At 42.0% G+C, this 72,089-nt stretch overlaps 3 protein-coding genes across 3 annotated transcripts; 2 read left to right on the top strand and 1 right to left on the bottom strand.

The window, feature by feature from the left end:
- The first annotated feature begins 2,080 nt into the window (after window positions 1–2,080).
- LOC147880557 (Ribosomal L28 family) lies at window positions 2,081–12,916 on the top strand. The gene is made up of 2 exons (XM_087370944.1): window positions 2,081–2,389; window positions 12,013–12,916. Exons 1-2 carry the CDS (start codon window positions 2,286–2,288, stop codon window positions 12,569–12,571), a joined length of 663 nt encoding a protein of 220 aa, XP_087227070.1. The 5' UTR covers window positions 2,081–2,285; the 3' UTR covers window positions 12,572–12,916.
- Window positions 7,436–11,146, bottom strand: LOC147880558 (uncharacterized). The gene is made up of 3 exons (XM_087370353.1): window positions 11,064–11,146; window positions 8,053–8,146; window positions 7,436–7,915 (listed from the first exon to the last, which is right to left on the bottom strand). Exons 1-3 carry the CDS (start codon window positions 11,144–11,146, stop codon window positions 7,436–7,438), a joined length of 657 nt encoding a protein of 218 aa, XP_087226479.1.
- A 32,366-nt stretch (window positions 12,917–45,282) lies between the features above and the next one.
- On the top strand, window positions 45,283–71,843 carry LOC147880556 (uncharacterized). Its single transcript, XM_087370762.1, has 11 exons — window positions 45,283–45,417; window positions 45,592–45,813; window positions 63,819–63,886; window positions 64,021–64,082; window positions 64,189–64,338; window positions 64,461–64,634; window positions 66,165–66,380; window positions 66,617–68,514; window positions 68,817–68,882; window positions 69,122–69,191; window positions 69,317–71,843. Exons 2-11 carry the CDS (start codon window positions 45,611–45,613, stop codon window positions 71,738–71,740), a joined length of 5,331 nt encoding a protein of 1,776 aa, XP_087226888.1. The 5' UTR covers window positions 45,283–45,417; window positions 45,592–45,610; the 3' UTR covers window positions 71,741–71,843.
- The last annotated feature ends 246 nt before the right edge of the window (window positions 71,844–72,089 follow it).

Raw genomic sequence — 72,089 nt, 5'->3', positions numbered from 1 at the left:
AGAGAGTGGAGCGGAAGAGTGAGGAAGAGTGGGAGAGAGAGCGGTGGAGAGGGAGGAAGAGTAGGAGAGAGAGGAGGGCTGGGAGATTAAACATAAAAAGAAAATTTGAACATATTGATGAGATTCATTATAATTTTTAGGCAATTCAAGCTCCTTGCTCTCTAAGAAAAAGATTTGAGATGTACATGTAGAGGTACTACCAAACTTCACAATTGCATGACCTAGGGAAGGAATAAGAGCATGCCACGATCCTTGTAGTTATGAACACATATTCATAACTACAAGGATAATTATTTGATGGGCCTTTGGTTACCATAAAACAGTAATATGTTCCATTCAAAAACCAAAATGCAATTACAATAGAGGTGGGAGAGTAATCTCCATCCCAAAAACTCCACAAAAGAAACAAAAAAAAGGCATAGGCAGGGAGAAAAAACTCCACCAAAAAAAAAAAAAAAGGAGGGAGAAAAAACCAATCGCCAACCTATCAACAATAACAAAAACCCTTACAATATGCTATAGAAGAAGTTGGAGCATACCCCAAACACCAGCAAATAAAGAACCTACCTATCCCTTTCTAATGTGTTGACGGGAAAGGCGGAAGCACTACATGCCCTTCTCGAAGAGTGTTGATGACAGGCAAGCCAGGGGGAAACAAAGAGTCGCAAGTAGAGGGATTTGCTGCCTCCGAACCCAAAACAAAACAAAACACCCAAACAAAATATCTTGGCCACATCTAGATCTAGAGATGAAGCAATTTGTTGACCAAGAGCGACTGTCCAAGTGTGAAGATGAAGCTGGTCGACCAATGCGAAAGGGCGGCAACCAACAGGAGCAAGGGCTCATTCGGATGGAAAGAGAAACCCATATACGCTACCACAACGAATGGTAGCATTCAGGAGCAAGGCTAAGAGGGCCATGGAGGGGGTGAGGAGGGGAAGGGACGGTGCCAAGCTCACAGCAGTGCTACACCCCACCCTAGAGAGATGAGAGAGATGACGGGAGCGGCGTGGTAGGAGAAGAAATTATACAAGAGGTGGGAGAGTAAGAACTCTATCCCTGACCTCTACAATATGACGTGGGCACTGACGTTGGGAAGCGCACATAGCCTATGTATAAAGAGGACTGCATAGTCTTATTAAGAGCTTATGGTTGAATTTAGCTTGATGCAACCGTTTACTTAAGCAATCTTATCTTTAAAAACAATTACACATAGAAATTCACAAAAGTCTCCCTATTGACACATAGGGCCTAGTTTGCAAACCATCGTGTTCCTATCAGCCTTTACCTCTAGAAACTAGTTTTGGGCCGGTCCCTACGCAAGAACAGGTGCCCGAGGAGCAACCAGGTCTACAACCAAGTGCAACAGGTGATCTTGATAGCTAAAGGACTTCTTGGCTGACACGTCAAGCTACATGTACAAGTGTGCCTCAAAACATACCTATTGAAAATCGTGCATGAATAGATCCGGTTTTTCACGCCTACTTGGGCTTTTTATACATTGAGAGGTACCCATAGCTGTGTGGGCGACCAAGTTGTTTAATAGGAGAGCTTGCTTTCCACAGCAGGCGGCCCTTATACACTGAACCCCTTTGATTTCTCTCTCTTCCAATGTGGCTACTTCACGCCTACAAAGTGCCCTTATACACCAAACCTTTTCGATTTTTTCTCTCTTCCAACGTGGCTGCGTCATGCCTACAAGCCACCCTTCGATGAGCAACCAAGCTTGGCGGCCCCCCTCGTCAACCAACCAGTCAGAGAGTGTTCCAGGGTCCCTCCACAGCGAAGCTTCGCACCAGTTCATGTGCTACATTTTCATCACGGTGCATTCGCCCGTGTGTAAAGGGTGTGCTCATGACAACTCGCCCATCCCAATATTTTAGGTGTCCAAGAATGGGCACATAGGATGCCCTTCACGTGAAGGGGTCCTAAGAATTTTTTTTGCGTTGTACTGAAATTGAAGGTGCGAACAACACCCCCATACGGGGGGTGACCAAGATGGAATCCTGAGGTGCCGCTTGGGTTTGAACTCAGGACGCCCCAGTATTGGGTGACCAAGATAGAATCCTGAGGTGGCTTGAACTCGGGACCAGCAGATGCACAAGGACACGTGAGCTGCCCCTGGGGCGTGAACTCACGACCTGCAGATACACTCCCACACGTTGTACCCGCCTGGTCTAAAAGAAACCCTTGTAAGCAGCCAAGAGGGCTTTTGTGTTGAACGAAGGTTCCCTCCTGAAAAATGCAAATCGATTAAGCAGAGCAGGGCCACAAGGAAGGCAGCTATGGCGTCCAAGCAGAAAATTGTCATGAAACGCGCCCTCAGAGGGCTCTATGCTGGACGCCATATCCAGTTTGGCAACAAGATCAGTGAAGATGGAGGCAACAAGTAAGTTAAAGCTTTTCTTCTTCTCGCGGTTTCGCTATTTGTTGAAGGTAGTGTTTTGACCTGTTCGGAGAAATGCGTTTGCCGGACAAATCAACACGGATGATTTTCTCATTGTCTCAAGCACATCACGTTTGCGTAATGCGCATTAGAGTGTATTCGATTGGACGGGCGCTATCATTGCATTGCTACGATAGACGGAGCTGGAATTTATGACATTGGATGGTTATTTCGCTCTATAACGCAGCGGCTACACATCTCTTGTGGGTTTTGATGACCACAGGAGATTCCTTCCGGAACGGAATGCATCGGGAGTATTATAGATCAGGGTGTGAATTCAGCCTGTTTGGTCTTGGATGGTATTTTGTCTAAGACAACTGGCAAGGCTTGATAATAATATCATATGCAAACCCCTGTACAAAATTTCCATAGCGAGACTATGCAAAACCTTCATTGGTTATCCTCAACAGGATCATGCATCTAAATATCTAGCAAATTGCCGAAACTTACATCAGTCTGAACTAGGTTTTTGCTACGCCACGAACATGGAACACGACCTGAAATACCCACCTGGATCATAAATAGAGACGGGTACATTGTGTGAGGCCTGGCTTGTCTCTTGTAAGACATGAATGGTTACGTATTCCTTCATTCTTCCTCAGAGAAGAGAGAAGGGGCCGGGGGGGATGAACTGGTCGAGTACCAATCTAGGAGCCAATAGCACCTGAATCAAAACGGGCTTTTGTGCCGAATGGGATCCTCAAGCTCTGATGCCTGTTCCGGTTCTGGGTTTCCCCAAATTTTGGCATGGACTTGACGACTGAAACCGGGGTGTTGACAGATGCGTGTGACATGTTTGCACTGTGCAATGGCAACTGGTTGTGAGCTGTGAAGTTAATTAATGCTCACTATGTTCTCGAATCCAGATCACGTGTTGGAAAAGTCACTTCCCCATTTGTAAGGGTGTACTTAGGGCTTAGTAGGGATGCCACATGGGCAGCACATTGGCTGCCATGTGGGCAGCATACATAGAGCAAAACATGAGTGCATGGAGCTGCCACATGGGCAGCACATGGGCTGCCGTGTGGGCAGCACAAAGCAGAGCTTACCGGGTAGAACAGGAGCTCCTTGGAGGCCTGTGAATGTATGGATGTACCATGCAGGCACCTGCAGCAGTACGGCGGGGTGTTGGGCAGATTTGGGAGCCTGGATCGAGGCCTGTGGCTCACGGGACCCTTCCTTATGTGTATGGACTGACTGCGCCAATTAATGGACCAGTACGGGGGGGCCGCAGGGTACTGTACAGAGCATGGACAGGTGTTCCAAGGCTGGAACAGGGTCTGGACAGAGGCGGAACAGCAAGGCTGAAGAGGCGACTGTTTAGAGAAGCTTATGGGCCAGGAATAAGGCCTGAAACAGGTCGGGGCAGGGCAGGACAGCCTTGGCCAATGGCTGCCTGCCACGTGGCCAGGTGGGGCCTGCAAAGGCCTTAGAAAGGGATGCCCCCCAGTCGGATTTACAGACTTGGTGGGTCGGGTATTTAGGGCTGCTGGGTCGGTCCAAATAGGCCCTCAGTCGGCCAAGCGCGGGGGGGGGGGGGGGGGGGGCTACCAGCCCCTATAAAAAGGGAGCCTTCAGGGCTCATAAGAATCCACTAGAGCAGCAAACAAGGAGCAGACTGGAGCAGCAAGTCTTGGGCCTACATCCAGGAGGACCAAGAGGAGCTGAATACTGCAGACATAGCTGGCTGCACACCCAGGCTGACATTCAGGGCAGCAAGGTGCAGGATAAAGGCATGATGACTTAAGTCTATAGAAGCTCTACGAGGAGCACACAGGCTTAGGGATCTACAAGTGCCACGGAGGTAGTAGGATCACCTTTTGGTAAGGACAGAGGACCATGATTCGACTCTGGACTCCTTTTGTATTGTGTCCTTTTGGACGGAAATATATTTTGTTGGTTCTATATCTCTGTTGGAGTATTGTCTATTTACTAGCTTGCACATATGTATTTTGAGTTATGGATTCCATAGTCAAACACTTCTGTGTGAATTCCTGGGCTATTCTATCCTGGGAGTACCCTCTGTTGTCATTTCTAACATCACAATCCCCCAAGTGACAGAGTCGACCAGCTGGCAACAGATGGACCTTAGGAGTAGATGATTGTCTATAAGGTCTTGTTCTCCCATTGGGGAAAGGTTTGTACGACTCTCGAGCATTGAACACATGTTTAACAAGGGGGTCTGGGGTGTGACGGTTGGATCCGGGCCTATGCATTTGGAAAAGCATAGGTATGTTGCATGCTTGGAGCCAACACTTCTCATGCCATGGAAGATATACCCCAAGATCACAAGATATAGACCAGTAACAACTCATACACGTGTTTCACTTGAGTATAAGAGGACAAACAGATCTGAAGAGGTACGGTTAAAACAGTGTAGATATAAAGGTAGAAACCTTGTACAAAAACTTGCTAAAATGTGTACCAGCACCTCTAGAAACAAGCCCTGAGTTAAGGCACCAAACTAGGCTCTGTATGCTGCATCCTCCTCTTCTGCCACACGCCTCTGTGTAGGCTTCATTAGCTGCTCAAGGCCGAGCACTCCTGCAAAGTTCTGCTCCTGAGCTCAAGGCTGACAGAGCTCGCTCCTCTGCACCTTCTTGTGCTCTCCTGCCATCTACAGGTGTGCACCTAGATGTGCTCTGGATTGCTGGAACTCTGCTCCAGTAAGAAAACCTCACAATGGGGCTATTTATGGGGCTGTTTGTACCCAGAACTGGCCGACTGGTCAGTTCCACAGACCAGCCAATCTTTGCTGACAAACTGGCGGACTAGTCTGTCAGTGAGCCTGTCTGCACCAGCCGACTACTTGCAGAGCCTATATAAGCTTGGCTGCTTGTGGTACTGCACCTGCTATCCACCTCAGTCTTTCCACCCTTCCCTGCTGTTGTACAGGCCACCATATTGCACCATATCTGCTCCAGGACGCCGTATCTCGTGCCTGGTGCCGCCAGACAATCTCGCACTTGCAGCCCTTTTCTTGGTGCTGTTATGTGCACTGTTGTGCACTCCTTTTGGGCTCATGGCTGGGCTCTTTGCAGCCCCACAGCCAGCCCATGAAAGCACTCTTTGGTGTCCCTTTGTGCTGCCCCATTATCCTAGGAAATGAGAATTTTTGTACAAGCAAGCGTCCCAAGGCATACTGCTAAAATCTTCAATGAAAATTGAATAGACATATCCTAAAGATTCATCTTGTTGCTTGCTATTGGAGCACGCCAGGTGTTTCAGAGGATGATGTGCATGTTCCCGGACTCATCTAGATTATGCTTCTGCTGTATTAGCCAACATGCCGCCTTCTTCCTGCAATCCTTGGCAAATGAGGAGTGTGGCAATAGAAGCACTTCTTTTGGCTCTCTCTTTTACTTGTTGTCACCTTCAGAAGCATCGCCATCCTCACCCTTGCATCTTTCTTTTTCTGTGGCTTCCATTTGCCACCTTTGCTCTTCGCTATGAAAGCCTTCTCGTTGCCACCATCCTTTTTTTTCCCATCCTACGACTTTATTTGAGTTTCTTTCTGAAGCAGCAAGGGACCCAACTCCGCAAAAGTGAGTGGCCTCATTCATTCTCCAGCGGTGAGAGTTGTCACCAACCCTCTGAAGCTCCTTGGAAGTTTACTGAGTGGGAGCATGGCTAATTGATTACTGTACACCTTGTGACCCACTGCTCCGAGCTGATCTCTGAGAAGCTTTACCTTCCCTAGGAAGTCATGGGCTGACTCCTTTTCATCAATATGTAGGTTGAACAGCTGGTTCTGAAGCATGATAGTCCTCCCTGTATTCCTGGTCTTGTAGAGATCCTACAGGGTCTTCCATGCCTCGTGCGCTGTGTTTGCCAGTTGGATGTGCGGTATCACTGAGTGCGCGGTCCTCGCTGCATCTTTTAAGTTCCACTCCCTCACGCCGTTTGGGTCTGCCAACTTAGTGTATCTTCCCCGGGGTGTCTATGGCATCAACTGCTTTTGGCTCGGTGCTTCCATCACCCTCCAAATGTCCCTGGCCACCATAGGGCTTCAAGCTTCACTTTCCATATTGGATAGTTGCTTCTGCCCAGCTCTCCGAAGTTCGGAATGAGTGGGTTGGATTCCATGGCTCGGTGTAGATGACTTGAGGCCTATCCTGCACTCACCGCAAGTGAATGTGAGAACCCCTTCCTCCTCGCAAGGACTCCACCCTTCAGTTTGAGATAGGGTCCGGTCCTCGATCTTCTGGGCTTTGTGTCACGAGCAAGGCTATCCCTGGATGATGACCTTTGGCGGTAGGTTACTTGTGTAGGGCCAACACTACTCACACCGCAGAAGATATACCCCGAGATCACAAGATTGAGACTAGAACACTCATACACATGTGCTTTAGTTGAAAGTTCTGAAAAGAGAGCTCAGATGTACAGCCAAAACAGTGTAGATATAAAGGTAGAAACTGTATTTAAAATCTTGCGAAAATGTGTTCCAACACCTCATAGTTACCAGCCGAAACGGAAACGGAAGAAACGGAAGAAACAGAGTTTCCAGGCCCCACCAAAACGGAAATGGAAGAAACGGCAATATGATACAATTTATGTATAAAAATTTATTTTTTATACATAATATAATTATCAATAGAGTGCAAATCATACATAATACAAATTACAATTATCTATACTTGAAGGCTGAAGCTTCAGCTTCAGCCTTCAAGCATCAATGCATCATTCATGATTCATGCCTCTATGATTCTAAATTCTTGAATGATGCTTCAATAATCTGAAATCAACATGTATCATGAGTCATGACTAACAAGTTTGGCATTACAAGAATCTGAAATTTAGAAGTTCGAAGTACTTAAAAGTTTAAACTTAGCACACAAGTTGAAACTTGAAAGTATTCAATGTCCAGACTCCATAGATGATCATGATTCATGATCCACAAATTTCATGATCATGACTCATGACTCATGAGTCATGCAAGACTCAAAATAAAAGCACCCATGGATGATATAAAAAAAAGCAGCAGGACTACTAATCATCTGCATCATCCATGGACTCCTCGTCATCGTCATCCTCTGCGTCCTCAGATAAGCTTGAGGCATCTGTGTCACTGTCTGAAGAAGAATCATCAACATCAGGATCAGGACCATCGGGTGCAACTGAAGTACTAGCACCATCTCCAGATGGTTGAGTGTATGATCGTGTGTGGTGTGCTGGTGCTGACAGCTCCTCATACAACATGGTGTATATGTCCAGCTCCTCCCGTGGGATATCTGGTATGGCCTTCATCTTCTCCACATCCACCTTGTCTACATTCACTTGGCGAGGTTCGGGGCAGCCGGCGGTGAACTCAAGGAGACGGAGGTTGCAATGACAAAACACCAACCGCTCCAATTGAGCCGTGCTCAATCTGTTCCTCTTCTTTGTGTGAAAGAGGGCCCAAGTGCTCCAGTTCCTCTCACAAGGACCGGAACTGCAGTCCTGTGAGAGAACACGTATAGCAAGGCGTTTCTGCCATAAGCCAATTAAGCCGAGATAAGTATCAGGAACTTGATAACTTTAAACATATTTGTAGTAGATAAAACTACAAATTACTTAACGACTAAGCTCCAACTAGTGGCGTTGGAACTTGTCTCTTAGACTCTTACCAAAGTAGGAGTACAGTTGCCATATTTCTCCCACCAAGAGACAGGTTGCAATTGTGTCTTTCGGAGCCTAGCCGTAGGTCGACCAAAGGAGAGGCTGTGATTGCGGAACAATAGAAGTTCATCCTCCAGTCTTCGTTGCATCTCCAAGTCACCACCCGTCCAATTTTGTAGATACTGTTGCATCCCCTCCTCCAACTCGTCATTCTCATATTGCTCTTGACTGCGCCAGAGCGGATGCAATACATGTGCCACCGCATGGATTGGGCGGTGGAACCAATTCCACCGCTTATTCCATACAGCACGGATGGACTCAACCCTAAATCATGCCACAAGAAATTAGAATGTTTATGCATGCAAAATTCATAGACTATAGATAATAGTACATACATAATATATATCTGAAAATTCCAGGCTTCATGACAAATTGCCATTTAGTAACTGCAATAATTATACATATTACAAAAGTAAAAAGTCTTACTTATCAGGCGATAGGGAAGTGTTTCTGTTGAGGGCCTCTCCAATCTTGTCCATAAACTCGTACAAGAGCCCTAATGTGCTTCCCTCCATGTCTGTGATGCGAAGCACCATGTAGATAGGATTAATCAATTTGATTAATGCCTCCGCCTGATTCCACTAAGACTCATCCATGATCATGCGAAAAAATTTGATACACTTTGCTTGGCCTCTATCATCCCAATCTCCCCACTCCCGAGACACAACCGTGCGCAACAAGCCCTGGCGCACTCGCACAAGCCTCTCCACCACTATGAACATGTAAGTAAACCTTGTGGCTGGAGGTTTCAATAGCTCAAGGTCACTGTAAGCACGATAGATGCTGAGGACTTTGAGTCTCTTCGTGACAAACTTCACGATACTGTGGGCTGTGAAGAAGATGGCATCAATCCAAGGTATCTTCCTTACGTCCTCGATCAAAAGATCAAGGCAATGTGTAGGCACAGGGTGTCCACACAATCTTAGGGAACTCATCTTCTAACATGGCACCCATTGACACACAATTGCTGCCATTATCTGTCACTACCTGCACCACATACTCAACACCTATCTCCATAATGGCTGCCCGTAAATGCTCCCAAATATACAGCCCTGTAATCACCGTACGTGCAGTGGAAGCGTCTATGGCTCTCAAGAACATGGTTCCCTTGCAAGAAGACACTAAAATATTGTACACATTCCTCTTGCGTGCATCTGACCATCCATCGCATAAGAGTGTGCATCCATATTTTTTCCAAGTCTCTTTCAAGGGCTTCATTTGGTCTTCCACATATTCCCTCTCTCTTCTTAGCTCTCTTGTCCGCAAGGCCTCATATGTAGGCCCTTCCCATTCATACCCAATGCGGCTTACGGCTCTCATGGCCTTCCTCCATCGTGTAGTCTTCGCCACATGAAAGGGTATTGCACACTGTATGAAGAGCTTTGTGAGCTCACTAGTGGCCTCCTTCACTGCTTGCTTTTGCAAGCGTGCTTGAATGCTAGACCTTTGGAGTGATCCTCTTTTCCCCGCACTAGCATCCACACTAATTGATCCATGTGGCAAGGGTGTTCTTGTGGCACTAGGACCCGTGCTCGATGTAGTTGATACCCCTCTACTTCTCTTTGCAGAACCCAATGTGCTGGCATCATCCAATGGCTCAGTGTCAGCAGCCTCTTCTTCATCTTGCAGCCCTTGTCCTCCACTTTTTGCAGCCAAGGCTGCCATACGCGCACGCTTCCATTCTATTAGGCCACCTTTCACTGCAGTAGGCACAAACTCACAAGGTCCTACATCCTTGCTGGGAACACCTGCTAGATGGTCTTTCACCCGTGTGACAGACCCCGTTTTGCTTATGCCGCATTAGTTGCATCTCCACTTCTTGGAGCCACCGCCTCCTTTATAACTATCCAGGAGGGAGACATGGACCCAATAAGCATCTCTCGGCATTGAGGAGGATGGAGAGGTGAGAAGGAGGATGGAGAGGTCACAAGTGACTCGTGAGAAAGGATGGGAGGTAGACCGTAGAAGGAGGATGGAGAGATAGAGGTAAAAGAGGATGGAGAGGATGGAGAGGTAGAAGTGAAGGAGGATGGAGAGGAGGAGGATGGAGAGGTAGAAGGTAAGATTAAAGAGAGGATGGAGAGAAGAAGGATGGAGGGATGGAGTCAGGAGAGCAGGCTGCCAAGCTGCAGGCTGCAGCTTGCAGGATGGAGAAGATGGAGCAAAGGATGAAGAGGATGGAGAGAGCTCAGAGAAGGATGGAGGTGACGGTAGGTCCAAGAGCAAAGGATGGAGGTCCGAGGGATGGAGAGAGCTTGAAGAAGGTGGAGAGAGGAGCAAGGATGCACAAGAGGAGTGGAACGGGCGGGAGGCGGCGAAAGACGAAGAGAGGCGGCCGAAATCCCGTTTTTAGGGTTTAGGGGAAAAACAGGGTTTATGAAACTGCGTTTCCGTTTCTGCCCACGAAACGGGTGTTTCGTGCAACTATGCAACACCTCTAGAAATAATGTAAGGCACCAAACCAGACTCTTTCCACCGACCAGCCAACCTGTCTGCACCGGTCGATTGGTTGTGGAGCCTTCTTTAAGCAGCCAATGCTGCCTGCTTCTGCTGCTGCACCTGGTGCCCACCTCTGGCAGTCTTCCCTCCCTTCCTGCTGTTGTAGAGGCCAGTGTACTATGCTATATTGCTCGAGGATGCTGTATCTGATCCCGTGTCTGCTGTTGACCAGATAATCTCTCTCTCTTGCAGCCCTTTTCTTACCAGTTTTACTGCGCACTGTTGTGCCCTTCACTTGGGCTCATGGCTGGGCTCTTTGCAGCCACACAGCCAGCCCATGAAAGCATTGGACCCTTTGGGCTGCCTCAATTAAACCCTAAACAGGATCTCTGTCTGCTCAGTGCTGTCCATGTGGCAGCCAGCCTGCTGCCCACATGGCAGCTCTCACTCTACCCTCTCCTCTCATTCTCTCAGGGTATGTCAACCTCTCCCGCCATGTCCTCATCATATGGGAGCTCACAAGTGAGGAGGTAAGCTTTCCAAAGCAAGCAGTAGGAAACCGGGCTCGGAGACACTGCTGTACACATACACACGCACACGCATATGTGCATATGTACATCTATTCTCTTCGAAAAGGAAGAAAAAGATTGTGGAGCCAACATGTGTGATTAACATAATACTTTACTGGAGGCAACATTGCATTGCATTTGAATTTCAGCCATGGCAGTGGGACACGCACAATGGTTGCACCATTGGACAGGATGAACTTGGTAGGGATGCCATAGGAGCTAATGACTTTCATGACATACTAATGGAGTCACGACTTTTTACCTTGCAAATGACTTTCATGAGGTTTACAACAGTTTTTTGTGTGTTTTGAAATGTGCTTAGTTTGGTCATGCTTCTTGTTTGTTTGATCTTATAAGATGGGAGCTGAATCTGCAAACAAGAAAGATGAGAGGGAAAGCGGTAACAACATTATAAAGGGGGTGCTTGAAAAAATAAGTTTGCGGATGGATCAGAGTGGCAATGCAGGGAAATGAAGCCAAGTGGAGGATGAATTTTGGCACTTGCAGATAGTGGCACTGATAAGAGGCTGTTACAGCTGGAGCAAAAAGTAAGAGGGTTCAGTATGAAGGGCAGGAAGCAAGTTGTGGAGTTACAAGGGGGGGAAAACAAACAACAAGGGTTGTTTATGAATGGTGTCGAGGGGCTGTTGTAGCTCTACAGGAAAGGGTGTGTAGAAAGGAGAAGGGTAGGATCTAGGGAGGAGGAGGAAAGCGAAAGGTGAGGTGAATCAGAGAGGATGCGGAGGGAAGGGATCAAAAGGCCCAGAGCTCCCCAGTTTGAATGAAGGCCCCAACTTTGCAGTTCAGAACAGTTGGATATTCAGTTCTATATTCCTCTTTTTGCATTGGATATTTTTGTAGACTATTGCATAATATTGGTCTTTACTTTCTGGGTAACAGGTCAAGACGAAGTTGGAAACCAAACCGGCAGAAAAAACGACTTTTCAGTCTTGGTCTAGACAGATATGTGTGGCTGGATGTCACCACACATGCTCTTCGTTGTATGGACCGTGCAGGTGGGCTTGACGAATATCTCCTCAAGATACCTGAAAGGAAGCTTCATAGTGAAAGGCTGTTGTACTTAAGGAGGTGCATAGCAGGATCTTACAAGAAACTAGGTGACTCGATGCTACCTCCTGATCTAGAAAAAAAGATAAAGGCAGTAATCGAATGGAGTTTACAAGCAAAAGATAAAGATGAAAAGGAGGCAGCAGACGAGGAAGATAGTGAGCTTCCTCAGGAATTAACAGCCACTGAAACAGATGATGACTATCTAAATGAAATGTTTTCAAGGGTTAAAATTGGAGAACAGAGGTTTGGGAGGTATCCTCAGGGTGAACTGGCCGGTATGGGTAGAATCTCTCCTGAAGAACGTAAAGAACCTGGCCCCTCAGGTCCAGAAAGTCGACCTAGCCCTGAGGAATTTCCAGAAAGTCTATTTTCTGATGTTGTCTCATGATGCGGCCCTCCAAGATTGTTGGAGCTCACAATTCCAGTTTGAATTCACTCAAGACCAGTTGCCAAAAGGGAATGATAGAGGAGAGTTATTCTTTGAAATAGATGGACATTTTTTGTGGTTTTCAAGGAATTGCTCGGGACTGTTTTTAAGGAGTTTTTATTGGGTCATGAGAGCCACACTGCAACGTATCCTGCAAAGTGAGGCTTTGTTTATCTACAAGCTTCCGTCAATACATTACAGTTGCTTTAAATTTGTGCATAGCTTCTTTCTAGAATGCCTTCTGATTGAATATTGTGAAAGATGAGTTTTTTCCCAAAAAAAAACTGGCTGGAATTCTTGTTCATTCAGAGCTCAATGTAAAATCGAGTTATCTAGGCTTGCTTTTTTTTCAGAAATTGTACTTTCCAGTAAGCTTTCCACATTACTAAAGGTCTGCTGAAGGACTGCTTTTATATTTTGAGCTTTTGAATTGATTTTAAGTTACTTAGAATTCAATGTGGAAATTGAAAATATAACCTCCTTACTAACCAAAGAGACCTTGGTGTGGAAAGCATTTTCATCACCTGATTCTCAAGGTAGCCCGGTGAGCCGTATATATTTCATAATGACAATGCAATAGGTCATGTTTATTGTTGCATCAAGAATTATTATAATGTGCAAAGAGAAATAATAATCTAATGTTAATCTTTGGATATTAATGCTACCCGTCCAATCTGCATTAGAACAACTGTGGTAACAAGACTGTACAAAACCAAAGTAGTTGTTTACTATGATGGAACATTTTCTCTTTTCGACAATTGCAGGGAGCCCGGTGAGCTGTATATATTTCATAATGGCAATGCATTAGGTCATGCTTATTTTTGCATCAAGAATAATAATCTAATGTTAATCTTTGGATATTAATGCTACCCGTCCAATCTGCATTAGAACAGTTGTGATAGCAGACTGTAGAAAACCAGGTTAGTTGCAAGAGGCTTTGAGCAAGGAGGTGTTTACTATGATGAAGCATTTGCTCTTGTTGACAATTGGACAACCATGAGAAGAGTTTTTACTTGCTTTCTATCTTTCAACATCACCTTCCATTCTTTGAACTTGTTTTTTTTTCACTAAGAAGTGCATCCACATTTTTCAATTCAAATTATTTGTTAATGTAAAGAAATGTTAAGCTCCATCTTTTGACGTTTGCGTCATATTGCAAAAAATTAGTATGTAACAAGCTTAAGCACTTCTATTGCTCTTCTTGCATCACTTTGAGAAAATTTGTTATAGTTTGTTTATATTTCTTGCACAAATAGATCTTTCACATCAATAAGATGCTCAAGTAGATCATTCACATCAGTGAGATGTTCAACTAGATTGCAATCTTTTATATGATGGATGTGTTTTCTGTTTATATTGCTAATTTATGATTGCTTATCTCTCCATCATCCGATGTTGATATAGTAGTATTGGCAGGAGTCGTTCTTCCAATGACAACCAATGAGACTCATTTTCCAAGTATCTCATGACATTTATTTTTAAAGAATTACACTTCAATCTCTTGATTAACAATATTGATTGCAAATTATTTCCAGCCTAGGCACATCGTTGACATATTTCATATCTCCATTTGGCATTTTAATCAACGCCACATTGACTCTTAGGTATCTACCATTTTCAACACTCCTCAATTGAGAAAACTTGTCCTTATTTGTTGCTGTCATGTGGCTAGATGCTTTGTCGCCCACATACATGTGTACTTTACTCCTCCAAAGTAGCATCAACAACCGAGGTACTCTTGGGGAATAAATGCCCATTCACTTTGCTCTCACATAATTGGCCTTACTTTTACTCTTATATGAATAATCTCTAGGCTTTTCACGTTAATTGCGATTCCCTTTCTTCTTGCCATTGCTTCTTGTCACTTGGAAGACATGTCATGGGGTCGACTTTGACTCTGAATGACCTCTTTTTGTGATGAACTTAAATACTAAAAATCCAAACTTAACGAGCATCCAAATCAACAAGAATATATAGATGAGTTCATTCTACTCAAATTATCTATTATGCTCCAATAGTCATCTCTCATTTGTTTATGGATAATGATATGCCTGAGTAGTGGATTGAGTGAAGACTTTCATAAAATTTCAACACAATCAAGTCATTGTAGTCAACTTATCTACGATCCAAATGTAGCCATCACTACTTCATTTATGGTTGTTGTCGTAGCCATAAACATACGAGCATCTAAATCAATGGGAATATGTACAAATCAATTCACTCTACTCAAATTGTCTGATATGTTTCAAATATAGCCATCTCTCACACATTTATGAAAGGCAACATGTCTATGTGAGCTTCTTGAATACAAAAGTCCATACATGGATTGAGCGTAGGTTTACGTAAAATTTCACAAAATTGGGTCATTTTAGTCTAATTATTTATGTTCCAAATATAGCCATAATATTTTGAATATCCAAAGCTTCAACGATACACATTTGAACAATCAGCACTCTTAGATATAAACAACAATAGTGAGCTTAAGCATTGAAAATCCATACACATGTAAGCATATGAATCAATGGAAATATATAGAAATCAATTAATTCAACTCAGATTATCTAATGTGTTCTAAATATAGCATATTACATGTCTATGTGAGTTTCTTTAGTACAAAAGTTCCATACACATACAAAAGCATCAGTCATGCTAGTAGTGGATTGAGCAAAGACTCTAATTATTTATGTTCCAAATATATGCATCACTACTTCATTTTATGGTATAATGTCTTTTTGATGAATTGGATGTCCAACGCTTCGATGATATACACTTGAACAATCAATGTTCTTAGATAAAAACAATAATAGTGAACTCAAACACTGAAATCGATACACATGTGAGCATCTAAATCAATGGGAGTATATACAAAACAATTCATTCTACTCAAACTATCTAATATGTTCCAAATATAGTCATCTCTCATTCATTTAACGAAGATGGCAATAAATTTCTTAAAGCTAACATAAAGCTTCCCTTTGTCTTAAATCTTTTGATGTAGCTAAGGCGATGGATATGATACAATAACAGAGCAAAAAATAACAAAACGGATCAGCTTATAGATTTTAAAAATGCAAAAAGTTTGAGCATGAATTTTAGCCATTTTAGCATTACTGAGTTTGATAACAACCCTTAAAATGTGATACAATAACGGAGCAATAATGCACATCCAAAGGAAAAATAACAAAACGGATCAGCTTATAGATTTCAAAAATGCAAAAAGTTTGAGCATGAATTTTAGCCATTTTAGCATCACTGAGTTTGATAACAACCCTTAATGTTAGTGTAGCTCTAGGGAGGAGGTGGTGGATAGTGACTTGGATGAAGCAACGATAAATGTGGCATATAAATGAGTTTACAAAGAATGTTTGACCAAAATTGACCAAAGGAGAGGAGAATTGGCCTCTATTAATGATTTCTCTATTGAAGGCATAGGTAGACTTGTAAAATTGAAAGTTACTAAAGGGAATTTTATATCTAAATTCCCAGAAATGTGTTTTCTATAAAACAGCACATGTCTATTGATGTCGTTGTCTATTGGTAATTCTATGGATGCAAATTTGGGTCTTGTTTATCTTTATGATAAAACATTTTTGCAAGCTTTAACGATCCATTTGTTAACTCATTAATGTTAACTACCTTGCACCTACATAATGTGGAAGGTAAGGAAATTTCACCTAAGCTAGCTTCTCTTTCTTTATACTACTACTCTATCACAAGGTCTTGTTTTCAAGGGGCTCCTCTCAAAGCCTAGGCACATTTTTCACTTTTTGGTTGCCAAATTATCCATGAAATTTGCACGATGCAAGAGTTTGAGAGGTTAACACTAGTTTGGTAATAGGACATAAAAGTGTCCTCAGAATTATTATAGCACTTTGGTAGAAGAAAAAGTAGTTTTGATTGTGTTCATGTCAACATGTTGCAGGAAAAGATCTAAAGCTATGAGGCATATGCCTTAGTGATCAAGCCATATAGTAATAGATCAACATCAAAAACTAAAAGAGGAAGGCAATGTCTGATTGGTAGATATGTGAAAAGAAGGTCAATTGTGTAAAAATTCCCTTTGAAATAAAATCTCACAAGTGTAGATGGGGATCGACATGTTGATGTCAATTCCAAACTTTGGTTTAATCGAGATGTTGGACAAGATAGGCTGCCCGATCTAGAAGTTCAAGGTTTGGAGTCACATGGTTGCATGTGGATTGTGGAATATATTTGAAGGACAATATCTAAAACAAGAGGATCTAAAGGATCCACGTGGTAGATCTAGATATCATAAAATAATGGATGTAGAAAGATGATGATGCATTAGCAATGATCATTGTGACTACTTCAAATTTAGTGCTTCCTCACATTCAACAAGTGGAGACCTCACCTAGGGCATGGAATATCCTAAACAAATTGTACCAGAAAACAAATAAGGTCACATCATTGTGCTCCCAAGTCTATTAGAATTCTTGTCAGTGAGGGCATAGTTGTGGTGTTTTCTTCTCCTCCTAGAAATTGTGACAATAGTTAGGGGGCTATGCTAGGGCATTTTGCTAGGGTGTAGGCTAAATGAAGGACTAGAAGTAAAGCCTTGTTAGGGTCCCGGTGATGGACTAGAGGTAGGGCCTATTAGAGGATGGTTAGAGGCCTAGAAAGGGGCTGGTTAGGTGTTGCTAAGAGCCGCATATAACTAGATACAATAGGATTGGTTGGGGCTAGTCAAGCCAACCAACCACCCAACCATGTGGTCACGTCAACTAGCCAATTAGGTTGCTTTGACTTGACCATCAAATTTGGGCCAATCGGCCCAGTTGTCTCTTGTCTAGGTCTACCAACTAGGGTGCCCCCTCTTATAAATAGGGCACATTTGGCCCATTGTATTGTGTTCTAACGATGTAGTTCTACCTTTGGTTGTATCTTCAAAAATTTTTTAAATCATGAATGAAGCAAAACTATTTCTAGCACATTTCTCTTGTAATTTCTTACAATTTACTACATAATTCTATCTCCCCCCCCCCCCCCTCTCTCTCTCTCTCTCTCTCTCTCTCTCTCTCTCCCCCCCATAAGTATATTCCCACTATATATCTGACATTGTATGAGAGCACCAGATATAGTAAAGCCTTGGAAATGGAGAGAGTGATCAAGACAGACAGTTATGGTTGTTGCTGATTGGAGTAGACATGAACAGTTTGGGATAAGGAGAAGGAGCCTAAGGAAGGCATCACTAATAGATAGCCACGTTGTACATAGCCTACAAGGTCTTCTTTCCTTTCCCACCCACCCACCCTCCCTTGATAAGAGTAAGCTCACCCTCCCAAGATGGCTGGGGATGATTGAGAGAGTTGAGAAGCTAGTGGAGATCCCTATTCTCCCTACATTCTCAGTTGATTATCAGTTGGATGCAAATAACTTCAAGATTTGGAAGGTAATGATAAAGTTAGTGTTGCAGTCCTATGCCTTGGTTGATTTCATCTTAGTTGTACTTGTATGGCCAGATCCAAAGGAGGAGGACCTTGGCATTCTAGTGTAGAAGGAGAGAGTACAATTGTGGGATTGTCTCAATGCCCATGTATTCTCCTTCATCTCCCTCCATTGCACAACTCAATTGATCAATCATATGAAGCACATGACACTGGCCAAAAGAATTTGGGAGCACTTGGTGTCTCCCTACAATAAAGCATCACCCATGAAGCACATCTCCTCGGAACCGCAGATATGAGTGCTAAATCATTCAAAGTCCTTGATGATGCAAAAGCATATCAACAAGCTACACAGTCTTCAAGAGGAAGTCCTTCAAGCTTGGAATGAGATATTGTTTGAGGATATTGCCATCACCTTGCTATCCCATCTTCCTCATAGTACTTAGCGTTCTACTGTTTATTGATTACTAGTGGGAAACTCAATGCTCTCACATGGGAGGAGCTTGTACCCATAGTCCTAGATCAGTCTTGGGAGTCCATTCCAAATAGTGGTGCTTCCCAGCACATGACTATTTCCTATAATATATTCCAAGACATATGGTGGCATTCAACTAGTATTTGCATCAGTGATAAGTCCACTATACAATTTATTTCCCCCCCCCACCCCCACCCTCACTCCCTAGTTATGATTTACACAAAATAAACCCCCCACTTGAAAGCTTCTTATTAATACAACTAACCTTTAATATTTTACTAGATTGTTATGGTTATGTGAAATTTAATTAAACCTATTCCTCCCCTTTCATTTAGAATATATATTTACTTTAAATTTGAATTATTTTCCCCCCCATCCCCATTAGTATGGTGGTAATTAATGGTTTTGGTTAATGATTTACGTTTTATTTTTAAACCTTTATGACTGATGTACCCACTCACCCGCCGCCGCTGGTATGGTGGTAATTAATGGATTTGGTTAATGCCCTTGAGAGTATTAGTTAATTTAGAAGATTTTATTTCCTTTTCTTTCATTTCCCCCCCCCCTTTTTTTTGGTTCTTCCCGTGTAATTCTCGTAAACGAATAAGTTACAAGCACAAATATTGACTCATGTACTTAAACGCCCCCTATATTTAAACCTAACCTATATTACTAGACCCCCTAATAGCATGATGGAACCATCGCCAAGCTCTTTCATTTTGTGCAAACAAATTTTTACAAGGACTTGTTTCCCTTCAACTTGTGGCTCATTGTATTTGATTTAAGCTCCTCATTGGCACCTTATATTGCCTCAAGTGATTCTATAAGGCTTTACAACATTTTCCATCTCTTGGCGCTTCTCTTGCTTCCTAATTTGTTAGAATCTACCGCCTCTTCAAGCTCTTTCTATTTGACACACACTTACTTACACGCACACTCTTCTTTCTTTACTACACACATACACTCCTGTATTTTCTTGTGGCTTATGGTATTTTTTATTTTTATTTTCCCCCCACAAGCTAACCAACCCCTATCCCAAGCTAACCAACTTGTAATCTCATTCCTCACATGCAAACACACACATTCTCACTCACAACCTTGGTCACCCTTGATTGTAGAAACTCATTTGTTAAGAGTTCACCTCACTGCTTGTTCTACTTCACCACCTCGAGAACTCTCCCACCGACCATATTCTAAGCCTTACATGGTCGAGTGTTTTATGTATGGATAAGATTCCTTGCTTAGCTTCTTAGTACCTCCTGCTAAGCTGGTTAAACTATGTATTGTGATCTTCTTCTCTTTTATTTTCTCGTGATACAAGCTGCTCCTATTACCACCACCTATGATGACTCTCACTTTGAATCGTGCACTACTAGCTTTACTAGATGGCCGCGTCTTGGCTCATTGCGCCCCTACTATTCTCATCTATAGCTACACAGTGATCAGATTATTCCACCACCCAACATCGCCTCTTCTCTATGGTGGCCTTCCTCACCTAGCACCTCATCCCCTACTCTCCAACTTCCTTGCTAAGCCACCCAGTCCACAACTCTACTCCTTCCTCACCACACCGTTCATAGCTTCTCTCACCACCTTGGTTGTATCCCTAACTTTGGCATGTTGCAGTCTATCATTTCGACTCAGTTATCACGGATGATAAGGGTTATGGCTCTATCGTTTCAGCCCAGTTATCGTGATTGATATGCCTTCCTCCTTTAGCTCTCGCTCTTTCAATAGTTTGTTACATGTGATCCATCAAATAGTAATGGTGGGATCATTCTCGATTGTTTGAGAAGCTAGCCAGCATTTCAACTACTTCTTGATTGCAGAGCATAGGATTTGATTGCCTAGGTTCTACAATACAAGAAACACACATAAAAGTTGTTGCTTACATTTCATTGTTCTCCTAATTTATGGTCCTTCTAATTGGACTATTGTATGGCTTTTCCATTAATACTTTCCCTTAAATGAGTCTATTATATAAATATAGCTATATATATATATATATATATATATATATATGCCATTATATTTACTTTTACTTATTTAGCTTGGTGTGGTTATCTATATGTATGTATGTATGTATGTAAGAGATTCTATTATATGCCTATTATATAAATATAGCTAATATATAAATATTTATAGGTAGTTGTATCCCCCTTTTTTGCTTCATAGTGTGTTTTATATTGAGTTTAGGCTCCTTAAATCTTGTTTTAATTTAAGCGAATTAACTTCCTTTATTCGTTGATTGTGTCATTAATATTTTTCCTTTTAATATGTTTTAAAAGATTTTTTTTCTTTTACATGCCTTTAGTTTTTTTCATTTGGCCACATATGGTGGGTTTAGTTTATGAAATATTGTAATTTGCAATGTGTAGTTTCACTAATTTAGATTTCCTCTCTTAAAGACATTTTAGTCTAAATTTCATGTTGGTTGATAAATATATTTTATATCATACATGATATATATAGATATATGAAAACATACTTTTTGCATAGATTAATTATATGAAAATAATTTTTAGCATAGATGATATATATATATATATATATTAATTTCTCTCTATGGCCAAAATAACCCTTCTTTCTCAATTCCTTGTAAAACACGAGTTCATAGATATTTTTTTCCTTTTTTCTTATATAATTTTTTATCCAAATGATGGAATTAACTGTATGGTTCATTTATTGATGGGACTATTAAATCCAAACACAGACATTGATTTTTAAACTAGCCTTTGGTTGGGCTAGTGCCATACAATTTATTCACATTCATTGGATAACTCTTTGGTATGGGTAATTCTTAGTCATTTTGTCATTGGTTAATTTTGGGTATGGTATAAATATTTGTCATTAGTTAATCTTATGATTCCCTTTCCTTTGATTACTAATTATTAGTTTTTATGTGCAGAAACATAGACTCCACCCTACAGTGGAATTGGGTGATGCATATACTAGTGACATCACTTTTAAATCACTTTTTGACACTTATCATTTTGATCCATTTTTCTACACATACTATTTGGGTGGTCTTACCCTCTAGGTTGGGGATGGGCCACACACACACACACACACCCTTCCCCTTCCCCTGGCAGGGTGATGGTGGTTGGTACTGGAAAAGTCCCTCTCAATTAAGGGATTAATGAATATGCCAGACCATAGGGGACTAAAGTATATGATACTATAGGACTAACACAAATAGGATGTTCTTATGAATCGTGTAGGTGGACATGGATAACAACTATGTAGGGGTTGCGAAGCTTGCCTTCCCATTGAGATCTAACTTACAATGGTTTCTTTGGATGGTGGTAGGTGAGCCCTTATACTTCTCTGCACGGTTTTCTGAAGAATACGTATGATGGAGCGCGATGGTGATACTTTGCAGAAAGAAAAGGGAACAAGTAGCTGGGATATTTTGATAGAATATTCCTTTCCCTGCTTATTGTTCTTGAACTACTCTTAATACAAACGGTCCTAATGGTAGTTTGGGCAAATCTACCATGTTGGTATAGCAACAGTTTGAACTTGTTTTACAAGCATTTACTTTACAAATAGGAATGGATACATTTTTTGACTCATAGATGACTTGAGTTGAATCAAGAATTGGAACCAAAGACTTATAATAAGGGTGGATAGGTTTTTGGAATGCTATATATAAGCATCCTAATGCTGCTGGGATATCCCTTGGAAGTTGGGAATGCATGGCCTAATCTTAGTTTTTTTGTCTAAGTTCTTCTGACAGTTTGGGGAATAATATCCTCTTTTGTATTCCTTAAAGGATCAATGTTGCATCACAACACTAGCCCTGAATAGGAATGGCTTAGATAATTAGTTGAATAATAGGACTCTTTTTGGGTATACCAAAAGAAACTTGGATAATAGAGAATATGTTACATCAGTTTCAGTCAGACAGGATTGAACAAACTTAACAAGGGGCCTAATGATAATACATTCAAAAAGCCACCTAGAAATGGATAAATGGAATGGGGAAAGCACTCTATGATTTTTCACTGGAAAATGCCCATTTTGAAACTGGATATAAGAATAATGGAATAGAAAGAGCTGAACAAACATGAACAACTTGGCATGATCGGTATAGATTTATGATTGGAAATATAAGGGACATATTGAACAAAGAATGTACTGATAATGCAAGTAGTAGATAAGATAAAACACACACACACACACACACATGTACTCTCATTCCTACCTTGCATACACAAGCAAACTACACATAGTTGTAATCTCATTCCTCACATGCAAACACACACAACCTCTCTCTACACTTACATATCACTCTCATGTAAACACACTTAATCTCCCCTCCAACCCCCCAAAACTTACCTACTACTCGACAACTACCCCCCTAACCCCCCCTTTACCTTACCCCAAACTAACATAACCATCACATAACCAATCTTCTATTCAAACTACCCCTCGACTGTTTAACTACCCCTGCCACCCTTTCCCCTCTTGTGCTTCTTTTACATGACTTAACAATTTCTCCTTTGCCACCACCTTTGCATGCAGTTCATCTTACTTGGATGTTTCATGGTTTCAACCTCTATCACTACACGCGCTCTCTCTCATGCACTACACATCTTTATAAATTCACCCTTGTTTGTAGAAACTCATATGTTGAGAGTTTGCCTCATTGCATGTTCTACTTCACCACCTCAAGACTTCTCCCATCAACCATATGCTAAGCCTTACAGGGCCAAGTGTTTTATGTATGGATAAGCTTCCTTGCTTGGCTTCTTAGCACCTCTTGCTAAGCTGGTTAAACTATGTATTGTGATCTTCTTCTCCTTGATTTTCTCATGACACAAGCTGCTCTGTATTACCACCACCTATGCACGCTTTCTTACTACCAACTTTACTAGATCGCCGCGTCTCAGCTTATTGTACCCCTTCCATTCTCATCCCTGGCTACACAATGATGGAATAAACTACCACCTAGCATGGTCTCTTCTCTCTAGTGGCCTTCCTCACCCAGCACCTTGTCCCCTACTCTCCAACTTCCTCGCTAAGCCACCCAATCTACAACTCTACTCCTTCCTTGCCACACAATTCATGGCTCTTCTCTAGCCACCCTGGTTGTATACATAACTCTATTCATGGTGTGTTGCGTTCTATCATTTTGGCTCAGTTATCTTGGATGATATGGGTTATGGGTCTATCATTTCAGCTCAGTTATCTGGGTTGATATGCCTTCCTCCTTTGGCTCTTATTCTTTTAATAGTTTGTTATGTGTGATCAATCAAATAGTAATGGTTTGATCATTCTCAATTGTTTGAGAAGCTGGCAAGCATTTCAGCTACATCTTCATTGCAGAGCATAGAATTTCATTGCCTAGGTTCTACAATACAAGAAGCACATATAAAAGTTGTTGCTTACTTTTCCTTGTTCTCCTAATTTATGGTCCTTCTAATTGGATTATTGTATGGATTTTGCATTAATAATTTCCCTTAAACGAGTCTATTATATAGATAAAGCTATATATATATATATCTATATATAAAAGAGATTCAATTGCTTTTATTTCCCTTTTTTAATTCATTTTCTCATTTTCTTGATCTACTTTCTTCAAGTCTTAATGAATTGTCTTTTAAGCTTCCCTTATTTATATTTTTAGGTAGTTGCATCCCCCTTTTTTGCTTCATAGTTTGTTTTATATTGAGTTTAGGCTCCTTAAATTCTGTTTTAATTTAAGTGAATTTACTTCCTTTTTTCCTTATTTGTTCCATTATTATTTTTCCTTTTAATATGTTTAAAAGATTTCTTTTTCTTTTACATGCCTTTAGTTTTTTTCTATTGCCACATATGGTGGGTTTAGCTTATGAAATATTGTAATTTGCAATGTGTAGTTTCACTAATTTAGATTTCCTCTTTTAAAAAAATTTTAGTCTAAATTTCATGTTGGTTAATAAATATATTTTATATCATGGATGATATACATGTGTGCGTGTGTGTGTGTGTGTGTGTACAATTTCAAGACAAACATTATCCATCTTAGATTTATCAATCAAGACAATCTGTGATAAGATAATCTTTACAAAGGAAGTTTATAAAAAGACCATGTAATTTTGCTGAGTTATAAATACCGAATGACATTGAAGGAGCTCCACTCACCTACATCTATCCACAACAAAGACAAGTTAGAACAAGGATCCTTACTTGTGGGATTGCAGGCTTCAAAGCGTAGCTCCACTTGTTATCGATGTCACAATATCATAAGCCATTTATAATGGTAAAAATATATCGACCTTCGATGGAGGTGCATTGTGTGGCATCTCAACATTTGACTCATAGGTATCCAAATGCTCCATGTGAATAATGTGGGTAATTCCTTCTTTCTAGATTGTCATATCACAAATTTTCCAAGTAGGGGGTCATAAGAGACTTCACGTCATTTTTTGAATGTTAACTTTTCCCGAGAAAAAATGGCTATCTTGTCAGTATATAAAAAAAGAGAGTTAAGGTCATCATAATATAGGATCATATTCCCACGTGGAGGTCATAGTTGTTTTTTCTGACCGCACATCTTTTTGCTAAGGTACTTGCTTTCTTAAAAGCAATAAGACAAATATTTAGACAAGCCATTCAAATTCAATACTGCACCACTACTACACACAGATCCTATTGCAACGTTTAAGTACCGACGTTTAGCGCGCACGGGGTGTAATCGTTGGTATTGGAAGTGCGCCTCGTCAAGGGTCGCTATATAGCGACTTTAGTCAAATGTCGCTATATAGCAACCATTGCTAAAGTCACTATATAGCGACTTTTATCAAAATTGTAAGTGTTGTTATATAGCGACACTGAGATAATTCTTTGTAGCGATATTTTACAGAGAGTTTTTTTTTCTCATATCGACCTTAAAAGTTAGTTTTCTCCAATGACAATTTTTTCTCAATTTTCATATATGTTTGATCTTTTGAGAGAATAAAAGTACAAGAGCATGTACATCAAGCCTTTGAAGCTCATATATTCATGTCCAAGTTTGAGATGAAAAAAATCAATGAAGATCATTTACATCAACGGTTTCACAAGTCTAATGCGCCAAACAAGTCTATCTCTAACTCTATACCGAGTTGATCTCCTATATCATCATTGTACTCTAGCATCGTATGTTCACCTAAAAGCACTTGATCATCTTCTTCAATAAAGTATGGTGATTCTTGATGATCGTTGTCTTCTTCCTCAATATCGTGATCTCCATCTTCCTCCTGTGCGATGTCATTGTGGCATATCGGGATCCGTGGATGCAAGAAACTCTGTGATATATACTAATGACTCTTGCACAAGCCATCCCTCTACCATGCTTGCTTCTGGTCTTGCTCTTTTCCTTACAAATCCCTTCAAAGTTTTCATAAACCGCTTGAGAAAAAATATCCACTGACTATGAACGGTACCTGCAATAGCCACCTCATCAACTATGTGCACAAGCAAGTGTACTTGAGTTGTCATAATGCTCGAGGGAAAGTGCTTCTCAAGCAAGCATACAGCTTCGATGGATTCCACCCTAGCCTTCTCAATGCTCAATATGGAGATCTCTTTTTGAGATATCCACCTATTTCACATGCCCATGTAAGATATTTTCATAATCAGTCTACAGATTATTCAGCTTAAATTGAAGAAAATGCAATCAATGTGATTTGATAGTAAGCATACCTCATAATACCACTGATCTTGAATATAGTATTTCTAACATCTTCTTGTAAGCACCCTTTTATTGTAATTGGGAGGATGAACTATCAAAGCAACAAAGAAGTCATGTCAACAATATAACATAATCATAATTACGCTAATGCATCACAATTATCGGTACACTAATCCTACAACTTAGAATACGTCAGACCTTATGCCAATCATGGGACTTGAGCCCACTAACTTATTGTCCTTTGAAAATGCTCCTTTCAAGCAACACATGTACCCTATCGGTGTTTGAAAAGAGGCAATGTCTGCCTTGACCACTGCCTCCTCCCTCATAGAGAGGATCCACGTTGCTTTTGGGAGGACAATTTTTCCCAAAGCATGCACTTGGGGCCACAAAGGAGACATCCTATTCATAGCACGCAAGTCTTCTCGCACTCCTCTGGAGTCTTTGGAACCAACCAAGTGTGCCCAAATAGTAGCCCCCACATTCTTGAAGATATGCATGGGATCCAAGAGATGATTGATTTGTAACTGACCCCAATAAGAAAGCTCGTGAAAGATCGATAGCCTCTTCATACCAGGAGGAGGTTCCTCTCCATTCGCCCTCCAAGCCGGAATCCAGTCACTTGCCTTCAAATATGATGGTGGTGGATCAAGCTGACCTCCACGTGCGAGATGGTCCAGCGGAAGGTATCGGGCATGACCTTCATAAACATTTTTCCTCACATGTTTGGAGTATCGTGCAAGCGATTTCAAACCTGGTCCACAAACAGGACAAGAGTGGTACCCACTTGAAACAAGTCATGCATGTGTGCATGAATGTGTTAGTATAAGACATGCGTGTGAAAGAGAGTCATAAAAGCATAATCCTATATTATACATGTAGAGACACAACTACGTACCTGCGCACTCTCCATATCCTGGGTAGTCATGCATGGTCCACATCAAGATACCCCTGACCAAAATATCATTGGTATGTCTAGGAGCTCCAAAAATATCAAAGACCCGCACTCCTCTCCATAATTCTGTAACTCCTCTATCAAAGGTGCCATGTACATGTCCATATTTTTTTCCTTTTACTTCCTTGACACAAGTAGTGCAAGCATGAGGTGTCCCTTTTTTATTGTTAGCCATGGTGGGATATTGTAATTCACCATGACTATGGGCCATGTCAACCAAGATGTCGAGCGTAACTCGAAAGGATTCACACTGTCCATGGCGAGCCCAAGATGTAAGTTGCATGGCTCCCTCGCAAAGTTTGGCCACTTATTGTCTATGTGCTTCCAAGCTGCACAATCTGTAGGAATCCTCAATATGGCATCAGTGGACCGATGAGATACATGCCATGTCATCAACTTCGCTATGGATTTGCATCAGAACATGTGTTGTATTCTTGCAATGATGGGAAAGTGTCTCAAGACCTTTATCGGTATCTGCTCACCCTGCAAGTCATCTCTATATCATTGTTCCCCACATTTTGGACAACTAGCCAAATCTCCATGCTCACGCCGAAAGAGAATACAATCATTACGACAAGCATGGATGGTATCATAATCCATACCCACCATTGTTAGCATCTTCTTTGCTTCATCTCTGGATGCGAGCATGGTATTTGTTGCAAGCAACATCTTCTGGAGCAACTTATCACAATTCAAACATACATAGGCTTCGAATAATGATGATTTGGTACACTAATCCATACATGATGATTCTCAAAACAAACAATATCCAAATAATGAGTCAAATTAATGCAGGAGCTAACCTCATTAAGGCCGAGACACTTGTATTGGACCACCCATACTTTACTTCCAGATTCAAGATTGAGAGACAAGCACGTATTTAGACATCCTAGCACCCTCGTACAATTGTGTTGATTGCAACTCTCGCATTTTGACCTTAGACTCTAACATCACATGTACATGGGATGTAGTGCCCCTAAAGATAGAATCCATCATGTCGACCATACCCTCGTCATCATCCAAGAGACTATAGTCTTGCTCAAAGTGTGAAGGTATATGCATACCCTCATCAGCCTCCTCATCCTATTTTAAGATTTCGTGTAAATATAAGATCTTGTCTCAAGGTTTCGTATCATAATGGTATCAAATATTAACCACGAACTCAGATAGCTTTGACTTACTGATAATCCATCAACACATGCAACACCAACGGTGGGTACTAGTTCAGGCTCCTCCCCATACATCCACAAGTGGTGCATGATAATACGACGTTGATGTCGTACTTCTCGCTTGCAATGAGTGCAATGACAATACAACCTCTCTGTAAGCCACTTTGTGCTCTCGGGCATTGGTGCATCATCTGACGAGCTTCCACTCGTCCCTTCCATCTGCACACTTCTAAAATCACAACATAAGTTGCAAGGAAATCTATTAGCAGTAATAAAATAGCCACCTATGAGCTTCTTTTTTAGCTGTTAACAATAAGTGCCCTGAAGCGTCGCTCCCGAAATGTTCGAGGGTCAAAGAAGTGTTGCGAGGAGATGGCTGGATGCCATAGGTACTTCGTACTTTGGTGCAGGTGAATGGTTGGTGTTCAAGGCAACCGTGGTAAGTGTACTTCTTCTCATTTAATGTATTGTTCTATTTATTTTACTACATATTACATGCACTTTATCTAATTCTCGTAAATTGGATCCACAAGCAGCTGTGATGGGTCGTCTTCCTACAGATGCAGAGACGCGATGCGCATTTTGCATATGAACAAAGCCGTGGTTTATTGAGTAGGAGGTAATGGGAGCAATGGTCGATTGGGTTGAGGTGGTTGCTCGCATGGTATAAGTCTACTCCTACTTGTAATCTCACTTTTTAAATTGTTTTATTCTTTAAGTTCTAATCTAATTTTCAATTAATATGCTTTCACTCTTAGGGTCAAAGATCAAGCGTCCCATCACCGGAGGCGAGCGATCACAAGGGCCAGGAATCAGGCACAGCTCACGAGGATCAGGAAGCAGCCGCAGCTCACGAGGACCAAGGATGAGGCCACCAACAAGGCGAGGATGAGGAGGACAACGACGACGATTCGAATGAGTAGTAGTAGTAGTAGTTTGCATATACTTCGCCATGTATATCATTTTGTATATCGGCTCGTTTGAGCGATTTTGTATCACCCTTTTCGAAAGGGTAATTTTGTAACAAACAATGTCGTATATCTTTGACATGTATATGCTTTTGTTGCTCGATCGTTTCATTTGAGCGATTTTGTATCACCCTTTTTGCAAGGGAAATTTTGTAATAAAAAAGTTTTTTTTTGTAATTACAAAAAAAAAAACATTAGTGGGGCAAAACAGGGCTTGCTATGGCCCTGTTTAGTCCCACTAATGCTTCTTTTTAAGTTATTTTAATCGTCGCTATATAGCGACATTTACCAATGTCGCTATATAGCGATGTTTACTAGTGTTGCTATATAGCGACGTTTACTAGTGTCACTATATAGCGACGCTTTATAACGACCGTTCTTTTTTGACGCTTATAACGACATTAATAACAATGTTTGCGCCCATTTTAAAAAAAAATTAGTGTAAAAAATGTTGGTATTTTCATCGGAAAAGGGCCTATGTCTTATAGTGCACACACATATCATTCAGTATTAAAACCAAGCTAGGATAAATTTCCTATATCCAAGATGCTCCTTAGCCAATTGTTTAGTAGGATGGTCCGATATCATATACATATTAAGTTATGTGAGTGTATGAGCCGTGAAGACATAGAGGTAAATAAGGTGCCAAAGAGAGAAATGAGCACAAGGAGCTATGAAATTGGACCCTTGGGAGTGACTAACCTCAATCAAAACGTTCTGTGGGTGTTCTTGATTCGCTGGCGCAACCTCCTCCACACTTTGTGTATGTGTTACCAAGCTCCTAAAGTCTTTATGTAAGATGGTAATGCCCGTGCTCGTGATGTCTTTTGTGAAGAGTGGGCATCGTCAAAATGCTCCGACTACTCTCAGTACATAGTATAATCTAACTAGCTAATTAGAAACATTTAGATGCTTAGCAAGTATTATTTGACTACAAATAGTCATAACCATGTGATCATACCAATAGTTTATGCGCTCCAAATCCCGTTCTTGCCTTGCTAATTGTTTTAGCTTCCGCAGTATCCTTCATGTTGCCATGACTCCCATTTCTAATCTCTCCATGGTCTTTTTTCTTTGCATATACTAAGCCATGAAGGCTGTACGTCCAACCGTAATCTTGGAGATCCTTGTGAATGCTTTCAAGGGAGGAGTAGAAGATGCATTTGAGAGGCGGCTACGGTGGTTGTGTCTACGCGTATCATAGTAGTAGTGGAATCAAGACTATTGGCTATGGCTAGGGACAAAGAGAATCGAGGTGTATACATCTCAGGCTTGTGAGGAAGAGACCACACAATGAGTTAAAATGGGCCGAATGGCTAGCTTAAATAGCTAATTCACATAATAGACCGACTTAGTTGGTTCATTTCAATGTGTCGATCCATTAAGTGAGCAATTTCATGAAACGACTTTTGCATTTACACCACATAAATCTCGACGCCCTTTTTAGATAGTCTTTGCAATGTATTTTGGAACAACGAAGAAGAAGAATCCCAAAGACTAATCCTCTTAATTATCCTTCAAAGGCCCCCATCAAGAGATTACACATCAATGTTATTTGTTGATAGTGATGTCCCACATGGGTTGCAATACACATCAAGAGATTATATCAATGTCTTTTGGGCTTTTGGTCCTTTCAAAGTAATATACACTACCAAACGGTTGTCGTTAACACATTATGAGTACGTAACTAATCCTGATGTATTGCCTTAACATAGGTTGTATAACCTTGTTAGTATATCACGAATTTCCTAATGCTTGATAGCAATACGAACTAACAGATGCTTGAATAAGGAAAGATAGTCATGGTTTAGCTCTGATTGTGAGTCCGATATAAAAAGCATAAATAGGTGTACGTGCGTGTGTGTGTGTGTGTGTGTGTGTGTGTGTGTGTGTGTGTGTGTGTGTCTGACCTATTATTTCAATGAATCTAAATCTCCACTAATCCATGCTCTTAGTCAACGCTTTGAAAGGCCCTTGGCAGCCATAGCTTCATCAAGACTATGTTCACATTTACGTTAATGCTCAAGGGTGCAGTAGAGTTTAGAGAGAATCCTCAACAAAAGAGAAATCCATTTAATTACTCTAGCTGCATTTCAAATCGTGAATCCAAGAGAATAACGTCCTGTCAATTAGTCCAATGGTGAAAATCATAAGACAAATTTGAAATTAAGTAAGTTGCAAGGTAGTTCACTTTCAAATTCTTAAATTGCAAACACATATAATTATGTAAGTGTGCATAACAGGGTTGAGACACAACAACACAAAGCAACTATAGACGCGCTTAATAGACGTGCAAAATAGCGGGCACGTCTATAAGCATTACTTGAATAGAGAAATTACGAGCACGTCTAATAGCACATCTAATAGCTCATCTGTTTGCGCATGTATTGACACGTCTATTTGTGCATCTACACTGAGAAAATACGGGCCCGTCTAGCACTGCATTTGTCAATGCATCTATTTGTGCATGTATTAGCGCATCTATTAGCGCGTCTATACTGAGAATTAGATGCATATTTAGACGCAAAATAGAGAATACAGAAAGTGAGATTTTGCCAAACACTGCCCATGATTACCAAAGCACATATTTTTAACAAAAACATCAATGCTTTTTTGCAAGCCCACATATACAAGGATTAAGTGAGGTGAGGAGAATGAGACAATATGTAAAATAGTTTTGCCAATATCAATGATGGGCTACAGTTCAATCTCATCCTCAATGAGATCAACCCTTGCCAAACTATCTACTTCAAAATCCAAACAAGTGTTTAGATCTACAAATACATTCAACCCACTACTACTTGTGCTACTCATGTGCTCATTGAAATCAGCATTACCAATGGTAGGCTCGTCCTCACGGGTAATGGCCTCAATATCTGTATCTCCTATCTCATGATCATCCTCCTCTCTTGTATCACGGTCATCATCATGTCCATGGCCATGATCATCCTCCATACGCTCCATATTAGTAAATGTACTATAGATCACTTTGGAACGTGGCATAATAGGTATGACATGCCACCATCTGTTATTATCCACCATTGGTTGATAGACAACCTAATTCAAACACAAATACAATCATGTTATTTTCCTTGCATCGAAGGTATCAAATATTTAAAAGCGAGTATTTTTATATGTGTGCACAGTACCTCTTCACATTGTTGCGGTAGTACTAGTATGTCCTTCCTACTTTGCCAAAACTTTATGGAGTCAATAGTTACAAAGCCACTTACATGGCATTTGATTGTTGCATTAGGGCCTCTTTCCACCATGTCCTTAAACCACTTTACATCCAAAACATACACAAAGAAGCGTCGAAAGTCAAGCTTAATAATATCTTGGATTATGTCACAATAATCATCCATGGCTCCATTGGCTCCCTCAAAGCTAGCAATGACGCCGCAATCTTGTGTGTTTCTCTTATCATCAGTCCGTTGTGTTTGAAAATGCTTGACCTCACACCATATAGCACTGAACATATTGCACTACACCAAGAAAAAATCAATTAAATAAGCAATCTAAATTATTGAAAGCTCCTAAGTTATGCATAACATTCTATATACCAACCTTGCTCATGCATCCCCTAGCATACTCCCATTCTTCCATTGTGATATGCATCCCCTCATCTTTCTTTGCTTTCTCCATTTCATCAAGTAGCCAATCCACACGAATATCCTTTGGAAATGCTCTTAGATACTAAGGGTATGGCACACGAGATCTGTGGTGTGTACGAAAGAGGGCCCTTTCTTCTTGTCTTCTTGCCTTTACATCCTCGTATCTTGTCACCCATCTTTTCATCACATCACTATTAAGCACGCCATAGAGGTTGATACTATTATGCAACTCCATGTCTATTACTTTGTTGTGTCCTTTCCCTTGAGGCACAATAGAGGTCATCCTTAGGTCTTCATCATCTTTCCATAGTCGTGGGAGAGAGCTATCCACATCAATAAGAAACTCAGAAATATATACAAGTGACTCTTGTACGAACCAACCCTCGGCCATGCTACCTTCGGGTCTTGCATTTTGTCTCACGAAGCCCTTCAAGGTCTTCATGAAGCACTCGAGGAAGAACAACCATCGTGCATGTATAGTACCGCATATAGCAATCTCATCCACCAAATGCACTATAAGACGTAGTTGGCTTGTGATAATAGAACGTGGAAATGTCTCCTCCACTAAACAAACCACCTCCACTTACATAACTGGAGCATTCTTAAGTGTGGTGGGATCTATTTCCTTTGAGCTCACATACCTAGAAATGAAAAAGTACACCATATTAGCAATGTGAACACCTTGCATGGAGCATTGATACGCATCATATTTTGTATCATGTAAAGTACCTCACAAGCTCGCCCATCTTGTAAATACAATCCTTCACGTCCTTTGATGCACTACGAGAAATGCTAGTAGGTAGTATGAACTGAACCCACGAGGAGGTGGTTGATTAGTTGCTTATAATTATTCACTCACAAATTTGAAAGAAAAAAGATATTATGCACATAAAATACTTACTTGGAGCATCTTATGCCAATCATGAGATTTTAGGCCATATAATTGCTCTACACCTCTTTTCTTGCTCTTTGTAAAGGCTCCCTTCAAACACCTCATGCATCCAGTGGGAGTACGAATTGTAGTAATAGCGCTCTTCACCACCACCATCTCTAGCTTTGATAACCTCCACGATGCACGAGGTAAAAAAACACACCCATTTGGTCTCTCTTGTGGCCAAGCTTCATGCATCCTCCCTGTGGTACGTAGATCCTCCCTTATGCCTACGAAATCTCATGTCCCATTCAAATGCTCCCAAATGGTAGATGCCACATTCTTAAAGATATGCATGGGATCAAGTAGGTGATTGATCTTGAGGTGGGACCAATATGGTAAACGATAAAAGATTGAGTATTTAAACAAAAGCTGGTGTTAGCGGGCAATCTTTATTTCCAGCCAATATAGCACACAATAGTTACAAACCCCTACCAGCTCATGCCAAGTGGTGGAGGAGTCATGGAACCATCCCAAATTCTCATCCAATCTCCCACGGTGAGTGATTGTGGGAGGACTTCATTCCAAGGGGCAACATATCTAGGATGATCAGGTGGGAGAAATCGATGGTGATTCTCATAGATGACCTTATTCAATGCATCTGCCCGTGAGGCAACTAGCGAAGGACCACAAACAGGACATGCATGGTAACCCGATGTAGTGAGACCTGAACAAGAAGGTGGGTTTAGGGTACCACATCCTTTGCCTATTCATAATTAGAAGTGCAATCGTTACCTGAACACTCGTCATAGCCTGGGAAGTCATGCATTGTCCACATCAAGACTGCTTTGCAGTTGAAGTCTCGTGATGAGAGAGGCCTGCTCACATCATGCACCTCGATACCTCTCCAAAGTATCTCTAGCTCATCAATCAAAGGCTCCAAATAAACATCAGGATTTTTTACTTTATGTTTCCCTGGAGTTAGAAGGGACAACATAACATGTCCTTTCTTAATAGCCATAGAGGGTGGAAGATTATAATTCACCAATATCACTGGCCATACACTGTAAGAGGTGCTTTTGAGACCAAATGGGTTCACGCCATCCATACCCAGGTTCTTCCTTAAAGCTTGGCCATGTCTTCAATATGCTTCCATGCAGGAGAGTCTGCGGGAGTTCTCCACTTGCCATCGTGGGAGGAATGCCATGACATGAGCTCTGCAATGGATTTGCACTTGAACATATATTGGATGTGAGGGATTATGGGAAAATGTCGCAAAACCTTACGAGGCACGTCCAAAGTTTTGAGCTCTGCTCTATATCTTGCCTCTCCACAAGTAGGGCACTGTCTTGCATCCTTATGTAGTCCCCAAAACAAAACGCAATCGTTGATGCATGCATGGATGCGCTTGTAATCTAATCCTCCAAGAGAGGTCACATGTTGCCTTGCCATATCTCTTGAGGTCGGTAATTTATTCTCCCTTGGAAGCATTTTACACAATAGCCTACACGTGAAGATCATAAATGAGGAAAAGCATTCGAGTAATTGACCCACTAGCATAATTCACCATGTTTGCAAAATAGACTTTAAAGCTTACTCGAGTAATGCATTCAAACTTGCATTGCTCCATCCATAGATGGTTTGCAAGTTTAGTAACTCAAGGGAGGCACGTAGAACAAAGAAAGTGCACCCCTCAAATAGTGGAGTCGATGCTGCGGTAAAAAGATCGTCCTACTCCATGCTATCATCCCTCCCTTCGGATTGATGGACATATAAATCCTGCACCATATCATCAAACACCTCCTCCTCCACAGCTTCATGAGGTAATGGCGAAGGGCTACTATCACCATCACTCCATGCATCCGTAACGGTCCCTCCTGAAGATCCCACCTCATATCGCTGATGCTTCGCCTCCTCATGGCGAGCATAGGGCAACATATGCGGGTGTGGCACTGCATCCTGTATCAAATTAAATCGGGATCATAACTCAAACATATGAAGACCCATAGGTATCTCAATCAACCTTAACTCTTTAACACTTACCATGTTTATGGTCGCATCCCATTCTCCATACTTTGAGATGTGATTGAGTGTAATCCTGCGTGCACGATACATGTTTCCTCGACATCGATCACACATACATTTGATTTTTTGCTTCAACCACATTTTGCGATGGTGGATACGGAGGGATTCATCCTCACTGGAGCTACTTGTTGAAGATGAAGACATCCTACAAACAAAAAACCCAAAAAATTTTGCTTTTCTTCAAATATTTAATTTTAAAACTCTGTGGTGCATCTAAAGATGCATCTAAAACCGCATCTGTCTATTCTTGGTGTGTGTCTATAGGCGCGTCTAAAACCACGTTTGCTCTGTATATGTAGATGTGCAATTACAACGTATTTAGACATGCTATTAAACGCGCATATAGACGTGATTTTCAAATCTGCTTTGAGCGCACTCACTTTGCTTTTCTTCACATTACTTATACTTCGTGCGGCTTGCTTGCTTTGCTATTAACAGATCCACAGTCTCGACGCTTAAGAGGAAGGCACCCACACTTACTTCCAAGCTTACACTTAAGAGGAAGGCACCCACACTTACTTCCAGGCTTACAGGAGAAGAGGGTGAACAAGGAAGAGAAGCAACTTTGAAGAAGGAGAAGAAGCTTCCATACCTCTATCCAAGGTAAGTCTCTTTACGGTTGATCTTTTTTGGAAGTTGCTCTCTTTGGATTTGTCCTTTGTCGTATCCAAGAAACGAATGATTTTGGTATCAGTGTTACATTTTTGTGTCAGGCACATGTCCTTTTCTACTTTTTAAAAAAGTTCGTCTGTTAGAGCGCGTCTATAGACGCATCTCAAAGCACATCTAAAACTGCGTCTACAAGCATGTCTAGCCTATTTACAGACACAGACAGCTGCGTCTATAGACGCGCTCCATAAAGCATCCACTGCAACCCAATGCAAACCACAAATGAGTGCACATGGCTCAGACTACAACAATAGTGATCTGCATAAGGTAAATCGAACTCAGCAAGACAATCTACAAATATCTCTCTTCTAGCACAACTCTAAAATCTCATCCAAGGATGGAGTAAGAGCCAGTCAACCCTTACATTTACTGGCAAAAATAAACCTTAGGAAACTTAACCTTAGCCAAAATGCCGCATGGCAATCAATGATAAGGTCTTGGAATCTTTGAGAAATTTCCTTCAAAGAGATGAAAAAAAAACACAGAGAAGCACAACTCCCTTGATTCTTCACAGAATGGCAAGCAGCTTTGTAGACACATGTGTCAGGTAGAGTCCCAGATAGACAGCTCTACAAATGGAGGCTTGAATGTTGAGATCTCACTCACATAGGACATGATGAAATGAAGACATTGGAGTAGAAAGAGCTTTACCACAGCTTCAGAATTTCACAGAATTGGAAGCAGCTTCACAGATAGAAGTCTTGGACCACTCTAAATCCACTAGTAGTGTCTAAATTGCAAGTGGTGGCCTGGATATGGAGATCCAACACACAAAATTTGCATGAAAAATTAAATTTTGTCACTTTTTGTTGCAAGAGGTGTAACTTTTCATTGAAAACTCGGATGACAAGGATGTTAAAACAAAAAATGAAGTACTCAAAGTCTTCTACAACTTTTATTTTGATCTTAAGGCAAGATTCAGCCTTTAAAGAAAGATATATTCATCACAAGACTTCAGGTATAGAATAAACTATCTTTTGCATCCAAAACCACCTGCTGGCTTGCAAAAAACCACTCAAAGAACTTTCCAAATGTTTCTACAAGGTCTCTGCGCATCAGGATGCAGGTAAAGACACCCAATGGATCTTCTCCTTCCTCCCACAGAGTTGTAGCAGCAGACTTCTGGCTCCAGCCTCACACCTAGGTTCAGCTAGAATACCCACACTCTAATACCAATTGAGAGATCCCGACAACGAAAGTAGAATGGAAGAAGGTGAGAGAGAGGGTGAGCCAGAAGAGAGAGTCACACAAGTTTTGGTGGGTGGAGAACACCCTAATCTTCTATGTCATCCATATATATATATATGTGTGTGTTTGAGTATTGTACATAACCGGGGCTACGGTACAGTGGCCTTTAACCCCCATAGTTGTATCCCCCTTTTTTGCTTCATAGTTTGTTTTATATTGAGTTTAGGATCTTTAAATTTTGTTTTAATTTAACTAAATTTACTTCCTTTTTTCCTTGATTGTGCCATTAATATTTTTCCTTTTAATGTGCCACACACACACACACACACTTTTATTTTATTTTGGGTGAGTGCCACACATAAACTATTTCTTTTGCATCCACTTAATTTTCTTATTTTTCCTTTTTTCCTTCGATGTTGCATTTCTCCTCCTTTTATTAATTTCCCTTTTTTTCTGTAATTTATCTTAATTCTACCAAACCTAGCACCCCTCGAATCCCCCTGCCTCTTTCCTTTTTTCTTTTTCCCTTTATTTCCTCCCCCTATTTTTGGAAGTTTTTCCTATTTTTCTTAATTTATTTCATTTATAATTTTATTTCTTTTAAAATCATTAAACAACCCCCCCCCCCGAATTACACTACCCCTCCTTCTAGCTCACCCCTGATTTATGCTACTTGACCTCTCTGGCTCCCCAACCCTCGATCTCCACACCCATGATGATCTTCCCCGACTGCTGTGAACTGCTCTACCGCCTCTAGCTTTTCTATTCTGACTCCATGCCTCCCCTGACTGTCAAGCTTCTCGCACTCTCGCTTCATTAACCCACCCATTTGACCTCCTCGACTACTCTTGTCACCTATCTATTTAAAACCCCCCTATACTTATGTACCCCCTCACTATCCTCTCGTTGAGTATTATCTACTCTCCCGCTCTCTGCCCGCGTGCCCCCTACCCACCTACTGCCATCAGACTTTGCTCTGCAATCTGCATCAGTGTCACCACTTATTGCATACTGTTGTCCTCTTTGCTACCCTTGCACCTGCGCCTACTCTACCGGTAGCCCTATAAGACTCTGGTTGTCCTCCTACAGCCCGCCACGTCGTACTGCTTCACACACCCTTCCAAGTTCCCACTTCACTAGCACTGTGGACACTCAATCCTAGCGCCGCGCCACCATTGACTATCTCCACCGTATTCAAATATGGACTCTCAAGTCCCTTTTTTCTCTGCCCTCTTATTTACTCTGAAATCCCCCCCCCCCCTCCCCCTCTTCCTTTAACCCCTCCGCCCTCTCGCAATTCAATCTTCTTTATTCTTCTTTCTAATTTTGCAGTTTATTTCTTTCTTTTTAGTGCTTTTTCTTTTTAGCTCCTTTATTCCCTCTATCCCCCCTTTCCTTAATTTAGTGCTTTTTCTTCTTTGCCCTATTCTTGATTTACTTTGAGGTTATTTAATTATTTTCATTATTTTTCTAACATTTAACTTTAAGCCTTCTTTTAGGCCCTCCTCGCCCCTCCCTTGCCTTTTTTTCTTTTCATTATTTATTATCCTCTATTTCTTACTCTTTTAAAGGCCATTATCCTTCCCTATTCATGACTACGTCCCCTTCTCTGCATGATGTACTCCTAGTCCTAATTTGTACCTTAATTAAAATTTTTAGCAATTAATTTTTTTCACCTAGGTTTTTGCTCTTAATTTTTTAATTTTATTTTACTTACCCTACCCTATCCCTCCTTTCCAATTCTTTAAAATTTTACCCTTCTAGCACTCATCTACCCTTCCAAGATTCTAGGTTATTTTGTTTCATCACTTCCCAACTTGTATTACTCTTAAAACACCCCAACCACCCCCCTCCCCACCCCCCATTTAATATCAAAACATTTCCTTTCAACCCATACTCAAATAACCCATCCTTTGTATACTTGATATTTTACATCGTGCTGTTGAAGTTTGTGACTAAGCGTCCCGATAACAAGGGAGGAGTGTTTATGACACCTGTCTTCCCAACTAAGGCTTAAGCTAGTTCTTATCATGTTTTCTTGTTGGATGCTGGTAGGAATGCAAACTCTCCTCTTCAATAAAAGAGATGATTGTTAGGACTTCAAGAAGCTCTAATTTTTTGCCTTTTTTTTTGGGCAAAAATATTAAAGTCATTTCTTATCAAAACTCTTATATACTTTTTATGAAATTTTGTAGGTGTTTTACATACATACTCAAACTCTTCCTTAATTCTATAATGTTATGTTTCTATCCTTTATCCTCACTCTTTTGTCTTTTCACTATGCAAAAGGGGTTTTTTTTCCTTGTTCGAAGGGGAAAAGAGTGGGAGGGCGGCAAGTCTAGCTATATAAAGGCCTTAAGGGCAAAGAAACAATTCACCAAACCCAAGAAAATCCCTCTCCTATCCCCTTCCATGCTCTCCAAGCCCCCTTCCACCCCGGTGATGAATTGTCTGCTGCAACCTTGATACCCCTTCATAATGCTACCCAAGTCATGGGATCCATTGTTTGCCTTGGCTCTCCATCCTGCAACACTCCACCAACCATAGCAATGACCAAGGGAGTTGCAGGATGGGGAGCCAAGGGAAATGGGTCTTAAGGGGGGGATTTCAAGTTAGTCGCATTTGATCCTATTTAGCTACGAATGTCCATTGTTGTTGTTCAATCAAGCACTGGGAGAACTCAACTTGGTGATGAGCCTCTTGTAATTGAGCACAACCTTCAGCACCAGGGAAGGAAACTCAACTTGGTGATGAGCTCTAACACACTAAGAGCATTAGTGTGCTAGAGCTCACCACCAGATTGAGTTCTCTTGCCCACTGTCAAAGGTTGTGCTCGATTACAGGGAGCTCACTACCAAGTTGAGTTCTCTTTTCCAATGCCTTGAATGAAGTTTCTATGAAGAAGGTTATGTTACATTACAAGGTGCTGGTATTGTCCCCTGCATATGCGGCACCAGGTCAAAAGTGTAAGAAAGTTCTAACAAGGGAAAAAAGTGACACCAGTTCCGCCACAGCGGTGTTGTTCACAAGTGCTTAAAGTGTTTAATGAAGTGTCACAAAGACAAATTGCTAGCATCTTTGGATGTAATCTCTTTTGTTGAATGTTTGCTTTGGATGTAATTTATTTTGTTTCAATTTCGATGTAATATTATTATCGTAAAAACTATTGGATGCAATTTCTTTTGTTTCAATTTCAATATAGCCATTATCGCAAAAACTATTATTGTTGTTACTTCAGTAGTGAAAGTGGGTCTAAAGAAGCACAAATGGCATATTTCTTCCCTTGTTTACATTTTACTACAACCATAGGGATCATTGCACAAGAAACTGCTGAAAAATTTGTTGTTACTCTACTAAAAATGGCTCACAAATACCCTTATTTAGGATTCACGGTAGCCAGTGCAACCGATGCGATTGTTGCACAAGCAATTGTTGCAGAAGGGCTAAAATAGCTCTAAAATAGGACTACATTTTCCTTAGCTTGGAATGAAAATAGCTCCAAGCACTAGTAGAAATTGTTGCACAAGGAGTAGTAGGACTAAAATAGCTTCAAAATAGGAGTAAGGAAGGACATTCCCATTAAAGGGGTGTGATGGAATGTAATGCTCATTCCTTCTTCGATTCCCCAGAACCATCATCTTAAGGGAAGGCCTACTTCATGATGCTTATCTTGGGGGAAGGTGTTGAGAGACCACGTTCAACATCATGTGATTACATGTGCATAGCACTAACACATATAGAGTGCTATAAAGGAAAGGGTTAGATGCCCTAACCCTAGCCCTAAATGGGTTTGTATATATTCTACATTTTCAACTAAATCTAGTGTACAATTAGTCATTTGTGGTGTGCCCTCTAGCTGTTCCCTCTCTCCTCATCTCTACTCTTCTCCTCTCCCCTCTTCATATTTTGTTAGGCCGATCCTCCCATCAGGGAGCGGACATAGCCCAAAGAGCTTAAAGCAACTTGATGAAGGGATCTCAAAGCATAAAGTAAAATGTGAAACCAGTCCCTAAAGGAAAGGAGTGAAAAGGGACCATCCTCCAAGCAACCAAATGTACCTAAAGACCTCCAAGTGACAGGATGTAGCTGAAAGACCTCAATGTATGAGATGTATCTATTCATTTATTAATGAAACCACTCTTTAACTACACCCAGAGTTATCGAATGCTTGCAGCCATTTGAATACAAGTTTCCTTTATACAAACAAGCTGGCTGTTTTACGGTGTTTCTTTATACAAACAAGCTGTTTTAGAATCACAACTAGCACAATGGTGGTACAACATAAGTGGTCTCACAATTTAGGATCGCAACAAGCAAGATGGTAGTATAGAATAAGTAGTCACTAGCACGGTGGTTGGTTGCGTATGATATATGGGCCCTTGAGGGTCCCCTTTAGGGACAAGGGCCATATTGACATGCTCTATATATCCAGTGGCATGTCGATATGGACCTTGCCCCTCTAAAGGCGACCCCTCAAGGGCAATATCAACAATTGCATTTATATGATCTGTTTTAGGATCAAAATTATTATTTGTTGTACCAGTGAGCACTTTGTATTTCATCTTGTTCTTGAAATGAGTAATTTTCAGCAAAATCTAAGACAAAGACATTATTGTCATGGGGAAAATTGGCAAGACAATTCATGAATTACTCATCTTACTAACTAGACATGAAATTGTGAAGCACATATTTTGGGATGGATTGAAACCAAGTGCTCTACAAGCTCCCTTGGCTGAGTGCTCTTATCTGATAGTAGCCATCTCTTTTTCTCCGATCCTTCAACATTAGCATGTTCAAATCTCCTCCATTTTAGAGCAGCAAGGTTATCTTTCCTCATCATCTATCTCCATGGAGCAATGCTCTAACATGGCTAGATCTTAAGCTTGCCAAGCCAGGTTAAATTCTATTGTGTTTTACAACAACACACATTCCTATCTTTGAGTTTCTTGACGTACCACGGCTTACAATGCTCAAAAGCTCCTTTGCCCTCAAAAGGTTAGGGCTCTAAGCCATGTACTTCATATATAACTCCGTCTGCTCACCCAACATGTAGGAAATAAAATTTCGTTGAAACAAAAAAATAGCCTAATCAAGCTACTAGAAAGCAAAACAATTTCTTTACTACAAAACAAAAAAATTCAACCATGGGGCTGGTTTAAGATAGACACATAACTGTACCAACTTGGTGTTCTGACCACCCGGATGGTTTAGGAAAACCATAGCACTAATTAACCTTATCAAGCTACTAGAAAATAAAACAATTAAACAACTATTGCATTGAGGACAACTAACATTAGTGTAGAGAGGGCATTTGGTTTAGGCAAAAAAATCTACCATGCTCATCATTATCATAAAAAATTTGCCATTTCCTCAAGTGAAATTTAAGTTTAATGATAGTAGTGGTATTTGTGTAGTTTAAATAGCATAAGTACACCTCTTTTGGAGTAGGAGGTTTAAGTAGTAAAGTATTGATTATTGTATGAATAGCTCCTTTTGAGCCATTTTTATAGTTTCTCACATTAAAAGGGTGATGTTAATGATGATGTAGTTTTGGTCAATTTTTTAAAAATAAAGCATACCACGCCAATGCATCCGGAGTTGCCCAAAATCCCCCAAAAATCTCGATGCATAATTTGGAGATTTTGATATCACCAAAAATTCGTGTGGCGGAAGATCCTGAGTTTGAAACTTTCTACACAAAGAACATTCTATCGAATGAGGGTATTCGTGCCTGGATGGCAAAGCCTCATGAAAATCTTGTATTCCCTAAGGACGTCTTACCCCATGGAAATGCTCTTTAACGAAACTCTATCTTTGGGTGGTTTCGATCACGAAACCACAGGTTTCGCTTGGTGGGCCGATAACGCTCGACTGATCAATCTATCTGGTAAATTACTCGGGCCCATGTAGCTCATGCTGGCTTGATCGTGTTTTGGGCTGGAACCATGAATTTATTTGAAGTGGCTCACTTCGTTCCGAAGAAGGCTGTGTATGAACAGGGGTTAATTCTACTTCCCCACCTAGCTACCCTAAGTTGGAGAGTGGGTCCCTGTTAGGAAGTCGTCGTGTACGGAGTGCCTCAAAACCTCTGAAATGGCTTTTGAATCACCAAAATCAAACTTAGAGGTGGGGGAAATGACATTTTAAGGCAAATGTTTTTGCCGAGATTAGGTCTTGCTAGCATGGCCTGGTCTAAAAATATAATTTCTCCCTCATCTGAAATCTAATTTTGGTGATTCAAAAGCCATTTTGGGGCACTCTAGACACATTAGTGATGTCAAAATTTCCAAAATTTGCACCGATTTTTGGCTCCATGCTAGGGAAATTTTTCCAATAACAAGTCATGCTAGTGCAACATGGTGGTCTACTATGTGTATGGCTAAACATATTTCAACATCTTAAAAAAGTAAAAAATAAAAAACAAATGCAGGTTTATGTTATCAAGTCAAAAACATAGACAAACGTTTTTACATCAAAATGTTTCTACCCCTTAACGGGGGGAGACAATGATGTGAGTAGAAGCATCTATAAAAAAGTGGTCTCGTGCCGAGTTGCGTAAATCCTGAGGTGGCACATGATGACATGGCATGTTGATGATTGTGCCAGTGCGTGATGGTGTGGCAAATGCCATGTGTTATTAGGCTACCTTATCTTGACCATGTGGCATGCTGTAGACGTCCTATGTTGATGTGACATTGTGCCACATGTTTGTTGACGGGACAGATGTGATGATATGGCCCTAGAATCCTATTTCCCACATGGCATTGCCACGTGACCTAGGTTTGTGAAGGTCTGAGATGAGTTGCTGAGGATTTTGATGCCATAGCATCGTCGATTCTCAGGGCGGTGTTTGCAAGATGAAGACGCACCTCTCTATTTGTGCCATTGTTGTATGTCCATCTGAGTGTTGCTTTTGTTGATGCTTTGTACTTGACTCATTCTTGCTCGAGCTTTGCTTGCTGCCCACTTGACGCGCCAACATAGGCCGTGGGTGGATGTGCTCCTTATAGCGATGGTAGCTCAGGTGGTTGGGCGTTCGCAAACTTGAGCTAGTTGGCCGTGCTCGATCCCCCTTAGGAAGAACCTCCTTTGAGCAATGTCATGATAGGCCACAGGCAGATGTGCCCTTGTAGTTGGGCGTTGACGCACCTGAGGTTGCTGCCCACATTCGATTTCTCTCGGGAAGCCCCATGTTGTCTGACAACGGGGCCATGGGGGGATGTGCATTGTGCAAGTGGAACCTAGGTGGCCATGTGTGTTTATGTGTGGGTGTAAAGTTTTTGAAAGGAAGGAGGGGGGGGGGAGTGAGGTTTTCCCTCCTCTTCTACTTCTGTTTGGCGCCATTGCATTAAAATAAAAAAAACACACACACACACACACACGAAAAAAAAGACAGACAAACAGAAAGAAAGACATACAAACACACAAATAAGCAAACAGTCCAAAGTAGTATCTTCTTCTTCTTCTTCTTCTTCTTCTTCATCTTCTTCTTCTTTTTCTGCTTCTTCTCTGTTTCTTCTGCTTTTTCTTCACCATCTCCTGCTCCCTCTCGCAATGTAGCTCGCCCTCCCCTCCCCTCCCTCCTTTCCTCCCCCCCCCCCCCTCCCTCTCCCTTCCTGCTTCCTTCTTTTGCTCTTCCTCCTCCCCTTCTCCACTACCCTGCGCTTTCAACTCAGGTAACACGGCTGCTTCAACGCCGTCGCTGGGAACAATTAACCTTCTCCTCGTATTCTGCTCTACTTGCCTTCGTACGTTCTTCCATTAATTCTCGCCCGCCCTCCCTTTCTGCTGCCTGCAGTCGCTCTGTTGCCTCCCTGTAACTGCAGTTCATTCGCTCCTCTCCAATGCCTCATTTCGTCCTCATTTTTCTCGCTGCAGGATCCTTTCTTTCCGTCATTTCGCTTGCATTTGTTTGGGTGCAGGATCCTTGCTTTCCGCAGAATGGGAGACGTGAGCAAGCAGTCGCCCTCCCAGAAACAGAAGAAATTGGGATTGTCTTCCATGGGTGTACATGTTAGTGAGACCGAGCTGGACCCTTTTCTTCTTTATCTGCACCAGGATAACGATCAGCCCTCGGCCAAGCTAGGCATTACGACCCTTCTAGAGCCAATTCTCTTGGACATAGTCTCGAAGGACGAGGAAACGTGAGTGGCTTTTCAATTAGTCATTTCCCATGAAGTTACATTTTCGCTGTTTCTACAAATCACGTGAGACTCGGGTACCAAGTGATCTCATTTTATATTACGCCTTTTCCTAGCTTTCTTTTTTCCCTCAACGCAAAGCAAACAAGAGTTTATTTGTCATCATAGCCCACTTAAGGTCCTTCACAGAGTCTATCATGCGTGCAACCCGGTTCTGCAATGTTACCTTTCGTATGTCATTCTCACTCACAACTTAGAGCTATTTTTTGTCGTCTCTCAAGCATATGTGAACGATCAAGTTCTCCGCTGATCTGGTTGTGAAGTAATTAGAGGGCAGCTGGCGATGATCTATACATTGCCTTCGAGTGGGAATGAGTAGCTTTCACAAACTTGAGCTCAGTCCACGAAACAACATACGGTGTAAGTAGTCTAGTAGGAGTAAGTTGCACCACGTTCTTTGTAGGGAAAATAGCCAGGTAAATGATCTCCAAGGTAAGCAGGTGTGTTGACTTAAAGAATAAAAAAGTCTGTTCTGCTTTATTCCAAATTCTGGTCTGTTCAGATGGCTCAGGGGCAAGAGTCAATATATTAAATTCTGAGGCTTGGTTCGATGGGATGCAGATATCAACCACGCTAATGAATAGTGGCATGAATTCTGTTTTGAGAAGACTCCTGCCAAGAGACTTTGGGATAAGTGTGTCTTCATAGAAGACATCATAGAAGCCTATGATTGAGTTTGTAATGTCAAAGTGTTTATAGATGTTCATTGCCAAAGAAACACGATGTGCTGCCAATCTTGCAAAGTCTCAAATTTGAACTTCCTTTCTCAAGCTTCAACCTACAAGCATGCCTGTCTGCATATTTTACGGCCTTATTTTACATTTTCAGGGCATATGGGATATGAGGTGTGTGTAGCATCTTTTTACTACTTTGGGTATTTGAAACTCGAGCCCTATTTTTGAAATGTCTTGAAGCGTTGTGGAACTTTGGAGCATTTCAAATTAAGCTCAGTTTCACCTGTGATGACTAATTTTTGGTTTCAGCTCCACTAAGAGAATGCTTGTTACAATAATTGGGCCTAGCTTCTAAAGCCTAAACCCCATACAGAAGACATTCTTAGACTTAATCAACACTCAGGAGTACTTATCGACTCCAGGCAAACATTCAGATCTGACCAGGTATATATTGCAATGTAGATAACCAAACTGCCATGTAATATAATGCTTTAAAGTAGGACAAATCTGACACCAAGTGTTACCCCCAGTGTGCCCTCATAGGCAGTGTAGAGCTGCTGCTGTCTTGCATCAAGACGGGGCTGCTATGCTGCCTCAAACAGTCCATCTTTTTGAAGTAGAAGACCGTTATTCCATCTGTAAACCCCCATAGAAGTACATTGGAGCATGGCACCTGCTTAGGAGGAGGTACATGAGAGAGCCATGTGGGCATGAAGGATGCATATCACAGGGGGAGATCATCTTTGGGTTTGGCCCAACTGGAGGGCTGCCATGTGGACATTCTATAGGCTGACACATGGGTAGTCATATAAGCAGACTATAGCAGCAAGAAGGGCTGCCATGTGGGCAGCCTAGGGACGGGTGACTCTAGAGTTGGCAGAGGATGTGGCCATTAGAACATGCAAACTTTTTCAAATGTGTTTGACAACGTTTGGAAACTGTCAGACGTCAAAACGGCAAACCAAATTTTAAGGACTCAAACATAGCCATCAATGTTGAAATGTGAAACACTTGGCAGAAAACTTTAACAAAAAGAGAATATGCATCATGCCATCAATGATCATCCATGCCACATGGCAAGGCTGTATGCTGATGATGCATGCAAGGCTCAAGTTTCAAGTCTGAACACATAGAAGTAGCAAATGACATTTAAAAAACAAATGTTTTTGGGCAGGTCTCTAAACAAATACACATAGAAGTAGCAAATGACGTTTAAAAAATGAGTGTTTTTGGGCAGGTTTCAAAACAAATGTTAGGAAACATTTGAAATACATATAACATCAAAATCCAAACACACATAGAAGTAGCAAATGACATTTAAGAAACGAATGTTTTTGGGCAGGTTTGAAAGCAAATGGTAGGAAACATTTGAAAACATTTGGTTCAAATCCAAGCACGGTCTTTTGCGACACTGGATGTGGGCACATAGGTCGAGCAGCAAAGTCAATAGCAGTGTCAAAGAATGACCTAAGACTGGTGCAGATGGGAGCCCAACTAGGGGCCTATACAAGGGAGATGTGGGGGCTTATAACGCCCAGCTCACGGTCGGTCAAATCTAGTATATGTTGGCGGAAGAAACAAGTCAGTCTGTTTGTTGTGCAGAGGGAGTATTGCAGACGGTTCCCCACTGCCTGTGGGGCTGCAGAGCTGCGCAGAGAATTTGGCTGGTGACATTTTGGATTGTGGCCAGCACACAACGAATGCAGAGGGACTTCACTTGGGGGATGGTAGCATGGCTCATAGAGGGCGGGCATGCTTTTTCCATTGACCCAGTGTCACCAGCTTATAGGATCCATGGCCCGCAAGTCTCTCGAATAGAGGCCTTTGCCATAGCACCACCCATCGGTTCACCCCCAATGTTCTCACCAGAGGATAGGGTTTTGGAGACGGTGGCCAGCATCACCGCCTAGAACACTTGGGTTGCTTGTTGCAGTCAGCTGATGGGGAGATGGGCGAAGACTCTGGCGGCTACCCTAGTGGCCATGTGGTAGGATATCATTTTCACTGCGCGCTACTTGGAAGCGTGGCACTCTAGGTTCGAGGGATTGCCGAATGGTGGCACCGCTTTTGCAAGGTTTAGCTGGCAGGGATTTTCTACACTCTTTTCGTAGGAGAGATCCGTTGGATGTATAGACCACCTTTGTGGTTGTTAGCCCGTATTCCAATGACCCGGTGCCTTGGTAATAGGCTGGTTGTTTCTTCTAACAACCTTTCCATTGTAATTACCGGTTTTTCAGTTCCTTATGGAGGTTGAAAGCACCGGGTTTTTTTCTTTCAAGCATTAATAGAAGTTTCTTTTCTCTGGAAAAAAAATGAAACAGGTCAGTTTGTGGGTCGGTATATCCATAGACTACTCAACCTCGTCGATCAATTTATTGGGCCGGCCAGTAGATGGGGTGGGACATATCGAGTTCCTTCCTCATCTATATAGATGGTATTTTGAGCCCTTACCAAAAGGACTTGCAAATGCCACTGACACATAAACATAAACATAAACATGCAGTTGAGCAAAGTTTGAGGCAGAGTTTGCATTTGGATATTTGCTTCCACATCTATATATTAGATCTTTTGTTGTACATCTCCTTATTCTCTCTCTTGGTTCTGCAGTGCCTTCTATTTACTTGTATGCACATGTTGACATGAGATTAAGTGGTTGTAGTATCTTGGCATATCATTTGCATTAGGATGACTTGTGTTCTTAGTGATGCAAGATCATTGATCCTCTACATGGTGTTTGAACTAGAGACACATGCTTAGAGGTTTTTTTTCCAATATGGTATCAAAGCAAGGGAGGTGAATATCCTTAGTAGCAACGTCAAGTAGCCTACTCCAAAGATGATTGAAGGCGGATGTCTTTGCTCTAAGAAAGAAAGGCGACTTTAGTTGATAGGATACATTCTAGTCTTATAAAGGTATTTATAGGTTGAGGGTGAAAGCCTTCTAGACATATAGAGGGGGAACCCTCAAGGCAGAGGCATTCGGAGCTGTTTGCACGTCCTTTGAAGATTGTCTTAGACTTCCTAGATATTTGGAAATGCAGGTGACAAGGGTGATTCTCCAGGATGGATCATTTGCATGATGGTAGACAAGGAACATGAGGGACTATATGCTACCTTGGTGGGCTCAATATTCAAGTGTGAGTGGAGCTCAATGGGAGCTTGGTTTTGGAGGTAGTTGGGAGAAGTTCTCTCAAGGCAAAGGCATTCAAAGTTGTTTGCATGTTGCCTGAAAATGTTTTTGTCTCAAACCAACGTGAGTGGAGCTCACTTAGAGCTTGGTATTAGAGGCAGTTGGGAGAAGTTCTAGATCTTTCGGAAAGGGACTAGTTGGTGGAGTTATGTGGAGTAGACACACCATTCTCACTTCATAGGTTTCGAGTATCAAGGTTGTGGATGTGATTGGAGGATGATTGGATTGAAACAAACCAAGGATACTTGGTACCTTATAGTATCCTTGGTTTGTTGTCAAATTTTGAGGGTGATGATTGGATAGACTTGTTACTTGGGTATCTTGAAGACTTTGGTGTGCTCATGACTTGGATGGACAGTGCCGCTGGTGGGTGGTGTTCGGATGTTACCATCTCTCCAAGTTGGATCTTATTGCTCGTATCTGATGTGGAACAAGCCTTGGATGTATTGGAGGTGCTGGCTCGCAAACCTCACAATGATGATGCGTTCTTGAAGGTTCCTGCATGGGAGTTGGAGCTTTATCGATACCATGGTGGCTCATCAAGAGAGGGCATTGGAAAGAGTTGACTTCCACCTATTGAGCCCCCATATGAGAAGGGGGAATGAGATAATTAGGAGAGAGAATTTGAGAGGCATGTAGGCAGCAAGGAGGCTGTCATATGGGCAGCATCAGAACATCCTTCTTAAGGGCAGCCACATGGCCACCACATCCAGCAAAGGTGGTTGTCCTCCAGCCCTGGATTAAGGTGGACTGTATGACCGGAATTGGGGTTGGCTTTGGGCCTCTGAGAGGCCCAGCCACAGGCTCTGTTATAGGGCAGAGGAGCAGGGACAGAACCAGCAGAAAGAAGCACCAGCTGGAGGAGGCCAGGACTGCCTACAGTCGGCACTCTATAGACTGGCAATTGGCAGTTCAGCAGCAGGTTGGCTGCAGCAGGGGCCCGTGGGTCTGTACAGGAACAGGTCAGCTAGTCTGGCTTACCGGTCGGCTAGTCAGGAACCTCGTTGGCCAGATCAGGGGCTTCCTAGCCCTATGAAGGGGCGGTCCCCTTGGGGAGCACTCAACAGTTTTGTCAGTGCTTATTTTAGGGCACTCCAATGTGCAATTTAACATGAAACCTACTACAGTGGCACAAGGGAGTTCAGGAGGAGCTACAACAGGTTGTACAGCAGCATACATTGCTATTCAGGCTGCCTACCTCAGCCAATCAAATGCTACAGGTGTGGTGCATTTTTGGACCCGTTTTGTACTCTATATGTGAAATCTTTTGGCTGTACATCTCAGTGTTCTCTCTTGGTTCTCAAGTGTTTTCTATCTACTTGCGCACATCCTGAACTGACATTAAGTGGTTGTAGTATCTTGGCATGCCTTCTTCATTAGGATGACTTGTTAGAGGTTGGTGATGCTGCAAGGTCATTGGTTGTCTGCATGGTGTCTGGTCTAGAGACTCATGCTTAGGCGCATGACTTGTCTTGAGCTGGGCTTGTTGCGAGACAAAGTCCAGGGCTGGCTCATGGATTGTTGAAATGGCAACGCTTGTGAGGCATGTTGATTTTGGGCAGGCACCAGGGTTGGAGAGATTCTTTTTGGATTAGTTTTCAGAGCTGTGAGGCCTTGTTTAGATGCATCAATGGCTGCTGCAGGCTGTTGAACAGCAGGCCCCATTATGAGGGAAACCAATCATGTAGTGTGTCTTTTATAGTCCAGAGAGGTCAGCCAGCTTCAGATTGGTTGGCTGGACAAGTCAGCGAAAACCTAATTGGGTCAGCTTGAAATGGGGTCAATTGGTCAATTTAGGGGCTCTTTCAGCTCCTGTAAATAGTGCTCTACTATACTCCCCTCAGCCCCAACACCTGCTCTTTTGTGTTCTTGTCTTCCTTTGGCTATTGAGATATCTCCTTGAGTTGCGCGGAGCGTGCAACAAATGTAAGTTTGATTCCTCTGAATGGAATCAATCTCCCACTCCATGGTTACCATCCATGTCGAATGCTCAGTTGTCTTCTTCAAATTTTGAGGCTTTGCATCATGTGAACATGTACTTGGGTTTGATTTTGGATGCGATGAGCACCTCATATCATGTTCATTGCATTCGGAAATGGTTATCACTTTGGATTCTTGCAGCTTTTGGATATACCATTTGGGTATAGTCTCGCAGGGAGGAGTAGAAAGATTAGGAGCATCACCATCTATTTCTTTGGCGTAACTCCTTCAAGGGCTCGAGGCCGTCTTCATTTTGTTGATGATGTGGACCATTGTTTGAATAGTCATAGCCTAGTAATTCCTTGTGAGATTTCTTTGCCTCCATGCTTCTTGACGTCTCTATAATGACTCTGTTCTTGCATCCCGCTACTAGATTTTGTTGAGGAGTAAACAATTTAATGTCTCTTAAACCCCTTCTACTTGTAGAACACTACAAATCCTTACCGACATACTCTCCACCTTAGTCAATGCAAAGAATCTTCAGTTGGTGCATGCTCTCTTGCTTCACTTTTTTTTGCCACTCTTTGTACTTAACGAAGGCATTTGATTTCTCCTTTAGAAAGCATTCCCATACCTTTTGGCTATAGTTGTTTGAGGTGACGACACAATTATGCCATTGCATTGGTGATTTCTCGGTAAGACTTGTCATCAAACTGTTGTTCATGGTCATATATTCTAGTCTTACACAAGTATATGTTCGACAATGAAAGTCTTTGCAAGAGTGGGCTCATTTAAAACATCAAATAGACTTTAACGCACACCGTCATGAGTAGAGAGGCTTAAAATCTGTCACGAGGACGTGAAATTATGGGACTTTTGATTTGCGACTCCCATAATTTGTGCGTGATTGCCTTGAGCCTCTGGGGCGCGAGGGTTCGGTCATGAGGCGGGACTTGGGGAAATAAAATTTCTAGCAAGCCCTTGGAAATAGTGAATGTGCGCCCAGTTACTAGGCAATTAATTCCTAGGGCCAAAGTGTGCAACTGGGGGGCCAAAAGGGTGGTGCAATTAAAAATTGCTATTTTTAGCATAGGACTACAAAAGGGGCCCAATGCTCTTATTTTGGGTTCAGTTGGCCAAATCAGGTTCAGAAGGAGCCAGATCATCAGTTGTGACCTGCCAGAGTCTGCCAGGAGCTGCTAGAGTAAAATTCGCAGATTCCTAGGAGCTTCAGGAGTGTGCCAGAGGAAAACGTCACCAGCCAGGGCCTGTACCAGCACATCCAGAACCTGTAGTTGTTCAGTTGTGTTTGGTTGGTTGGGCACTTGGTTGTGCGATTGCAGGTGTGGCTTCGATAGTGGATGCTATTGGGGTCTTTGTTGCATGCTTTGGTTGGTTGAGGATACAGGATTGCCTAGGGATTGGATGCCGTTCACTGTTTGAAGTTGAGCAAGGAATTACAGGGTGGGCTGGACAGGAAGTTTGAGGGCGTTGGTTTGCCTGTGGAGCAACTTCCCAGAGACCTTTGTAATCAGCCTCTTGGCTTCAAATGAATGTTAAATAAATACCGCAAGGGGCGCCAGCGTTTGGGGCCAATTGGTGTGTTTGTTTTTGAGTAGGAGCACTCTAGCTCCCCTGTGAATTGTGGTGTGGTGCAAATTTATTTGTCTATTTATTGTATATGCTGTATTTGCGTGGATCCTACCACCCTTTACGTTGTTGAGGCTGGTTTCAGTCTCTTTTACCGAATATTTTGAATTATCACTGATGGTGACAGGCAACTCATGAGATACATGTTCAAGTTGCGAGAACCACTCCTTGTGTTGAGCCATGTGGTGAGTAGCTTCATTGTTGATGTTGCATGGATCCTATGAGATAGATATAGGTGCCAACTCATATTGCACATGGGAAGTCTACATCTCTTAAAGGTGAGATATAAGAGAAGGTATATGTCAAGAAGCCTCCAAGCTTTAAGGTCAAGAAGAAGCAAATGGTGCACAAGTTGAAGAAGGGGGTTTCTATAGGTTGAGTCCCAAGAGCTTGGTATTGTAGGATTCATTAGTTCATCTCCACTATCGACTCACATGGAGTTCTTTAGCCACTAATCTCTACACACTTGTTCTTGTCATACTCATTGTATTGTAAGTTGATGACCTTATCATTTTCGGGAATCACCTCATTGTGACAAGAGATACATAGGTCGTGCTTCATGATGAGTTTGAGATGATAGACCTAGGAGAGCTTCATTGCTTCTGTGAAATGGAGATTTAGGGGTTGGCTGATGGGATCTTTCTTAGCCAGTACAATTATTACTTGGAGCTTTTGGAGAGGTTTTGCATGACAGATAGTAGTCCAATATTTACCTCGATGGATCCAAGGTGCAAACTCTAAATACACGACTCTACTCCCTTGGTTGATAGTACCTTGTATCATCAGTCGGAGGGATGTATTCTTTCTCTCTCTCTCACACACATCCAAATTTCTCTTTTGTAATTGGGGTAATAAGCAAATCCTCCCAACCACCTCACCAATCACATTAGATAGCCGGGTTAGGAGTTCTCTTGTAGTTGATGGGAACTCAAGACATCTTCTACTCCCAAGGAGTTGAGCTTGAAGGATATATTGACTTAGATGGGGGTGAAGATGGCGGTTCGTGACGGTCTATTACAAGATATTGCTTTTTGCTTGGATTAGGGCTTTCTCTTGGTCAAGCAAGAATTAGCAAACAATGACTCTCATTGATGGAAGCATAGTACTGCGTAGCAAGGCTAGCTTTTTGTGAAGTTGCCTTGCTTAGACAATTGAACTTGGGGCATAGAGAAGATGATCATTCATTGATCTAGTGTGATAGTGAGAGTTACATTGCTATAACATGCAATCCAATGTTCCATATCGATGAAACATATTGAGTTGGGCTGTCATTCAGAGGAGAATGTGACTGATTACAAACGAACTTTCTTGGAAGCAGTTGGAGTATCTTCTTGAGCGTGTGGGTATAGGTCCATAGCCATAGCGGAAGATTGATAGATGAGCCCAGGAATTACACGTGGAAGTGTTTCACTATGGAATCAAACTTCTTAACTTGTGTGTAACTCCACAACCATAGATGTGTGCGCAAGCCAGTAAATCCAAGACAAATATAGAAGCAACAATGAGCCCACGAATTACACGTGGAAGTGTTTCACTATGGAATCAAACTTCTTAACTTGTGTGTAACTCCACAACCATAGATGTGTGCGCAAGCCAGTAAATCCAAGACAAATATAGAAGCAACAATGATATATTTTCGTTCCTCCAAAACTAGACACGATACAAAAAGAGGTGCAGAGTCCCACCAAACCGTGGTCCTCCGATCTTACCAAAAGTCGTCCTACTATCTGCTTGGAACCTCTAGATCTCTGAGCCTGCATGCTCCTCTGAGCTTATGTAGACTCTCTGTCCAGTGATCCCTTCCACCTTGCTCTCCGGGTAGCAAGCCTAGGTGGGTGGCTTGCCTTGAGTTAAGTTTGCAGCCCTCTGTATGTCTTTTTCATCTCTTGGATGTAGGCCCAAGGGAACCCCTTTGCTGCTCCTTTCTGCTCTGTGGATTGCTGCTCCTGGTGATGCCTTCAGGAATGAAGTTATGTTACGAGGAATGTCAAAGTCTTGGTGATGCCAAGAAAAGACTATGACGACACCAAATTGTTTTTTAGGGCTACGAGATGAGAGCTACTGGAGCATCTTCATCGATGGATTGGGATCGGGCCAATGTGGGTGAGAGGGGGTGTTGGATTAGGGTTGGTCATGTCCCCACCTGTGAGCTCCCAAATGAGGAGTGCATTGGAGGTGGACCTTAGAATCATAGGATGGGTTATGAGGCTGCCACATGGGCAGCACATGGGCTGCCATGTGGGCAGCAAAGAAAGAGTGGAAGTACCTGGCAAATCAAGGCCACAATGGTGGGCAGATATGGTACAGCAGTGCCACGGGGATGTCCATGGATGGAAAGGACAGGTATGTGCAGAAGAGATGACTGCATGGACAGGCAGGATGACATCAGCCAGGGTACAAAGAAGTATGGACCTCAAAAAGGACTGGTTGGAGGCTTTCCAAGACCTGGAACAAGGATAAACAGAGGCAGAACCAAGGCAAGACGAAGGAACAAGGTTTGCAGCTGTTTGGCAAGGTTCTTTCGGGGCAGCATAGGGGCAGAAATAGGCCCCTAACAGCCTGGGTCAGTGGCTGGATGCCACGTGGCCAAGTGTGGCAGCAAAAACCTGCAAGAGAGGACCCTTTGGGGCATTTATAGGCCTCCCCATTTAGTCAACTGGTAGGGAGGAATCCAATCAGCTGATAGGGGCTTGGCTGGTCGGTTTTATCAAGAGGGGCTCATCCCTTATAAAAGGCCTCAAGGCATCAGCAGGAGCAGCAATCCACAGAGCAGAAAGGAGCAGCAAAGGGGTTCCCTTGGGCTTACATCCAAGAGATGAAAAAGACATACAGAGAGCTGCAAACTTAACTCAAGGCAAGCTGCCCACCTAGGCTTGCTACCCGGAGAGCAAGGTGGAAGGGATCACTGGACAGAGAGTCCCACGATGATATATTTAGATAGACTCCACCTCCAGCCCAATGTGGGTGAGAGGGGGTGTTGGATTAGGGTTGGTCATGTCCCCACCTGTGAGCCCCCATGTATGTCCAGTGATCACCTCTAAAAAGAACCCTTTGATGTGGAGAACTCATATCAAGCCCTTTAACATTCCTCATTACCAACATAGTCATACATCTAACATCGTTTGGAAACCTAAAGTTATGTTACGAGGTTGTCCTAGCTCTCCTGCAATCTCACATGTTGTTCGTGAGTTGCCTCCCTCACTTCCTCTTCCTCCACTTCCCCCTCCTTTAGTTCCTTTAACTTCCTCAGTTCCAAGAGTTTTTGCTTCTCGAGACTATAAAAGAAGACTACTCTACCTAGATAGATTAATGTCTCTGGGTCTTTTTTCAATAAAAGTTTTTGAAAAATATAATGTCACAAGTTCTTTTTAAACTTCAATACACCTTGGAAAACTTCTCTTTTGAGGATTTGAATCTAAATAAGCTCCATTATATAACTTAAAACTTCGTTGGATCGCTTCTTAAAAGTAAAAGCTTCCTTTCAAAGCAAAGAAGTCTATCTAAATAAGGAACTCTTGATTTGTATTTTTACTTCTCCCTCACTTGACAAGATAGGCTTAAACTCAATTTTGAAGTCTCCTGAAGTAATGGATTCTCTCCCTCATTTTGTGAGAAGAATTTGGAAGCATCCAGTAGTAGCTTGGAAGTATGTAAAAACTTTAGGACAAAAGGCTTTCAACTATGGAGAGATAGGTAAAAGGCTTTCAGAGCATTCAAAATCTTCTATCCTTAGAGAACCTTGTTGTTGTAAAAATAAGAGATTCCTAAGCTTTATTGATGCTGATTTAGGACATGTAGTCACAACTGATACCTCAATTTTGCTTTCTAGTAACTTAAGAGACCTTTTCATGAAAGGCACGAAAGTTCGATTGTACTCTTTTAAAGAGTCTTGCCTTTTAAAAGCTATCGATAAGGGAATCTCAAAGTTTGTTTTGCAATTAGAAAAATGTTTAGGAGTTCAAAATATCTTATCAGAATGGAAAGGGGAGATTTTGAAGAAAGTTGCTTTGAAACTAGAAGAAGTCCCTTCGATTAATTGCTTAAAGCAAAGTAACCATCTTTCTAAAGAAGATGAAACTCTCCTTCGAAAATTCCATAGGAATTTTGTCATTTCTTATATGGACAAATGTTCCAATAACTTTGTTTTTATTTGCAAAAAGTTTTACTTAGAATGTCTTTTGAGAGAAGTGAACTCGCTTGTCAAAACTTACGCCCCTGCCTTAGTTTCTCAAAAGGATTTGATCTCAAAACATTAGAGTGTTCTGGGTTTGTTTGCAATCCAAGTATATCTTTTCTTTGTGCTGCTTGGAAGTTTCACAAAACTCCCAAAAAGCCAAGATTTATTGCAGCTACTTGTGAGACTACTTTGACGGATGTCTCTAAATGGCTAAGCTACTACTTCAAAGCCATGTTGCCTAGTGTCCATGAACTTTGGAGGGACTTATTAAAAGAGGCGGATGTCCCCTCGCACTCAAGCTGGATTTGAAATGGCTCTGTAGGAGTGATTCTTGTTGTAAAATTTTTTAATTCCTCTTGAAGCATTCAAGAAAAAGAGTCTCCTATTCTCCTTCAAACCTATGATTTTACGATGATTTACACAAAGATTGAGTTGGAAGACCTGAAGTTTAGAATAAAAAAGCTAGTGGTTGAAGTTTTCAATCTGAGATTTGACAAAGATAGATGCAAAGTGCTAAAAGTTGAGAAAACAGCCTGATGCTTTGACTTCTTGTGGCTAAAAAATAAAGATCATGACATAGGTTCTAAAAAGAAAAGATACACAAAGGTAGTAAGTGTGGAAGATGTTTGCTCTTGGATAGATTTTCTTTTAGATAATCTTTACATCACAATAGGTGATTCTTTGTTTCAACAAATTATAGGAATCCCCATGGGCACTAATTGTGCCGTCTTTTTAGCAAACTTTTATCTTTTTACTTATGAATTTGAGTTTATGCAACGTCTTATTTCTATCAATACCTGCCCTATCATTTTACATAAGCTTAGCCAAGTTAGGCGTTTTATAGATGATTTATTTGTACCAGATGTTCCTAACTTTCAAGACTTTATGTACAAAGACGCTAGTGCTTTTGGAGAAGGAATCTATCCTCGTGACTCTTGTGAACTGAACTGCACTTCAAGAGGGGATTCTTGTGTTTTCTTAGATCTTAGAATTTCTCAATCTACCATAGGATTAGAGGTTGATATATACGATAAACGTGAACAACTTGAATATAGTGGTTTACACATTATAAAAATGCCTCACATTGACTCAAACATTTCTGATTTGGCAAAATATGGAGTCATTTCTGCCCAATTTTCCCGCCTTTGTATAACTAAGGAGTCTTTTATCACTCAATGTAGTAATTTGATCACTTTACTATTACACAAGAGGTATAATCCAAGGAAAATAATGAAAAAAGTACGCACAATCTTAGATATGAAGTCTTTTATCTATGGTCTATTGGCCTTTAGGTATGTTTAGAATGATTGAACATAAGCTGAAAACAAAAAGTGGGGAGCTGAATAGCCCGTTTTTCTTTTAGTTTCAAAAGAGAGTTTGTTTGAGTATGCTTGTGCTTTCTAAGTTAGAAATGTGTTTTTGACTCTTTGTAGGAAACAATACATAAGTGTAAAGGACCATTTAGCTTTTTACGTTTTAAATAAGAGTGAGAGTGAGAGTGAGAGTGAGAGAGAGAGAGAGAGAGAGCGATATTCCAATTTTTTGGAAGATTTTGTTTCTTGACTTGCTTGTTTTTTTTTGCTTAGTCACCTGCTTCCTTTCTTCTTTATTTCTTGTTTTCTTTCTCTTTTGTTTATTTGACGTATTTTAGTAAGCACTGGGTTTGCCCAAGAGACTCCGCGGGTCTTTAGAAACCCAGTATAGCTGCTTATGCCTGGGCACTGATGACGACATAAGTGTTGCTTTGCTTGCTAAGTATGTCTTCCTTTTGTTTTTCTTAAAAGTTTTTGTTTACCTCTTTTTTCTTCTCTTTCATATTCTCTTTTATTTTCTCTTTTATTTTCTGTGTAGATTTTTGATCTTTAGAACAACAAAAAATCTAAAATTGTATGATTGGACTTATTCTAGTCTTACAAAGGTATATATAGTAGCTCTTGCTCTGCTAGGCCCGCTTCTGCATAAGCACACCAGTTTGGTACACATGTCCTTCCTTGGTAGTACTTGATGGCACCGCCATCTTCAGTCATGAACCCACGTTCGAACTCGAGCATTCCAAGTACCAACATCCTCCAACTGTCCCGCTCATGATGGGTGAACAGCTTGAAGTTCTCCAAGCACCAAGCTCTCAGGTTCTATTTCAACCCGTCCTTTGTTTGGCTAGGTCTGTAACCAAACAATATACCTGAGATATTACATCCCAGGCATAAATCTAGATTACCCTCCATGTGTGGCTTTGTGTTGTCCCCTCTTAAGTCATGGTCTTTGTTTGGACCTAAGTCCTCAGGTCCTTATAAGAATCCCCCTCTATGTCAGCAACAAGAGCCAAGCACTTAGATGGTCACTTGTTATCGTCCCTCATCTTCACAAAAGATTCTGACTCTTCTTATGACTTTTCCTCAATGTGGACATCCTAACAGTAACACCGGGGTTCATAAATCTAATCTCAGTAGCATTAGGGGATGCAACCAAGAAAAATTCCTCTTTTATCACCACCAACTGTGCTGACTTCTTTGATTCTGAGCTGGCGCCCTTGTTCTGATTAGTCGCCTTCTTTTTCCAGTCCTTCACAAAGTGTCTTGACTAATCACAATTGAAGCATGTCCTTTCCTTCTTTTTCTTCTTCTTGTTCTCTTCATTTGAAGAGTCCACTCTGTTGTCAGATTTGTCCTTCTTGGGCTCGCCTTTGACATGCCCTTGCCTTTGCTCTTGTCTTGAGCTACTAGGGCCTTATCATCCTTATCCCTTCCTTCATACTTCTTTTTCCAAGCTTCTTTTTGCAGCACCAATGGAACCATCTCCTTGAAAGTCTCCACTTCCCATGAACTTTCGTCAGGGCTTTGATACCATGTTAGAAATGAAAGTCCCACCAAAGGGTATCTTGCAGCAGAAGACTGATAGATAAGCCCAACAATTACATGCAGAAGTGTTTCACTATGGAATCAAACTTCTTAACTTGTGTACTTCACAACCATACATGTGTATGCAAGCTAGTGAATAGACAATGCATCTAAGACAAATATAGAAACAACAATGATATACTTCTACCGGGCTCAATTCAAAAGAGATGCGGAGTCCCATCAAACCATGCTCCTCCGATCTTACCAAAAGTCTTACTATTTGCTTGGCACCTCTAGATCTGTGAGCCCGTGTGCTCCTCTAAGCTTATGTAGTCTCTCTGCTGTCTAGTGATCCCTTCCACCTTCCTGTCCGGGTAGCCAGCCTAGGTGGGCAGCTTGCCTTGAGCTAAGTCTGCAGCCCTCTTTATGTCTCTTTCTCCTCTTGGATGTAAGCCCAAGGGAATCCCTCTGCTGCTCCTTTTTGCTTTGTGGGTTGTTGCTCCAAGTGATGCCTTGATTGAGGAGGCCCACATGCCCCCTTTTATAGGGACTGAGCCCCCCCTGATAAAACTGACCAGCCAAGTCCCTACCAGCCGACTGGATTCCTCCCTACCAGCTGACTAGATGGGGAAGCCTATAAATGCCCCAATGGGCCCTCTCTTGCAGGTTTTTGCTACCCCGCGGCATCTGGCCACTGGCCCAGGCTGTTAGGGGCCTACATCTGCCCCTATGCTGCCCCCTAAAAACCTTGCCAAACAGCCACAAACCTTGTTCCTTCTTCCTGCCCTGGTTCTGCCTCTGTTCAGCCTTGTTCCAGGTCTTGGAAAGCCTCCAACCAGTATGTACTGAGGTCTGTACTGCTTCGTACGGCATACCCTGGCTGATGTTATCCCGCCTGTCCACGCAGTCATCTCTTGCTGGTTTCCCTGCACATACCTGTCCTTTCTATCCATGGACATCCTCGTGGCACTGCTGTAGCCTGTACCATTCCTGCCCACCATGGTGACCTTGATCTGCCAGGTGCTTCAACTCTTTCTCTGCTGCCCACATGGCCGCCCATGTGCTGCCTACGTGGCAGCCGCATAACCCATCCTATGATTCTATTGTCCACCTCACTGATGCACTCCTCATTTGGGGCTCACAGGTGAGGAGGTGACCAACCCTATTCCAACGTGCCCTTATTTTGGGGTGGTACTAGGGTTGGAGAGAGATCCTTTTGGATTAGTTTTCAGGTCTGTGGCCTTGTTTAGGCAGCGGCAATGGCTGCCGCAGGCTGCAAAACAGCAACCCTCCACTGTGAGGGAAACCAACCTTGGCTGAAAAGGTTGTCCGAACCCCACTTGGTTTGGCTTGAAACAGGGCCAGTTGATCAATTTAGGGGCTTCTCCGGCCCCTACATATGATGCTCCTCTCCAGCCTTTGTGCCAGTTCTTCCCTCACCTCCAGCACCAATCCTTTTGTGTTCTTGCCCACATTTGTCTACTTAGACCTCTCCTTGAGGTACGTGGAGCAGGAGTTCTGACTCAGCAATGTTTCTTACACATTGTGGGAGTCCTATAGTGGATCGATGTTTACAGTCAACTATTTTGTACTGCGTTGAACTTGAGTAGTGCATTTTGTGTGGCATTTCTATCATGGGCAAGTCTTTCTTTATATTTTTCTACATGGTAACAGAGCACAAGGAATTCACACAGCACTCTGTTCAGCCAGCTTTTCAGACCCAGCTCGTCTCTTATCTATTCTTCTGTCCCTGAGCGGCATGTGGAGTGTAGGATATTTGTGCGACAGGTATGGCATAGAGAGACTTGACTTTTATAAGGATCGAATTGACAACACATAGGTGAGGCATGTGATAAAAGACATTCTCAACCGCCTCCCCTCTATTCAAATAGAAACCTCTACAAAGTAGCTGGTTAGCCATGCTGGATTCATTCACTACTACTAGCCATGCAAGAGATTAGATGCCTCATCCATGTCTAAGGTAAGATTAGCCAACTTGCAGGTTTGAACTGAACTGAACTGAACTATCCTTTGTGGAAGTTTAAGGCAAAGACTTGGCTCCTAAGAAGCTATGAAAGGTGATGATTGGCAAGAAGGCTCGTGTCTCTACTTCCATCACTTCAAATAAGAAGATTCTCAACTGGGAAGTGAAGCTGACAATGAAATGTCAAATTGGGACAACAAGGATGCACAAGTACTGGTTATCATTGGTATGATGGTAGTGGACAGTGTCATACAACTTATCTAGACATCTACAATAGTGGCGGAGGCATGGGAGATTCTGACACTTGTACGAGACCCAAAGTTTGACCTGTGTGGACAATATTAAGTCTCAGCTTCTCTCTCTACGATTTCGTGACTTAGATAATATGTCAGGCACATCACAAAGGTCAAGGAAATTTAAGAATAGTTAGGTGCAGTTGGTACGAAGGTGGGTTCTCAACAATTAGCGCTATTCTTACTAAATCAACTCCCTTGTACTTACCAGAGTTTTGTCATGATGTGCATTCTTGGTGAGAGGAGTAAACCACTAACATTTCTAGAAGTGGGCTCTTTGTTATTCAAGAAGAGATGAGGTAAAAAGTTGTATGAAGGGGGGGATGAAGCTGAATTGGTGGCCCACGGGCAAGGCAAGTAAGTTCTCAAAGAACAAGACAAGGCTGGAATGCTGATAGGAGCTACTTCAAAGAACAGTCGAAAGGACAGGGAAAATTAGACCTGCCTGGGAAATTTTGTATTGGTGTTATTATGCCCTGATTTTGGGGCAAGCGAGAGATCCTTTTGGATTAGTTTCAGGGTGTGAGGTCCTACGTTTCGGCGCAGCAATGGTTGCTGGGGGCTGCAGAACAGCAGCCCCCAGTGTGAGGGAAACCAACCCTGCAGTGCGCGTTTATAAATCAGAGAGCAAGTTGGCCAGCAGCAGACTAGTTGGCTGATTTGTTGTTTGCTGGACAGGTGGGCAAAATCCTAACTGGGTTGGCCTGGAACAAGGCCAGCCGGCCAATTTGCAGTCCCCCTGACTCCCTCCCCTACCACTTCTCCTCTCACCTCCAACGCCTATCCTTTTGTGTCCTTGCCTACCTCTGCCTATTGAGACCTCTCCCTGAGGTGCATGGAGCAGGAGTTTCTAGTGCAGCAGTATTTTCTACACATTATGGGAGTCCTACAATGGATCATTGTTTACAGGTTCATTATTTTGTTGCTGCTATACATATACGGTTCTCTCTCTATTTTCCTACATGGATATCAATGCTGCATGTGAATATGTATCTTGATGTCTTAAATAAAGCCATCGTTTGGCAAGAGGAATAGTTTCAATAATGTAATCCTCTATGTACACTTGCAGAAATTTGAAATTATACTCAAGGAATTAGCATTAGATATACTATTCTGTGTCGATAGATACATGCATCCATTCATGTAAGGTGATTGTTAACAGTTGATTTACTTGACCAAATTTTTAAGGCAATGGTGGTTTGGCCATGGTTGTTCCTTTTGCAGTGCTGCTTTGGCATTGAAATCTCTTGGGTATGTCTTGCACCATGAAAAGATTGTTGCAGCAGTTTCTGGTAAGCAGATTCCTTACTAAGGTTTTGAGCTAATCTTTCCTTTTTCCTATGGATTGGATATGCACATGAGGGATTTAATTCATGCTTGCTTTAGTCTTGGTTTCATACATGGTTATATACTGTTTTCCTTGCAGATGAGACTGCATCAACAATTCTGGAGTCTCTGTCCAAACTGATTACTTTGACAGACAGAAAAGTATGAACTGTTGCCTGTACTTCTTATTGTCTGTAACTCAAATTTCTACTGGACATCTTATTTTCTGGATATATGCTCATGTTTAGTACATTTTTTGGGAAAACAGGCACTCTGCAACTTGGCAGTTTGGTGTCTTGGAATTCAGGAGTTTCAGGCATCATTACTTGAAACGCAAGTTGATTCTATAACACAAGCAATAGTGTATGCCATTGACAACCCTATGGGATCAAAGGCTATAACATATGAAGCTTTTCAGGCAATCCTGTTTGTTTCCGATCCAATTCTGTTATTTTCTCTCATCTCTATTTCTCTTGCTTAAGAGTGAGCTGGTTTGAGCAGAATTTGCTATCTTCTTGCCTGCTTTCTTTGGGCATGCAGGCTGTAATCAAAATGGCACGCAAGGTCCCCAAAATGAGGTCACTTTCTTCAGTCTGGATGCCTCCTGTCTATAGAAGACTTCTTTCTGCAGATAGGAAAGACCGAGAAATTGCAGAACGCTGCATAAAGGATGTGGAATCAGCTTTGTTGCCTCCTTTGCCTACACTTTCGAAGGTGACTAAAAGAACAGTAACCACATATTGATGCCTTTGTGCAAGCTAATTTTTTGCATCGATTCTTCCCCTTAAGTTTGACTTTCTTGCAGGCTGTATGACTGTTCGTTTTGCAGAGTATTGGCTAGTAGGACTTATTTGCTTTTAATATCAAGTCATGAAAGTCAAAGAGTTACGAGTTGATTAAGTGATCTTTGAGAAGACAACAAACCATGCATTGATTGTTTCAACAGAAATGCAAGCCTAGGTAATTTGGACTCTGCACTAATAGGGACCAAGTGGTTTTATCAAGGTAAGATGGAGAGGAAGACCCCTCTTCTATATATGGTGACCTCTTGAATGTGGTCTTGGACTTGGCATGTGGGGTTTAGGCAGACACTATGCCCTACTATGGCCTTGTCTTGAAGCTCTTGTATAACGTGCTCAACTTGTTGCTTGTCCTTGGGTGATACCTGATGGTGGCGGTAGGTATTGAGGTTGTTCTATTGGAGCTCGCTTGAGCAGACCTAGTGTTCACTTTCTAAAGGTCCCTTTATGAGTCAAACAGAACTTCTTGAATCTGCTAGCTGGGTGAGAACTTAGAAGAAAGTAGGAGCAAGGAGGGAAAAATGAAGGGGAAGAGAGAAAGGGGAAGAAAGAGGGGGAATGCTAAAGAGGTGGCGGGAAGGAGAGAGATGGGTGTCCATGGGGAGGAAAGTAAGGAAGGGGGGGGAACAAGGGCTTGGAGGCTATGAAATTCCCTAAGGCACCTTGTGCTACCAATGGGCAGCAAAGTTGAAAGGGGCAGTGAATAGGTGAGGGTGGAAAATGCCTGGAAAGCACCACAGCAGGAAAGGGGGTGGAGAAAGGGGCAAGTGCTATTCTCTCCATGGGGATGGGTTATTTGGACAAGAGTGGGAAGTAAGGGCTGAGTTATTTTCTGCTCTGTCCTGCCAGCAATATCTGCAGTATTATGTAAGGATTATGACATTCAAGATCTGAAAAATCTTTATCACCATGGAACTTTGGAAGGTTCTTGGCTGGAAATTACTAGAAGATTTCAGGACATTGATACTGAAGTTTTCTCGAAGAAGTACCATGAGGATCACTGAACAATCCGAATTGTACTGCACCTAGGTTGCACAAGTATAAATAGACGTGCACACCAAGAGTGGGATAAGTAAGCAAGTGCTCCATTGTAATTTAATCTTGAGTATCACTTGCATTATGCCGTTGTCCCGATTCTAGAAATATAAGGGTTTAATTTGTGTTGTTACTGATGTTGAGTGATGGGACGAGTTTGGATGTATCTCCTGTGGAATGTATTTTGTTGGAACGTAACCCTACTCATGAGACAGCAAGCAATTTCTCCTGCTTTCAGACATTCTGAGGAATGCCACTTATGCTTTTTGCTCATAGTCTGGCCATTCTTAAGATTGGTGATTATTAATCTGGATTGCAATCACTGAATGTCTATTGATCAATGTCTTGACAAGCAGTGCAAAATTTGAATTGACATTCTCGATAATCTTCTTGTGGGCCCCAAATACAGATTGTGGCTGTAGATATAAACCAAACCCTGCTGCCAAAGTTAGAGAAGATGGTAAGGTCAAAGGCCTTGATAGTTCCTGCTATTCGTGCTTGGGGTTGGCTTATGCGTCTTCTTGGAGGCCAAGCTGGAGTAAACAGGGTCTTGGTGAATCAAATGCTGAAGATAGCTGAGGTTACTTTTACCAGTCACGACTCTCAAGTTCAGATCGCTTCCTTGGTATGTATCCTCAACCATTGAGCAGTGCATGTGCATTTTTTGGAATGCTATCTGAATACGCTGAACTCTACTGGAGGTGGCAGTTAGAAATTCGGTTCAAACTTGGTACTTGCTTTAATTTGAAAAGGAAATCTAAAAAAAGCTGCATTAATGTCTGTACAAATTTGTTTGCTTACCTTTAACCTAAATTCTGTTATCACCTATATATCTTATGAGATTTCACTGTGGTGAAACAGGTTGCATGGGAGGCTTTGATTGACTCTTTATTGGAGGACCCAATCATAGATGGAGCTCAGGGAGACTGTCTTCAATCTGGAGCAGCAAGCATCTCCCCTTCATCTGAAGAATATCATAAGTCGAGTGCCAGTCCTTCTTTAAAGCGCTTAAAGCTCCTCATGATGCCTTTACTCACTATTACAAGTGGTGAACAGGATTCATCTGTACGGCTCTCTTGTTGGCGCACTTGGAGCTACCTTGCTCACAAGCTTGGGTCTGGGATCAACCATTCATTGGTAGCATCTGTTGTAGTGGCTCCTATGTTTGAGATGATTTTTAAGTGTGGCCCTCAGAAGGGTAATCCCTGGGTGTGGGATCTCTGCCTGAATTCCTTAGACGATTTACTGTCTTGTAAGCTTCACAACAAATTTAATTCTTGTATATCTCAAATCGTACATATTGGTGTAGACGGTAGGGCTCCATCTCCCAAGACTCCTACATCTACAGCCTCTAGAAATGAGTCTGATGGGTGCTTATCGATTAAGTGGGCTCCATGGTCTCTTGATTCACTTGACTTTGTACTGAATTTTGTGAGGATCCTCTGGAAGTGTGGTGTGGAGGATCTAAAAAGTTCTCACAGTAGCAACCTCAGCTTGAATGGAGCCCTAAGGATGTTGCTGTTGGTGGTAAAAGGAGTAGAGGGAGATGGGAAGGGTTCAATAAGACCCTCAAAGCAACATGTTGATTCTGTACATACATTATTGGGGTTTCTACGTGATGTATCTTGTGAAAATCAGATTGTAGCAGGGCAGAAGGAGCTAATTTCCGCTGTGTGGTCATCCATTGAAGTCTTGATGGAGCTTCACCCCCTAGTCTTGTCATCATCATTCTACAAATTATCACTTGCATATAGAGGCAGCCTCTACAAGGAAGATCAAACTTGCAGTGCTATTAAAACACTTGACGGTGCAAGCCAAACCCAAATAGACAGTGTCTCCAACCTGGTTACACCGATTGTGTATATCACAGCAGTTTGGCTTCAATTTAGTTGTTCGATAGTTTCTGAGACAGGAGAGGAGAACAAACTATTGGAGAGAGTGGAAAAACTGGCCGTAACTGCATGTGCAGGTCTTGGTATCATGGGTAACTTGCTTGGAGTCATACATGTATTAGATTGGCTCCTTGCTTCTTTGTACAGATGGGAGGAAACTAGAGTAGGGGAGACTTTGCTGGTAAATAACCTCAAAAAAGAGTCAGGACTTGAAAAAGCTGGAAATATCAAATGCCAAACCTATCTGCTTCAAGTTTGGAAGGTCTTTTCTGAGCACATGGCAAAATGCCTACAGGATACAAATGATGTACCTGCAGTTGAAGGCGGCATTGGTGATTCAGGCTATGGAGTTGTCCATAGTTTCTTGCTTTTTCCTCTCCAATTTTGTTTACAAGTCACTTCTCCATGTCCAATTGAGAAAGGTGATCCAGAGTGCAACTCAATCTCCAAAGATACTGGTGATGTGAGACATACTGATTGTGATATCGAGTTACATTTTGTGACTGCTACATGGGTCCAACTCTTTGACTCGAGCTCCCGCATTTCATCTCTGAAATCTTCACAGCCAAACTTTTTTGCAAGTGGGCTTTGTCAAAGAATTTTGAAGTTGATTGAAAAACAATGGCAACAGATGTCTAATAAGGTTGAACATACCATCAATGGAGCCTCTTTCTTAATTGAGATGCTTGGAGTTATTGTTGCAAATGTTTTAAAGCACACAAAGATATCAAGCCTTGCAATGCTTGCTATTAACCGAAAGAAGAGACTTGGAAGTTTTATGGGTGCACCTAATGTAGCTCATGGTCCCTTAGGAAATGATGTGGATGATTCAAGCAACATTAAGGACATCATTTCTCTTTCTTCCAGGTTGAGTTCACTGTCTTGTTCCTCTTATCTATCATTCAAAACTTTGGGATGTTAAAAGCAAAAAGTCAAGTGTCACCTAGGCTGTGGATACAAATTCTGGGGATTTGTTTGTGCAGATGTGCAAGGGTTAGGCTGTCGTTGATTTGCTAGGTTTGAATAGGTGCAGCGTTATGTATTCTCAGGATTTTGTATTGGGGGAGCATTGAATACTCTTGAATTATTACTGTATACTGTATTTACATTTTTTGCACTGACTAAGATAGTGTTGGAATGGTTACCTTACTTCATGGATAATCTCCCAGGGTCCTGGATCTTTCGTGGGAAGAATTTATGGCTGGGAAGGCATGGTGGCTGGACCTTACTTCAAGGTATGATCTTGTTATGATATACTAACTATTGCAGGACCAATAATGAAGAAATACCAAAGATGTGTTTTTAGTGCCACGCTTGAACATAGACTAGGTATTGTGTGTTTGATTTTTGATGTATGCTCAAAGTACATCTGCAGGACTTTGATGGGCTAGTTTTCCTGATGGTCGTTTATTAGCCATCTGGGTGTTTTAGCTGGTTTCATTTGATAGTACACCATATTCTTGGCTTTATACAGGGTGCTAGGAGCGTTGGCAAGCTTTGTTGTACGCCTTTACTCTCAGAATGATCTACTTATGTTCTTGCAGGTGTGTACAATTAAGGACTTTGCTTGGATCCATCATATTATGTCCAAAAGTTTACTTTTTAATGCCTTGCATTCTAGGAATAAGACTTCGGGTATGACAAGAGTGTGGGATTGCTTCATTTTCAGGGCCTTTCTAAGCCTTTTGCAAAGTGGCTTGGCTGTTCTGAGGCCAATATAAGCAAATACAATGCAAATTCAAGCATCCTTATGCAGGCCCTTGAGAAACTTTGGGAGAGGCTGCTTAGCTGCTTACAGAAATGCCAGCCTCCTTTAACCTTTGATTCTAGTCTTCTTGCCCTTCAAGCGCCTTTACTATTACCAACCTTCGAGCATCCACATAATCCTATTTCTGATAGTACTCTTTCATTCTGGGAGGCAACGTATGGTTCTAAAGCATCGGTTTTGTCTTATCCACCCTGCTTGGTTCCTGCTCTTCGCCAGCTCAAAAACAAAGTGAAGGTATCATTGCCAGGCTGGGACAAGGCTTCTGATGGGGTTTCTAGAGTTAGACAACTGGATGCATCATCAGGCCTTCTCTTGCATACACACATGGGAGGATGGAGGCGGCGTCATATGCTTCAAGAAGAGTTTCTGGATAAAAAGAAAGCTTCACTTTTCAGGGCCTTGACCTTGGGGTGCAAAGATAAACTCAATGAAACAGATCCAACTTTTACTATTGGATCACCATCCTTTCCAGTAACTTCTAAGCCTGCAGATAAACCGGTGGATATGCTCCTGGAAAGGATTAAAAGACCGATTGAGAAAGCAGAGTCCACTTCTGTAGCATTAAAGACATATACGAATCTGGAGTTTTGTGAACGTCAAGTTGGTGTTGATTCAGAGGATCCTGAAGATGCAGCCTTCCAAAACTGTGGTCTTATTGCAAATAATGAGAAAAATCAGAACTCTAGCAGAGTATTAAGGCTTTCAGATAAGCAGATTGAAGAAAAACATTCAGGTTGTGAACGTTCGGACAACACAACCTCCAAGTGTGACAGAGGTTATCCTGTAAGGTGCTCATATGTGGAGCATGGTAAGGTGGATAATACAGAAGATACACTTACTTTAAAATCAGGCAGTGATTTCACGTCGACAAACCATGCTCTAGACGTAGCAGCAAATGAAACAGATATGTCTGTACCTGATGCAGGCAGAATGATGCCAGTCAAGAGGTGCCCCAATACGCAGATTGTTAGGGCTAGGATGCTTAGTTGCTCAAGAAAGTGGTCCCCATGCTGGAGAGGTGAGGTGAAGAAGCTAGGCATTCGGCAACGGCGGTTTTTACGAAGTTCAGGATGCTTAAGAGGTGGGAAAGATTGGCGGATTGCCTCAGAAGCAGCCAAGAGCCTGCCAAAGAAGCTCACCAAGCAGGGCAGGCAGCAAATTTTTGGGTTAGCCAAAGACAATGATCCTGCAAACACACTGAAAGCTGCTGAAGGTGAAGCTGCAAGTCAATGCATGCAAATATCCTGTAACCAGGAAATGAACACAGGTTTATCAGATGGGCCAAACAAAGTTGGGAAGCGTGGAAGGCAAGCTGAAGCAGACTCTCCTTTTCGTGTTCAGACTCTCAATCGTGGTTTCTTAGCAAAAATCTTCAGTCCATATGGAGAGGAGTCTGAAACAAAACTGGCTGGGGTTTCTTGGAATAGCACTAGTGCTTATACAAAAGAAATTGAACCTCTTCCCAGAGTAAGGACACATCATCGGAAGAGCAGTTTTCCCAAAAAGATACCTTTGCCTGAGCAATCATCACGCGAACAAGTTGCTGGCACACAGCAAGCAAATCGTGGGTTGAAACAGACTTGTGCAATGAATGCAATTGACTACAGGGACAAGCCTGGAAAGAGGTTGAAGCAGGCAGATAAGCAGCCTGCATTCCAGCCAGGGATAGGACCATTAAGATCTGCCACTCCTTCCAAGATACTCAGGTCTGGGAGAAAGTTTACAGAGAAAAAAGTTGTTGCAACTCACATGGGTGCCCATAACCAATTACAGAAGGCTGTTCGTAGCAGAACTGGCCTGCCTATAGCTTCCTATGAGCCTGTATGTGCAAATCGTTCTTCTGCTCTTCCGGATCTCCAAAACAGGAATGGAGCTGCTATGGACTCTAACGTACCCATCTCAATCTCCTCTAGCTTGCTGATTCAAAGAGACTCTGCTAAACTACATGGCTTGGAGATACAACAAGGAGAGACCCAACTGGTCTCAGATGTATGTGTTTCTGGAGGAGATACACAACCTGTTATCAGTGGTTATGAGGGGAACACGGTGCGCTGTACTCAGCCTAGCTCTATGCCCACTTCGGGTTCTTATGACTGTGAATGCAGCGTCCCTAGTGTCAAAGCACAAGAGTCTGGAGGGGAAGAATTGGTGGCGATGATAGGTACGAAGTGGGCTATTTGTGATCTTCTTTCTGCTATGGCTTCCTCACCACAATGGAAAAACTTGAATCTAGAAAATCTAAACTGTGCAGAGAAACTTCTGTCAGTTCTTCAAGATAGAATCCTTGACAGCAAAGGAAGAGGTCATTCTGAGGATAAGAAATGATATTTAAAATATTTTAATTGCTTGGACTGTTGTATTTTCAAGTCATTTAAGGGTAGTCTCACATTGATTTTTCAGCCCAGTTTACTGAACATGTTAACCTCTTGATGGAAATTAAGGAAACCTGTCTTAATTAACTCTACCAATCTAATAAAAAACGCCAGCTATGTGTCCCAATTTTCAACACACAATGGCCAGATCTTTTGAATGTTTTGGTGGCACAGCCAACCCAGGGATTAGAGTGCATTGCATGATGCCCCTATACATAAATACTGCATATCGTGGGGCAACCAACCCCATAATTTTTTTTGGGGGGATTCTGGTGCCTTGCATCTATATATCGCCTACAACA

Source organism: Dipteris shenzhenensis, chromosome 32, assembly GCF_047967505.1.
Source record: "Dipteris shenzhenensis isolate YYH24624 ecotype China chromosome 32, Dip_SZ_1.0, whole genome shotgun sequence".
NCBI lineage: Eukaryota > Viridiplantae > Streptophyta > Polypodiopsida > Gleicheniales > Dipteridaceae > Dipteris > Dipteris shenzhenensis.
The sequence above is the reverse complement of the archived record's forward strand: the minus strand, read 5'-3'. Positions and strand labels throughout refer to the sequence as shown.

Coding starts and splice junctions, on each gene's coding strand:
- LOC147880557 (XM_087370944.1), top strand. CDS start 2,286: ATGGCGTCCAAGCAGAAAATTGTCATGAAACGCGCCCTCAGAGGGCTC. Junction 2,390..12,012: donor AGTGAAGATGGAGGCAACAA/GTAAGTTAAAGC, acceptor TCTGGGTAACAG/GTCAAGACGAAGTTGGAAAC.
- LOC147880556 (XM_087370762.1), top strand. CDS start 45,611: ATGGGAGACGTGAGCAAGCAGTCGCCCTCCCAGAAACAGAAGAAATTG. Junction 64,083..64,188: donor TTACTTTGACAGACAGAAAA/GTATGAACTGTT, acceptor TTGGGAAAACAG/GCACTCTGCAACTTGGCAGT. Junction 64,339..64,460: donor TAACATATGAAGCTTTTCAG/GCAATCCTGTTT, acceptor TTGGGCATGCAG/GCTGTAATCAAAATGGCACG.
- LOC147880558 (XM_087370353.1), bottom strand. CDS start 11,146: ATGCGTGTGCGTGTGTATGTGTACAGCAGTGTCTCCGAGCCCGGTTTC. Junction 8,147..11,063: donor GAAAGCTTACCTCCTCACTT/GTGAGCTCCCAT, acceptor CCGCAATCACAG/CCTCTCCTTTGGTCGACCTA. Junction 7,916..8,052: donor GCAACTGTACTCCTACTTTG/GTAAGAGTCTAA, acceptor GGCTTATGGCAG/AAACGCCTTGCTATACGTGT.